Genomic DNA, 69990 nt, shown 5'->3' with positions numbered 1-69990 from the left:
AGAACAAGAAATTAATACAACGTTTTAAAACTAAAAAATCAGTCAAAAATTTAAAAGAAAATATTAAGAATAAACAAATTTATCGTGCTCGAAGATTGCATTATCTTCACATACAAAATATGATTGCATTACAAGCTTTTGAATCAAGAATACATGTTCAAAATATTCAAGTAATACAACCTCTACAGGTTGAACCCCTAGAACAAGTACAAATTGAATCTGAACAAGAATTACAAGTATAAAATGCCTGGTTTAGCAAATCAAACGATACAAGAATTAAAAAATGATTTAGATTTTCAGAAAAGTCAAAAAAGATATTATGAAGTAAGATTACAGAATAGTAACATTTACACAAGAAATAGAGAAGAAGTGGAACAATTCTGTAAAAATTGTATAGAAAGCATATCAAGAGAAATAGAAAATTTGTTAAAAGAAATAGAAATTTTTAATAATGCAAACCCAACCCAAGAAAAATATTTCAAAAACCTGCATTGATAAAAATTGGTATCAGAGCCAAGTTAACGATTAAGGATAACACTTTTCTCTTTAAAGCAACGCTTTTTAGTGACACGCTTTTTTGCCATAAAAGACAAAAATCTGTAAAGATGCATCTTTACAGTAGTAGGCACCATGAAACAATCCTTTGATAAATTCCACTTTAAGAAAGGAAGAAGATTGAAGAATTGCTACATTGGTAGCTAAGTTGTAAAAGTGTTCCACCTAATAATAATCTGGAGTTTTCGTCAAAACAAACGCTGTTAAGTGGTGAGTCCAGAAGTGCAGATCCCACCCACCACATGCCACATGCCTCTTAACCATCGCTATACTCCAATCTTCTTTGCTTTATTTTTTTTTTTTACATTTTCTTTTTGTTCGTTTCTTATTTTGAAAAAGATTAAAACACCACTCTCTACTGTTAGGTTATCTGCAATTTAGAGTTTACTATACTGATGGGTGATGGTTGGTGAAAAATATTATTATGATTGAAGGAGGATAAGAACTAAACTAGAATAGTGTTATGAGAAAAATGTTACTATATCCAAGTAATTAAGTGCCAAAAGCAGGTAAGAGAATACTACCTATATTCTTGACTAAAATTAATTCAAAATGTTCATAAAACAAGAGTTATTTATTTTTTATGCTTTAATTATTTTAAAATAATTAATTTCATACAATATCAATACTATGATTTAATTCTATAGTTTTGTTTTTAGATTTTTAAGATGCAATTGAAAAATTGGATAGTTTATTAATACGATAATACATAAATTATTGTTATATGTTGAAACTAAGTTGAGTAAATTAAACATTTTTTGGTAGAAATTAAATATTTGATCGGAAAATTGATTAAAAAAAGAACAATATATCATAAATAATGAACTTTAAGAGACTGTGGATTTAAATAGGAGGACAAAACATTTATGATTTTTTTTCATTTGATAAGGAATGCGATGCGTTTGAATCTGTCCCTAAACTAAGAAGTGATATAATTTGGGACTATCTTTACACAAAATAGATAGACTTACTTGAATTTAAGAATCTCAAATTCAACTTCTTAATCAAATGAATATTTTGAATCTAATTATATAGAAGAGTAAAGTATTATGTTAATTCTTAATGTTTGAGCTAAATTTTAATTTAATTTTTAATATTTTTAAATATTTTATTTTTATTTTAAAAATTTTTAAATGGATTTAAGTAAAGTTTTTTACAGAGGTATTTGTACTTCTTAAAAATATAAGTATTTTGTTTTTGTATTTGATAAATAAAAAGCTCATGTGTTTATGTTTAATTGTTTATAACTTTTAAAAATTAGGGATACTTTTGAAAGTATTTAAAAGAGAGTTATTTAAAATTAGCTTATACTTATCAAAATTAAAAAATCTAATATAACTTCGTACATTAATTAATATTCAAATTTAATTCTTATATATATATATATATATATATATATATATATATATTAATGTCTATTATAATATTTTTAAATTTTAAAAATTATTTTATCAAATACATTTGTTGTTGCTTATGTTTATTAAAAGTAATTTTTAATTTAATTTACCAAACTAAAGTTTAATATTATCATACCGTTAAATTTGACATGAATAGTTAACTGAGCAAGTGATATAAATTACCTAAATATTAATAATTTTATTAGTTAAGTCATATCTTTGTCTACGTAATAGAGAAACATAATAAAAACCTTCTTATAATAATACTTCTTCTCCTCAAATTTTTTTTTGGTACAATCTTTTAGATTCTAATAATCAATCGTCAACACTCTAAGATTAAAGAAAAAACTTTTATAATGGTAATTGTTAGTGAGTTAATTTTATTTACATACTGAAATCGAACGTTATTGGCTCTTTAATATGCAAATTGTTTATGTCAAATTTAACAATGAAATAATATTGAGTCCGTTTAATTTTTTTTTGGAATTGAAATATAGTCTTTTTAAAAGTTTTTAGAATTGAAATACAACGTTTGAAATGGTGAGAACTAAGTTAGAAGTCAATCCAAATATTGGAGACTAAAATAATATTTTATCTCTATATAAATTAAAAGAAGGAATATTATTTTTTTAAATATTCTATTATAATTGATGATTTAATAATATTATATAGTTGTGGATAAAATAAAAATAAAAAATTAATGATAAAAAGAAAAAGATGCATTAATAAATTAAATAAAATTTTGACAAGTATTATATATTTTTATAGGATTAGAAGAATAATTAAACTTTGTCGGTCTTTCCAATCATGTGGTAGTGAGAATAAATTGGTATGCATGTCTTGAAGAGAATCAGACAATAATTAAATTCAACTAAACCATGTAAACTTACTTTATATTATCACCGTCCGAGCCATTTATTATTATTATTATTATTATTATTATTATTATTATTATTATTATTATTATTATTATTATTATTATTATTATTATTATTATCGTAACATCTAAGTTTTTAAAAATTAAATAGTTAAGTTATTTATGAATTATTATCTTTGTTGAAATTTTATTTTTAAAAAATTATTTCATCAAAAATAATTAAATAAAATTTTATGATTATTATTAAAGTTTAACTTGATTATATTTATTCTATTAATCTGAACTATTTCTTAAAAATTATTTTATTAGACAAAATTAAATTAATTTTTATAATTATTATTATTATTATCATTTGAATTTGATTAAATTAAAATTATTATATAATTTTTTATAATAAAATATTTTATATAATTAATTTTATGATAACTAGAATTTAAATTAATTAGAATTTTTATATAATTTTTATTATAATAAGATATTTTTAGAAAAAAATAAAATTATTATTACTATTATTAATATTTTTATTTGCTTGGATTAAAATAGAATTTAGTTAATAATATTATTATCGAATTCAATATCCATCGATATTAATAAATATCGTACTTTTCGGTAAACTTAATTTTACTAATACTTTATCGTATATTTTTTGTCATTATGTTACTAATGTCATTTATATTAGTAACTCATATATATTATTACTTGTGTTTTAATATATCAAATTTTTATAATTATTCGTTTAAAATATTTATAATCTGAATCGCTGACTCAACAGTCTTATTAAGTGACACCTAACCATCTACATGTCACTTATTCACTTAATTATCATTAATCATTCTTTTTTCTTCATCCATGATGCATGACCCAAGCTTCCATGGCACCGTAAATTTTTTGAGTTCGATTTTTTGGGATCTGTAACTCCAATAAAAAATTTAATTCGATAAAAGTGTATCTATCCTCCTCCTCTATATATTGGTGCTACTTTTGATTGGTGGAAGTTGATAGTGACATAGTTTTTCTACTCCTTGAGTTCGGCCAACTGAAATTTTAGGAGGTATAGATGATTTCTGACATTTTTTATTCGACAGTTCAGTCAAAAAAATTTTCTGAAGTTTTCGTTGTTTTGATTTCATATGGAGGTAGAATTTTGGCAAATTCTCAATGAATAAATATGTATTAAATAAGTGATTTGATATTTGGATTGATTATTGATTAAATTTGACTGGATTTATATTGAATTTTTGTGATGTATTGATATTTGTGATTAATTTGGAGTTTGGTCAATTTAAGTATAGCCAATAACCGAATTATTTTGATGAATTTGGGACTGGAATGTTGTTAATTAGTGATCAAGTGGAACTGATGAGATTTGATGATGACATTAAGATTTAATAAGAAATGAATTGATGAATTGATGACATGATTTGAGATATAAAAATGACTTAATTTTGGAAGCGGTTAAATTTCTAATTGGTTTGATTTTATAAATGTTTTGATATTAGAAATGGTTTTGATTTATTGAAAATGATTTGAAAGAGTTTGAGAAATGGTTTGGATGAGACTCGAGAAGGATGACAAAGTCCGAGTTTTAGGGGAGATGCTGTCGAAATTTTGTTATAAAATTTAAGGCTTTGTTTGAAATATTATTTAGAAAAAGATTACATTTGAGAAATTGTATTATTGGATTTTTTATTTATTAAGAAAATAGTTATCCTTCAATTTTAAATTATTTAAGAAAAGTATTATATTTTAAGGTTGATTTTTAAATATGAAAAGGGCTTATGTTTTGAATTTGACTTAAGAATTTCATTCGGATGAGTTTTAGTGACCTTTAAAAGTATTTGAATTTTGATTGAATGATTTCGTTTTGCGACGTCATAGAAAAGGTTAACGAATTATTTTTAAGGATAAAACTGAGATTGGTTTTGGTTTTGAAATTGGTTCGGAACTTTTGATTTGTATGATTTGGTTTTGATTTGATTTATAAATTTTATTTAATTAATACAATTTAAGAAAATAATGATTGTTAAGGATTTCTAATAAATTTAAGAAAATGAGATTGGTTGTTGCTCTCCTAAAGTCTAAAATGCTTGTTGAGGGGTTTAACTAATAAATAATTTTTCTTTATTTTTGAAAGAAGAATTGGTTTAAGTGAAATTGTTTTAAAGGTTTTGGTGAATGTCACAAAGAGGTGGTTTTGATTTTAAAAGAAAAAGAGAAGATAAATTGGCACGTGTGATTATGGAAAGGTCACGAGAGGGTGACGATAGTATGATTAAGATGTTGAAGGATAAATGTTAATAAGCTGTAGGCTTTTTTTGTGATTGTGTGGGGACGCCCGCAAATATAGAATGGCTTCCAGAAGAAGGGGACATATGCTTCAATTGGAGAATCAGCGCCTGCAAGTACTTGCAGAGGTCATATTCAACATACTTCAACTGGAGTATTAGCGCCTGCAAGAAGTAGAAACTTGCAGAGGTTATGTCGGTGGAATGCCTTATCCGACTTGCAAGGTGGATTGTGTCGGGTGCGGGTCGAAACCGACAAATGAGCTCATTACCTGCGATAGGAATAGGCATGCATCATCCTTATTTGCATATTTTGCATTTGGTTCGGTGTTGTGAATTGTTTGTGATTACTTGAGTGTGTTTGTGATTTTAATTGCTTGCTAATTTGAACTTCTATGACTGATTATTGTTCTGGATCCTTGTGCTGGGTTGTGAATTAAACTGAGCTGTGATAATTCCGACTTAACTAACTACGTACTCCGACTCTACTAAGAACTTCTCAGTTCTTATCCCTTATTTCCATCCCCTTTCAGCTACAGGTGCGAAGGTTTAGTCTGGAGTTACAGGAGCATAAAAGATTATGTTTATAGGTTGAGTTGTTAGATCTTATTTTTCTCCTCGTCATTTATTGTTTTTAGATTTTAGAGGGGTAGGATTTATAGTTGAGGATCATTGATTAAGTTTATGTATATAATGCTATGTGAAAGTAAAAACTATTTCATTTTCTTAATTAAAGTTTCGGTTCGTATTCGCAAAGGCTCAATATTAATTAAAGATAGTATATAATAAAAAGGTTCAGAAGTAAGTGGCGCTCAAACTTTTAGTACGATCATGAGGTGTTAGAAATCAGGGTATTATTATTATTATTATTATTATTATTATTATTATTATTATTATTGTATGTTTGTATCAATATAACGTAGTGTACATTTACAGTAAAATATGAAGAAATTTTGTTATTGTTATATGTTTATTTAGCTGTTAAATTTCTTGTATATCTTTTTTCGAAATGGAGCTTTTTGTTCATAATTTCAATGATTTCTTTCAAAAAAAAAAAATTCTGAGTAATCCTTCACTTGATTTTCAAAATACTCATAAAGATAAAAAAAATCAACTAAGCATATATATTTATGCATATTTATAGTAAAAGAATTATTTATTAAAAAATCAAATTTATTATGTAAAAAATAAAACCTTTTTAAAACAATCTAAATAAATTATATATATATATACACACAAGAAGCGGGTACAATTGCTTCCAATATTTATTTAATAAAAAATATTATGTATACATAAAAATTAAATATTAAATTAATTATTATATATATATATATATATAAATATATATCATTTAATTTATTATATACGGACATGGTTGAAAATTTAATTTCATTATTCAAGGTAAATAATAGTACGGAATCAGTTTGAATAACAGCTAATCACCAAAAAAATACTGAGTCACCACAAAAAAATTGAATAACAGTTTTTTTTTTTTTTGTTGACTTAGCTTAAAACTGAATGCAAGGAAAGCAAATCAGATAAATTTTTCTTGCTCCTTCTTTGGCGGAAACCATAAAAGGTCAGTGTGTAATAATAGTCACAATGTGTATTAAAATTAAAATTAAAATTAATTGTGACTCAGTTCAATTTATTTTTTAAATATTTAAAAATAAATACTTTAGATTTAATTTTATTTTTATAATAAAAGTAGAAAATTTATTTTTTGGAATTGACAAAATATTCTTAAAGAGAGGTGAATTATAGAAAAAGAGATTAGTTAAAAAGTAAGTTCTGATAATATCCAAATCTTTAGTGAATCATGCCTCTCTTTTTTTTACTCTTTCAATAATGTTTCACCATCTGCGGTGCTACTATTAGATAGTTACTATCTGTTATGAGTGAAAGACCTGTTTTTGTCAAATAAATAGTAGAACCAAGTATTAATCTTAAATATTTTTCCTTCAGAAATTGCTCAATAAATTCTTTCCATAATCCTAAAAAAAAGTGAAGACACAATTCAATGGGTAATGAATAGAGAAAAAACATATGATGTTACATTAGGATACAGAACTGCTTACCAATTTTATCATATCTCCATTTAATTTTGTCCGAATTTCATGCAATAGAAGCCAGTTTGGAGTCATTTATGAAAGCTGAAAATTCCTCACAAGATTTTGTTCTTTGCGTGAAAAATCCTCTATGGTAAATTTCATGTTCTGCTTCTCATCTACCAGTGATTCTCATTTACTCCGTCGACTTGTTCAATCTGCAAGTCAATTCCAAAATCACTCATGCACAATCTATTTTTCTGTGGAGATGCTAATCTAACGTGGAAGAAGAGTCATTTGGCTTACCTCATTTCATATCATAGATGTTCCTTGTTCGATTGGTTGAGGGATTCGACACTACAAACTGAGTTTTAAGGAACAAACCCTCAAAGATATCGACTGGTTTTAATTATAGCCTGGAATATCTAGAAGGAGAGGTGTCGGCGAGTCTTTGAGCACGTCCAAGAGCTTCCGGAAAAAGTACTAGCAACATCGCTTAAGTTGAATTAAGAACTATCTATTTTGTCTTATGCATAGTATCCTAAATTTTTTTCCTGTCTATTTTTTTTATGTTATTTTCTTTTTACAATTTTACCTATTCCTGAATATTTAGAAATCTTCTTTTTTTATTTTTTTGTCCTGACTTTTGGACATTGTATTTATTTTTTTATTGAATAAAATATCACTATTATCTATAAAAAAATTAATTATTAATATAAATACATATTAAAATATAAAATATATAATAAAAATAAATTAAATAATACATAATAACTAATTTTAATATACAAATAATATTTTTTAATAACAATTCATCAAATCTCATACACAAAATATTGCTACGCCATAAGCGGTATGCCATTTTAATCAGTAGACAATTAAGAATATGAAAGAATTTATATTTTCCCAACTCATGTCACACAAACACAAAATACACCTAGTGTATATCATAGCTAGCTTTGATATATTCAAATTTGAAGCCTATTATTTATATCCCTTTTTGTGTATATCTCTTTTATACACTTTTTAATTTCATAAATAAAAGTATTTGTCTTTTAACATCATGTGTATAAAAAGAAATACAAAATATCGTTATTCTAAAGTATAGATATTTTTAACAAAAGTAGTATATATATAAAAGAATAGAAAACTTTTATATATATTTTACAAAAGGATAATATACAAAACTTTAGATAATGTTGGGATATAATTATATATATGTTATAAATTTTTTTGACTTTACAAAAACCAAAATTTCTCTTTATTCTATCTTTTAGAACCGTATGCTTATTTGGACCATGAATATTTTTTTTCCAGAGGGGCTAGCTACAAACTATTCAATCTGCCAGGATTATGCTTGAAATAATTTGATGATGGGACTGAATCATGGAATATAATGGAAGTGATGCGTGCATGAGGAAGAGATGGAGTAATTTGTAGAATTACTCACCATATTAATTATATTACAATAATATATAGCCCATCACCAATTTGTACAAGTGCAGTTACCGAATCCAATTCCATATTAAAGTGTTACAAGTTAAACTGAAATTGGAAGGCTGCGCTTTGTTACGAATCTTTGAATTATGACAAAAAAAAGTATTGGATTCTCCATCTTTTGATCACTTTCAGATATTTCTTTCCGTTCCTTAATTCTCCTCTTTAATCTCTATATTAAAGGGAGATATAGAAGAACTAGATTCAGTTTTATCTATCATGCATTATAGAATAATCTTGATTATTATCATTATTAATGTATTTAAATGATCAACAATCAGTCACGTGCATATATAAAACTATAAATAAGGCGTATCTGAAACACAATCAAGAACATTGCTTGATAACACAAGAATGGCATACCACCATAACCAAAAACACCATAACAGGAACCATTATGGTTCATCGTGGAATGTTGAACCCTACGTTGAAAACGTAGAGCAACCAGTGCACCATCATTACAAGGGTTTCAGCACCATCTATGAGCATCCCATAGAAGAAGCATACCCAACAAGAAGGGTTCGTGAGCCAAAGAAGAATGATGAGGACAACTTCATAGAGAGGTACCAACGTCCCAGGTTTGAAGATAGTAATTCCTTTGGGAGCGTTGACCAAGAAGCTGATGCCTTCATTCAATATGAGCACAAGAGAATGGAATTGGCCAAGCTCATGTCAATGGGTGCTTTTAATTAATAATTATGTATTATTGTAAGTAAGGGTTTCTTTATGTGCATATTGTCTTTTTTTGTGTACCATCTTAAAAATGGATACAAGATTTTGGCTCATGCCCATGTTTTAGTTAGAATAATCAATACCTCGATCGAGTATATAATGACCTTTTTATTTTCCACTTAAATAATAATGCATCATAAAAGCCCTCATTCTCTTGTATATATGGCTTGTTGTAATTTGCGCAGTTTCAAGTTTGTTATGAATAATATTGTTTAGAAATCATGAATTAGCCAATAAGTGATTATATAACTATATAAGTCCCTACGAAATTTGTGGACTTCCTTATATGTTTATTCTGTTCTTGGAAAAACCGTTAACGACATGAAAGAAGTAACTTAAAAATCTTATCTAATCAATAGAAACTGTGCATGATATCATTATTCTTTTTATTTGAGAAACCTCTCATGTAGATTAGGCATATCAGAACTAACAGAGTGGCTCTTATTGACTCTGCTGTCCAAATATGTTGTTGTAGATTGTAATGAAATCTCAAGTTTCAACTACACAATGATGTATGTATGAAAGAATAACAATTAAATGTAAAAATTGTTGATATGATCCCCCTAATTATGAACGAGCAAATGTGTATAATTAATTCCCTTGGATTTGTAATATGACCTCTCTGCATTTGTCAACCGGCCCTGGAACATCCTCCATTCCATCCCACACCTTTCCTTCACCTGCCCAAACTCCATAAAAATATCATCATCATTAATTAAGCCTCTTGATCAGTTAAGTTAACCGTTAATCATATATAAAACATACCGCTCGCCATGCAGGTTTCCCAGCTTGTGCTTCTCCCTACCAAGCACACAAGTTTACTGAGTGTAAATTAAAGTGAAGTAGATTCATTCATGGGATCAAATTATTACCTGATTCCCTAATGAGGGAACACCTTGGTGAACAATCCACTGAGCATCAACAACTCCAATCTTCTCATGTGCAGGCTAATATTCCATCATATACACACCTTTTTAGTATTATCATGTTCAAAAATGCATCTACATATTAAAAATCAGCCACTATATATTTGTGTATAAATGTATGAGTTTATATATACTGAATTAGTAGCTTATTTTTTGTGTATACTTAGTATGGTTGTATAATGTTATGTCAAATGAAGTAATATTATTATTATTATTAGGTAATTCACTTACCTCAACACATTTTCTAAAAGCAAAATCAAGACCCCAGCCATGCACAAATTCATTCTGCAAAACCCAGTCTCATTATGTTACACTCATAACTAATTATTGGAAGCAAGATACCAAAACTAATCAATGGAAACCACTGAACCTGAATCATATGCCACACACAGCGCCATGCAGCTCGCGAAAACACTGGAGCCATGATCTCTACAAATCTGCATGCATACATGGACAGCATCACATAATAATGAAAGGAAGAGAAACAGGAACAGACAACAACACTTGAAAATTCAAAATGTTCCTCTTACGCTGCACAAGGAGGCAAAAGAGGGTACTTGCACTTTCCTGGTTTCTCCTGAGCTTCTCTAATACAAGAAATTAAGGAAACAGAAAACAGTTACTCAAAAGACATACTTGGACAAGAAAATCCGTGAGGAGTTCCCCCATTGTTCTTACTTGTGAACTTCATGACCTTCTCTTCTCTTTGTCATATTCCAACATGGCGCTCCTTTACTTTGTTCCAAACCAGGCTGTGAAATCTCCAACTTATGCTTCCTCACAAGTTTTATGTATCTGCATTTGGATTTTGGAATTAGAATGATAGCATATGAAACTTCCTTAATAGAACCAAAACTAAAACTTTCATAAGACTCACTCCTCAGCATTAAAATGTTCGACACCTAAGTCTTCATCCCACATGAAAATATACTCATATGGTGCCACAATATCTGGATGCAGAAATCGCTTTGCATACCACCTAGCAGGGTAAATAATAGGCCAATTTTACCTTGACAAACAGCTTTAACAGCATAGGCTATACTTATAACAAAGAATCATCATTGAAGCGAAACATGTGAACAAGCAGAGGAGCTTTACTTTACCATTTGGTTTGTTTGTGAACACTGATATGAATGGCCCGTTTGGACCATTCAAACTCATCCCATTCAGTTGTTCGGCCATCATAATGGAATAGAACAATTGTGAAGTTCTCTGAAAGCTGTTGAATAAACATAGATATATAGTTCAAGGGCACATAGAAGACACAAGCCTGTGTAGTGTTAACTTGAAAAGAAAGAAGGGAAGACCTTTTTCACTGCTGCATCAATATTCATTCTCTGCTCATACCCAACAGTGAAGGCCACAAGGTATTTAGGCTTTGAGGTGAAATCCTAAAAGTGGCAACAAAATGGTTAAATTCTCTGGGTAGAGCTGCCTTGAACACTGAGCACAAGATACACACCTCACTGGGAAGACCCCATAATTTGCGCAGAAAGAAATCCGATTCTGCTTTGACAATCCCAGGAGCTAATCTTTCTGCACCTCTTGGATTTGTTGGAACCCAAATCTGATAAAAGTTCATTTCAACTCTCTTCAAATCACGGTAGAGAAAACAACTTCTAAGCTCTAAGTTCTATGCATGAAGGATGCATACCTTGGATGGATCATTTAGGAACTTGTCTTGTGATGATATGGTTTCTGTAAATTTTTGCTGAATGCACGAGAGATTAATGGATGGAAGATTGAACTGCACAAATAGTCCAACAATACAAAATGGTCAACATGAATTCACTCAAGCAAAAAAAAGAACAACATGATGAAATTCAGCACCTTTGTTATTGACAGTGTTGGCAATGATACTCCAACAATTAAGCCTAGAGCAGTTCCAACGAAAAAGATCACAATAATCCTCATACTATCACTTGGTTTTCTCTTGGCACAACTGCACCAAAACAATATGCAAATGTCAGTTGAAAGGGAGTTGCTGAAAAATCAGAATATATATCAAACTCCAAAGATTGGACCTGTGAGTGCGAGTAATGATCCCCATTACATAAAAGTTTTTGTGACTTTTTCATCCATATAAGAAAGAAAAGAAGACAGAAGTATAAGATATGGAAAGGGAGTATTACTATATCTTTGATTCAGTAGTTTTCCACAACCAAAGTGGCATATTTGAATAACGTTGTTGTTTGATGAATTCTATGTTCACTTTTAGTGCGGTCTAAGCAGCAGTATGATCATGTGCTTTGGGCTTCTTTCCCCAATATCCCTCCGCAAGTTATTAACAAAAAATGATACGCAATGCTAATCACATGATATCTCTACCACGTGACACTTTCTCCTCATTACAATTCAAAACACAAAAATATACTGGATTCCTGGTCAACTTTCTTTCAGGTAAATAAAAACCCAACAAATTTGTTAAAATTAGTTAACAAGTCACTTGTGGCCTAAATATCACCCCTTCTTTTTTGGTGCAGATACAATTCATCTTCTCTTTGTTGAAATCGTACAATGGAAGTAAGCTTTTTGCTGCAGCAGCAACCTTGTATTATACGTATCAAGTCAACGTGTCATTGGAAACCCAGTCTCCGTAATTTGGTCAAATCTAGTGTATAGTTGACCATAAGTTTACTTATATAATTCTACAAACTCGGCCGCGTCATCGTCCAAGATCAATTTTTTTGTACCAGTGAAGAATTATTACCCTAAAAGGATAGCATATATAAATTCCTATGAAATTAGGCAGCTTTTTATTTTTAGGACTGAAACTAGGACTCAAAATTGAGACTGAGTACTGTATTTGGTGTTTAGAGATTAGATATTAGAGATTAAAATTAAAATTTTAGTCTTTTCACTATTTTTAGAAATTAAGAATACAGGAACTAAAATTTTTAAACACAAAGAGTAAAATTTTAATAATATTTTTTTAAAATATTTTTATTTAATTTTTTTTAATTTTAAATTTATTTTTTAATTTCTATATTTATTATCTTTAATTACATATGCTACTGAAACATAACAGTCATGTAAATTTTATATAAAACACAATATAAAAATTTAATTTAATCTTTGTCTCTTAATTTCCTGTCTCCCGATCTATTATCTCTCTTCCAAATACAGTCCTGGAATTTAGGCGATATTACATTAAATCCAACTAAAAATAACATATTACATTGACGACACATTGTTCCAATGAAAGGTTTGATGAAATTAGTGGTTAACGTACGATTCCAACTATCGTAGTGCCCGTCATTGTCCACCACTAAAACCACGACGCTTGTGATTATATTAGTCTGATTTTGGACCAATTCAATTTTGACCAAAGTTAAGCATATATTATTTCCAAGTGCCCCACGCGCAGATATTGAAAAGAACTTTATAAGAGTTAATCGAAAGCATAACTATTATTTACCTTCATGTATTCCTCTCACTTTTAGCATTAGAACTCTACATTGAATTGGTTCATCCTTAGCTAGACTATAATCTATAAATTCTGATCCCAAGCATCTAGTGCCAAAAACTTAAAAACCAATTATATGAGAAGTGTTCAAAAATTAAAATAAAAATAAGAATGATATGATGATAATCGAAGTTGAATGGCGGGCGATATACATTATAGTGTCTTCTAGGCCTATGGAGTGGTGGAATTACTGAACATATCAACCCCAACAGCCTTGAAGTATTCGCTTTCTGCATTCGCCAACCGACTTTGGAACATCGTCCATTCCTTTTTACACCTGTCCCTCACCTGCCACCAACAAAACACATTAACTAACTAGGCTGATGTGTTATAGTATCAAAATCCATCCATTTTATGCAACATGAGTGACATACCCCCATCCATGGTGCTTTCCCATCTTTTGATTCACCCTACCAACCAAACACAAACAAGAAAACAAATGAGCATCTTACAGCTGCAGTTTGAATGAATTAAGATGAGCTTTATGACAAGAATCATGGAAAGACACTTACTTGATTCCCTAGTGAGGGAACACTTTGATGTATAATCCACTGAGAATCAACAACTCCAATCTTCTCATGGGCAGGCTATATATCATATGGCCAGGATCTTAGTACATTAGTCATATATCAAAAGATTATTCAATGAGTTTCAGTAATGGGAAGATGGACTCACCTCAACACATCTTCTAAGGGCGAAATCGAGACCCCACCCATGGACCAAGTCATTCTGAATTGCAAAAATTTGGAATTATGCGCTATCAAGTGTTTAAAACAAATATTGAATAGCTTAGAAACAGAGTGAACATTCCTACCTGAATCATATGCCACACACAGCGCCATGCATCCCGTGAAAACACTGGAGCCATAATCTCAACAAACCTGCATGCATCAAACAATGAGGTACAACTTGGAGGGAGCAGACAGCAGAGTGCGCGACAATAATACTTACGCTGCACAAGGAGGCAGATGAGGATCACTGCACCATCCTGGTTTCTCCTCTGTTTCTCTAATATAAATCAAATAAATAAACAGTTAAGACACATTCTTATCTCTTTACTTAGACACCCAAAGAAATGGCACAGGATTCTCATCATTACTTGTGAACTTCACGATCACCTCTTCTCTTCGTCATTTGCCATGTCAACCCTTTATTAGGTTCCAAACCAGGCTGTGATATCTCCAACCCGTGTTTTTTCACCAGTCTTATGTATCTGCGGTTAAATTGAAGATGCATATCAAAGTTCATCAGTAAATCAAAATAAAAGTCACTCTCACTGTGTGAGAGAGAGAGAGAGAGATAGAGATAAATCATAATACTCACTCTTCTGCATTAAAATGCTCAACGCCCAAGTCTTCATCCCATATAAAAATGTAATCATATGGTGCTACAATATCAGGATGCAGAAACCGCTTGGCATACCACCTAGGAGGGAAAACAGTATTAACGTTAAAAATCACAATGAAGAAAACAAAACCAAAACTTACAAGTAATGGGTTCTAAGTTATTTATCTTACCATTTGGTTTGCTTGCGGGCACTAACATGAATAGCTTTCTTTGACCATTCAAATTCATCCCATTCAGTTGTTCGACCATCATAATGAAATAGAAGTATCGTAAAATCATCTGAAAACTGTTCAAAGTGACAGATCTAGTTTAAAGACAAATTACACAAATATCTGCAGTGAGAGGACAGAAGAAAGGAAACAAGAGATAACCTTTTTAACAGCTGCATTAATATTCCATTTCTGATCATAACCAACAGTGAAGGTCACGAGGTATTTTGGCTTAGAAGTTAAATCCTGCAATTGGCAACTTAATCAGATCCGCTGTATAACCCATCACCAAGAAAACACAAAAGGCCCCAGCATTCGAAGACAATATTAGCCTAACAATATAAGAAGAAAACAGAACTAGAAGAAAAGTGCAAAATGGAAGCCACATAAGTTAATATGAAAATGGATTTGGTGTTTTAGAGCAAGTTTCCCTTATAAAAGTCAAGCAAATAATCTGGTGAAAGAACTTTACTACACATTATTTCCATGATAACAGAAACTAATATGTATCGCTTGGTTCACTTTTATACACACCTCACTGGGCAGACCCCACAATCTGCGAAAATACAAGTCTGACTCAGCCTCGATAATTGAAGGAGGTAATCTTTCAGCACCTCTGGGATTTGATGGAACCCAAATCTGCAGAGAAAGATGAAAATGAAAATATGCAACAATGATTATTTAACCTTGGAAAACAATTCTCCCCCAATATGAAAAAAAAAAACATGATCATGCTCAAAAGCATTAAAAAAAAAAGGAAGAAACACACTGAAGTCTGAAGATATAGATTGAAGGAAAATCTGCCATTTTTATCCATTATTCTGCTACATCATTTCCGATTACTTAATCTAAGATCCTACATGCTACAACTCTTTTAGGCAAACTTCTAAAAACCATAAGGATTTTCATGCATAAATTAACTCTAATCAAGGCTTACTGCATTTCTTGGATCATTGAAAGCCCAGTACCTTTAACATTATTTCCAAATCTGATAAGGTGAGATGTGTACCTTCATTGTATCATTTAATAACTGATATTGTGATTTATTGTGATTACTCTTCATAAAAGACCGCACATTGCCACCTGTGTTCTCTTCAGCAAAAGGAACATCGATGGAGGGGAGCAAGCTCGATGGGAGATTCAACTGCAAGCATTAAGCATTGTTAGAGTCTGAAAAGTCCTAATACATCAAATTATCAATAAAATTCACTCAGATACAATGTTTCTCAAAAAAAGGAAGAAGATACTCAATCTGCACCTTAGTTGACAATGCTGTAAATGATACTCCTATAAAGAAGCCAATAAATGTTCCAACAAAAGTTGTCACAATGAGTCTCATGCCTTCACTTGGTTTTCTATTTGTAGAACTGCAGTCAATAGTACGCAAATGTCATGTATAGATTTTTGACATTAGATACAAAAAATCCTTTAAAAAAAAGGAAGGGAAAGAAAAAAATGACAGAATAGCAAAGTTAGTTATCTTCAAAGAAGAGACCTGCGAGAAGTGATCCCCATTATATCCAAGCTTTTCTGACTGTTTGCTTGTAAGAACTGAACATCTATCAAGTGGATTTATCCCCAGAAGGAGAAGCAAAGATGAGTTAAACAAAAAAAGCCCTGCAGAATGTACAAGGAAGTGCTAAACGTGTTAATAAGTGCAACCCACGATGGTTTAAAAGAACTAAAGGAGAAAATACACCAGTATGTGGGAAAAAGACCAAAAACAATACTCTCTGAATATCCCAGTTGGAAAACTACGACACCTTGGTGCACTAGAAGTCAGTGGTAATATTAGTAATCTGACTAGGTTGGGCTTCTAATATTTGTATTACACTAATGCTTGACCTAGATTAGAAGTAGAAATAGGAATTAGTGCTTTGTAGCCAACACATCATATCAATCAAACATCAATTAAGGAGCTTCTCATTTCCTCATTACTGTCTGAACCATAACTACAACATGTAATCACTGCACTGCCACTGCCATGCCACAGCCTGCGCTGCTACTATTATGCTGCAAGTTCCCAAAAGTTCCCTTAACTGTACTCCACTACCTTAGTGTCTGTCATGTGGTTCTTGTTTCCTCTTGGATGTTACAATTTCATCCACTGCAACAACTTACTTTCCTGCTACTTGTGGCTCTAAGGAGAAGTTTTTTCTCAACCCTTACATGAATTTGATCCAGCCACAACCAATCCCACCATCCACCTCGGATCATCCAGATGCCAATTTCTTAGTCACTAGAGATGCACCCATTGATGGAAAATAGCCCTCGCTGGCCTTTCCACCGAATGAGGGTGCTTTCTTTGTAGCTGCTCCTTAGATTTTATCATCACCCATCCACCAGAATAGCATTTTACCTAAACTCCTAACTCAACATAGCTAAAGCCATCGGCAACTTCTTTTCTATATATCCCCATAATTCCAACTCAACTTAATCTCCTTAAAAGCTTCTATTATGAAAATATCCCGCTTCCACAGCCCAAATTATTGACACAAATAAACCACTACCAACTAAAAGCATGCGTCTTCTCCCCAGAACAGAATCACCCAGTAACTTACGCAACCATGTGGCACTTCCCTTAATTAAAGGAATCGTCATTGAAACATTCAAATAAAATTAAAGATTGAACAAAGATTAAAAAAAACTCAAATCCCCATAAACCTAGGAAACAAAAAACAAATTCCCACTTCCAACTAAAAAAACGGCAAAAGTCAAGTTAGATTCAATCATTATAAGGTATAACAGATAACAATCCTAATCTCTCGTAGAAAGAACCTTCGAGAACCTCTGGCCACAAAAAACAACACCCATACCGACCCTGCATATACTTCACCTTTGCCAAAAAAAAAAAAAAAAAAACCGTTCTTGCAATGAGCAAATATCGAAGCATCTTCAACGAAAACAAGGATCAAACAGTTCATCTCAGTAAAATCAATCCAAAGAAGTGGTTATACCTGGGAATGAAGGAGCCCTACAAGCACAGGAAGCAAGATCTGGCAGAATAAAGAAGTTAACTTGTTTTAGTTGCTGCGTATGAGCAGAAAAAGAAAGAGCTGTGGGTACTGACAATGGAGGAACGAACGTGAAAGACAACGAATTAAAGAGGGAATTTACAGCTGAGGACACAGAAAAAATAAAGTAATTGAAGGGATTGGTGTCTTCTTGTCTATCACTCTCAGGTTTGGGTTTATATATCACTGCCAAACGCATAAAACAGTTTAAAAATGAATCAGGGATTTTGTGTTGCGTTTTAAGATGCTGGATCACAATCCCTTTCTTCTAATTGTGATTAATATAAAATAATAATGATAATTAATCATATAACTATCAAGTTATGCTCTGAAAAGGTTCCCTTTTTTTTGTTTGAATTTGAATTTATAATTAAATTACCTGTTACTGTTGTTGCAGCAGGCCTTATTTTTAATGGAAAAGTCTCGTGAAGTAAGAAGATAATTTTTAGTTTAATTGATTTTCCTTTTATTAAGTAAAAGAGATTATTCAAATATTTTTTATATTATTTAAATTTAAAAGTGCATGGAAATAAGAAAGATTAAATAGGGTGAGGTTGAGGAGGTTTTTCGTGTAATTGTCAAAGCAGGGATTTAGGTGGGAATGAATGTTAGCTGACTTCTCAATCTCAACCAATTCCTAATCCCTTTCTTCTTTTTTACGGCTCATCTTATGGTAGTGAAGTAAGTGAGTCAGTTATGCTAATATGGAAATAAATAATAGGAGAAACCCAAAAAAGAAAGAAAAAAGGAATCCTTGTTAACGGCATATTCTAACTTGTTACATATTTACATCAGTATTTAACCAGCATATTAATTTGTTCATGATGAATGGTACTTGGTAAATTAATTATTTAGGAGAAATAAATTGTAGAAAATATGGGAAACCTGGTAGCTAGGTGCTTAAAATCAACGAGGTTTGTCACTTTGTCTAATATTAGGCGGCTAATCCATGAGTACCATGGACTGAAAATTGGTTGAAAAGTCGAATATTTTAAATGCCGACACTTCTTTCAAACATGACTATAATTACTTCGAATCGGAAAATACTTGTAGAAAAAAAATTATATAAAAAAACTTAATAGGAAAGAAATGTTTAGATTCAAGTCAACTCATTCAAAATCAAGAGAGGAATTCTGTTTTTTTTTTTTTTTTTTCTGGGAAAAGATTTGATCAAGATTAAAAGAGGATGTTGGATTATGAATCCACTAGTTATAATAATAATAACCATAACAAAATGTTAATTAGTTTAACCATAACTAGTACATTAAATGCTATCAAATGCAATTAATAATTTATTTATTTTTCATATTATAACCTACATGAACTGATATGTGTGTACTAAAAAATTGAAAAGCAAACTTTTATATATCCACGAAAAATCATTATTTCATTTAATTATTAGCTAATTTCTCTTGAACACAGGAGGGCTGCTGTCAAATTCATCATCATTCTTCAGACAAGTTCATCTATTCTTTAAATCCGATACAAATGCTGAAGCGTGAGGCGCATGGTCTCAAACCACAACCAGTGTTTTCTTTTCTATTATGCAATACATTGTTTATTGTGTATATGGCTAACAGTAAAGTCACAACGAACTGAACTATGTACCACAACGTTGTTTACGAGCTATACACAGGACCAAATACACATCACTGATTCATTTAAGAACTACCAATATAATATGTACCATCCCTTATTTTCTGACTGTCATTCATTCCACTTTGTGAAGCATGATCCTGATGCTGAATCTTTTCGAATGCATTCTGTGGAACTTCAGATAGAGGCTATACCTCTTGGGATGCAAGGCTCAAATCAGTGCTTTCAATTGCAGAGGGAAGCCAGAGTTCTACACGAGTTCCACCAGCACCAAGAGGAGCATCTTTGGTTCGAGGTGATATAACACGCACCACACACCCATAGCTCTCTAGTATCTCACGGGCAACACTCAGCCCAGCAACAAAGTTCCATGTCATGTTGTCTTCAATCATGTCTTCGGCCAAGAGTTCTTGTCCATATGGTGTGAGTGAGTGCCTTTGTGTCTACAGAAAAGAGATCGCGACCAACACGAAATTTTTTAATAGAACTAGAAGCCAGTATGAATGGACTCAAAATGAAGAGATTCAGTAGTTTACCATATAGTGCATATCAGGCCCATCATCATCAATGAATACAAGGGCACCTCCTGCCGGTGCAGCAGTAGACACGATTTCAACCTTTCCCCCGACATGTGTGCGTAATAAAGCACCTTCGATAAGATTGCTGAAAGCCTGGCGTAAAGCAGGTTCTTCTACAGCAGCTAGCAAATGTGATGAGAGCTCATTTAGTTCTACTACACGTTTTTGATTCTGGGCTAGAGGTTTCACAGCATCAACCAGGTCTGCCAATACTTCAGAAACACTGCATGGTCTTCCTGACATAACAGAAAACCGTAAGCAAAAGAAAAACAGAAATAAACCAATTGTAAAAAGGAGAGAAATAAATATCTAAAGGCCAAAAACAGAATACCAAAAGAAATAAGGAAGTTAAATTAAATATACAAGATATTATTGATGGGTTTATTTCCATCTTGAAGGGGATATACACCAAATGGACCAAAAAGAAAAAAATATACACAGGAAGAGAACATAACATCATCGAAAGAAGTGAAGAACCACGTGCATTATTAAATTAATAATCAACCAACTAAACCTACCTGATTCCTGGTTGTAATGGAGCTAGAGCCAAAGGTGGAAGGGGCATCTCTATATCATGGGCAGTAGCTAAAGAATGCGACTCATTATTCATTTTATTTGTTGACCCATCCCTTGGAAAACTATTTAATAATTGAGATTTTGACGACTCAGCAAGTATGTGAGTTGAACCATTCATTTTCTTGATTGCTTCTTCATTGTATCGAACTATATTAGCCTGCAAATTGGACAAAAATCTTCATTCAGTACAATATATACATATAAAGAAATTTCAAATAAGGAAAGAATCATTTTAAAGGGCATACATGCTCAAACTCTAAGTCAAAATCTCAATGTAGAGGAAGGCTCGTGTTCTTATAGATCAATTGAGCAATAAATTATGTTTAACCAGTCTTGGATCCTTTGTTGTGGGAAATAATACAAGAAAGCATAAGGCTTTACTAAATGATAGAGGAAGAGACAGTAAAATTGTCAAGTTTGAAGATATCCCAGGCTAAATTAACAGGTTATCAGCATATAGAAATTACAGAGAGAAGTACCTTTGTCAAATAGACAGCGTCTTGGAGTTGCTCCAAAACATCTCTTAGTCGATCACCTTGCACCAGGATATCCTCAACAATGTCATATGAAATCTGCCAAATTACTGATTTAAAAGACAGTTTTCTTTCATAGAACAGATTTCAGCATACTATTGGCATCCTATAACCATGCTTAGATAGGACGTGTAACGTTTCCATCAACTATAATTAGAGAAAGTACAAACCTGACTTTTCTTTGTTTGAGTAGACAGGATTTTACTTAAGGTTTGAATGCTCGATAGAGGACCACGAATCTGTTTAGAAATTTAGTGGAAGAAATGTTAGTACAGGCCAAAATAGGAAGAAAATAATGATAAAGTAACACTCAATAATAACTCATACTTGCTCGACCAGGTCACCCATCCTAACATTATTTTGCCATGTTGATTGCTGAAGTAACATTGCTTTCTGTAAAAGGAACAAAAAGTTGTACAGTAATGCAAAAATCAATCAGAGGCAGTTACACTGCATGCCTAACGCCTAAGAGTCAGTCTCACTCAATAAAGTAATTGATGAATGATTTTAAACTTACTTAAAAAAATCATATTTTCAAGTAGCATATGTTTAGCAAATTGGAATAAGGCAACTCCAGCAGTGTACAAGAAATTTAAGAACATCCTAGCATTTCATATTCAATTAGTAATGAGCTAGAGTCATGTTCAAAAGAGCAACATACAGTATGCAAACCTGATCCATTACATACGCCATGGCCAGAGATTGTGAAATGTTGATGGCATTCGATCGTTGTTCGGGAGTGAAGTTGTACATACCAACCGGCTCATCCTGGACTCGAAGAGTTTGAATTTCCCACGACTTCTTGTCTATATCCAAAAAAGGAGGCAAAGAATAAGCTTCCTCAACAGAGATTCGGCTATCACGAGCACCACTCTGAGGCTGGTCACTCCTTTCCACCTCCAACACAGGAAGCTCGGCAACCAAGAAACCAACAACAAACGGATGTTTCACCATGGGAAGAACCACAGCATTACATTCCGGAACAAATTTAACCTACAATTAAATAACATTCACGCACATACAACAATGAAGAGCACCCTAATAATAATTATGAATAGAAGCAGAGTGAATGATAATGAGTATAAGGCAAGAAACCTGCAAGTTGGAAAGTGCAGCCTCGGTGGCGCGCAAGCCGGCAGGGATGTTGAAATGACCAACAAGAATGACAACGGCGCCGTCTTCCTCAGGCTGAGGATCTCCAGGGTAGAGAGCAACCCTCCGTAGCTCCAACTGATCCATCACATAACTTCCAGCTGGCCTTACATAAACCTAAGCAAACGCATTATCATTCAGTAATCTCTTCCAACATTGAATCCGAAAGTGAATATAGCAAAAGGGAGAACGAACCGAGAGAACAGCTTCGGGGACGATCCTGCGGAAGAGGTGGAGCTGCTGAAGGCAGAGCCTCTGGAAGTCGGGGCTGGGGAGGAGGAGTCCGCTTCGGTTGTCCTTGTCGAGTCGCTGAGCGAACTCAACGGGCGAGGTGGAAGCCTTGCGGATAGCGGCGGAGATGGCGGCGGCGGAAGTAACGGTGGCGGGGGAGTCATGGGAGTCGTGGACGTCATGGCGGAGGAGGTGGCGGAGAGAGTTGTCGGAGTCGGAATTAGGGTTAGTGGTGTTGGGATTAAGAGTGGTATGGAGGAAGCAGCAGGAGGGTTTAGCGAGGGAAGTGGAGGAAGGAAAGAAGACAGAATTGCGGAATAATCGGCTACGGTTACTGTTACTGTTATTGCAGTTACAGTTACAGAGGGAGGATAGCGTGGTAGTTAAAGAAGATGTGGCTATGGCAGAGACTGGCATTTGGATTTTGATTAGGGTGCTCCTTGCTACTCCTCCTAAGCTTTTTTGTGTTTTGCAGATGCAGTTCCCGTTGCTGATTGTTATAACCACACAACACTTGATATTATTTATGGTTCTAGATAAGCAAGCAAAATAAACTTCATTTATGAGCCACTTGTGGCCACAAAAGTTACAATTTGGTACGGTTTGTCAGCACTTGCCAATTCTTATCGAAGTTTCTCCTTTTAACATATCATATCATCCCATGAAAGCTACGTCCATGGTAATGATTAGTACACATACAATAATAAGATCAAAATTCACAAGCCATATTTAAAGGCAGGGGTGGATCTGAAAAGGATCCATTGGCAATTTGTTGGAAGATCCAGTAATTGGCAGCTTCAGTGTAATGGATCCCATCCCAAATAATCCTGACACTTGGATCTTTGCAGGACTTGGCGATCAGCACCTTCTTTCCATTCTCGACCTTGGTGGCGCCACATCTTGCGGCGTTATTGTAGTTGTACTTCCCTCCCTCCCCACAGCATGCTATCACCCTATCCTCGAAACCGTATTTTTGGGCATTGCTTATGAGACTGTACTTCACTCTGTACACGTCAACATAGGTGATTGCTGCCTCGGGCAGCTGCTTCCTCAGCTGCATAACCGTGTCTTTCAATTTACGGTTAAAATACTGTGCAACCTGGTTGAAGGGTTTGGCGCATCCAGATTTGTCTATTTGATCTGAACTCATTGGATAGCGATCGAGCATGTAAGGTAGGCATCCGAGTGGGCCTGTGTTGTGGATCCAAAACGACCTTCCACCTTCCTCATACACATTCCTTATGACATTGGAGAACTGGGTCAAAACATCTGGTACGTATGCCTTCACTTGCTCTGAGGTCATATTTAGCTTGTAGCCAGCAGTGATATCATTTTGGCCAATGTCAAAGGTGTATAAAGCCTCAGAAAAGTACTCCTCCTTGGGCAACAATTCCCTAAACACGCTTACTATATTAAATGCATAACATGAGTCAGGTTACAATACATGGTTCCGTTAATAAACTAACCACTTTAATGTTTGCAAATCACCTCGCTTGCGAGCCAGTTTGGATCTTGCTTTGAATTCAGAGAGCTGCACAGACTGAACATCAAGGGAGATGGGGCTATATCCACTCTGAAACAACGTGGTATTCTGACGTCTGACAGTGGATCCGGCGGTTGCGAAATTCACTCCGTGAGTGAAGTTTGAGCCGACAGAGTCCAGGTAAGCACTCAGATAAGGCAAATCAAAGCTTTGAGCTGGAGAAATATGGAACAAAACAGCACAGATTCTGATTAACAAAAGACAAGATTGTCAGATCTAGATCAGACAACTGTAATCTAGTAAAACATGTGATCCGATCCATATCCTCTTATTATTTCACAGAGGCAACACAAAGAAGAGAAAAAAGGAAAAAGAAAAGAAACATAACGGATTAGTGTAATTAATGAGAATCATAGTTACCTATGAAATCAATGATGAGGCGACCGTCGGAGAAGCGTCCAGCAGGGGAGTGGAAAAAAGTGATTCCATTGGGGGGCGGCGCAGGTCCAAAAGCTGCTGTGAGGCCACCCGTGTCTGAATTGGAGTCCCCTAAGTTGAATATGGCTGGAAAACTGCACTCTCTACCATCCACAACTGCAACAACGAGCGTCATTGATATTGCAATCCATGACAAAATATGTCTCCATTTCTTCTCTCCCACTGGATCCATATCAAAACGGTGAGCTCCAATTTCAAATGTAAAAAATGCAATTATTCGCACACAGGGCTGTGTTGACTTCATCAATTATTTAGTCAAACAAAAACACACACAAAGAGGTCCATACCCTTGATTGTCTTCACATGTTTGATCATTGAAAAATATTCCTGAGGGTCATTGGAACATTTATTTATCATCTGCTCTTTTTTTTTTAATATAAAAAAGAGTTGGCACCATATCAATTGGATCTTTCATCTTGACAACAAGTTAGAAAAATGGATTTATGCAACTGATCTTATAATAAGTGGCTGTATAGCTACGTGGCATCAGGGAGAATTAAGTCGTTATCAATTTTGTTCTATAATCCTGGAAAACACAATTCACTCTTGAGTGAAAAATTGATTTTTTTCATAAACAAATAATTCAAAACATTCTTTTTAGTACTTTTCTTAAACAACACCAACTACGTTCTTTTTAGTACTTTTCTTAAACAACACCAGCTTGTTCGTAAGTTTCGTAAACATACCAATTAGGTAACTTGGCCTCATCATTTTCTGGTGTAGGAACTGGATAAATGAATAGACAGATATTTAATAATGATTAATGTAGATTTAAATATCTCCTTTTTTTTGTCTAGCTCTGTTTATAGGATCAATATATCTAGATAACTGCTTTGTGCCTTCATTAGTTTGTTAATGAAATATAAATTTCTACAGTATCACAAATAACCGTTTTAATGAACTTATACATTTTCCTTTAATTGTCTTGATTCGTGTAACTTTTTCAAGATCTCTTGAGTTACAAAATTCAATCCATATGAACCTTAGGACTTGATGTCTTCGGCTTACATAAGTCGTTTATTCTTTTTGTGGACTTAGAGTTCAGAACACAACTATTGACATAAACAATTTTAAGATGACGGTGAGATTCTTATTTCGAATATGAGAGTACGTATTCATTGTACTCTATAATATAAGGTGGGATAAAGTTAGATAACTCTATGTTGGAAAAGATTTGGAATTAAGAAGCGTATTTCCGACGAGAGAATGAGGGTTTATTTGGATAAGTTTCTGGAAAAAAAAATTTTGAGTTATATTTTTTTAAATCATATGAAAAAGTAAAAGTAATTTATGTTTAGATATTTTATGCAAAAGATTTTTTTATTTATTAATTATGTTTGGGTATAATAATATAAAAATACTTTTTTATTTATTTCTTAGGTAAAACATATCATTTTTTTAAGAAAAAAATCTTTTAAAAAAATATAAATTATAACTTCTCAAAAAAATATGCTAATATTTTAACTATTAAAAATTTGCTAAACACACTAAAAAATAAAAAAATATATATTTTTATCAAAAAATGGTACCCAAACAAGCACCGAATCGTTCACAAATTTTGTGGATAATTTATTGGATAATATTTTGAAAAATAAATCGTTTCACAGGAAAGATAAATGACATATCTTTGACACGTAAGAAGAGGTATGGTCAAATCCATCTATTTGTTTTCATCAAGTATATTACAAAAAGAGGAATACTAAAGGCCATTAGGTAGTGTTTGTTTTGAGAGGAGACTGAAATTTTTTGAGATAGAAACTGAAACTTTAATAATATTTTATACCTAAAATACCCTCATTTCAATTAATTAATTCCAATTTTACCTTTTGTACAAATTAAATTAGAGTTTCATTCTTATTTTCATTTCTGTCTCTCATTTTGCACCAAACAAAATACTAAAATTTATTCCTGTCTCTGTCTCTTAGTCTCTGTCTCTCGGTCTTAGTCTTTCAATTTCTGTCTCTCCACCAAACGCTACCTTAAGGAGATGAATGGAATGCGATTAAGGAGTAAAGAGATTTTTGTGGACGAGGTTAAGTATAGATTTGAGCTCATAAATTAAGGAGTCGAGTTTAAGTTTGGATTTGAGCTCATAAATTAAATGAGTCGAGTTTGAGCTTGGATAAGCTCAGCTCATTAGCTTGTGAACTGACTCGATTATATATATAACATTAAAAGTATAGATTAAATGCATATAGGATATGCGTATTAATATATATATATATATATATATATATATATATATATATATATATTGTAAAATAGTAATATATAATTTTACATATATATTAATGTTCTTAATTGTTTAAAATTTTATAGTCATTTTTTATATATAATTTTGATGTAGAACATAAATAAAAAATTTATAATGATAAATAGACAATATATTAAATTTATTTTTTTAATATTTTTTAATTTATATAAGTTATAATTTATTGATATAGAATTATAGATTATGTTCCTATTATTTGAGTCAACTCGTGAGTTTTCGTTGAGCCGAGTTTGAGCTTACAAAATAGGCTCAATTGTTAATGAGTCGAACCGTGAGTCAAGCTTAATTTTCGTGAGCCGAGCTTGAACTTGGTCTAACTCGACTCACTTCAAGCCCTAGAAGGAGGATTGATGTCCGGAAAAAAATCATTGTGGACGATGAAGATGCCAGGGAGTCTCCTAATTGAAAACTGAAATTAAAGAAAAGGATATTGAAGTGAACGAAAAAGGGAGAGTTGTCTTGAAACACCATGGAAGTGAAGAACTAGAAGAGAGAACGGTTGGAGTTGGGATGGGATGCGGTGGTAATGATGCCACAGGGGCTATGGGAAGGAGGCAGAGGCAGAGTAGAAAAGTAATTGTCGTTGACGATTTGGATGAGTGGCACGAGGGATTTTTTGAAAACGCAAATGGAGAATTCTTTTGTGTATCCGGCAGTTATGGTGAGTGTTAAATCTATGGGATCTCAAACAATCACTGACGAAGCAATTTTTGAAAGAACGAAAACTTGGGAATATGGGGATAAACGGATATAAGGCCCAATATGTTAGTGGGGGTGTGGCAGTGAAGTGGCTGTGTAGTGCGACGGAGAGTACGTCGTTGTGCGTTTTAAAAGGGCTTCATTGCTAGTTGTTGCAGGCGACCGTGAAGAGAGGGGCATGGCTGGTGATGGAGTTCATGAAGGGGTCAATACCACATTGAACAACGCTGACAAGGTGGATCTGGGAGCAGCACAAAAGTCAGCTGTTGGTGGTGAAGGTGATAATGTCCGCGCTGAGTTTGATGGCGTGAAGGGTATTGAGGAGCGTGAAGCCCTAATGCACCTAACAAGCAGAATCAAGTCAGGAAGGAGATTGGTAGAAGTGCGAAAAATTGTCCGAACAGCACAGCGGATGGAAACATTCCACCAAGTGTAGTTAATGAGATCCATGATGGGAGTGGTAAGCAGCATGTTGGCATATGCCTGATAAAGGATGATGCGGTGCATGATTCAGATTTAGAGGATGAGAATACAGTAGTGGAGGAAACTAGGTTGGAGGATGAAGGGGCAGTAAGGAACTTGGAAGATTTGGGGGACTCAAAGCAGGATGCAAACGATGAAACTAATCAAGATGAGTACGGAGAAAGTTGGAATAAAGATATGGCTGAAAACATGATCGAATCAGGAGCTGTTTTATATGATGAGGATGAGGACATTATGGCTATTCTCCAAGCTCAGAATGAAGTATTGGCACAAAAAAGAAAGCAAGCAAAACAGAAAGAGAAAGCAAGAAGGAGCCGTCCCAAAAATCGGAATAAGGTGTGTAATAAAGTTTTTAAAAAATTTTAATTCATGGAATGTGAGGAGTTTAGGGGGTCTTGAAAAGTGAAGAATGGTAAAAAATTTAAGTTTAAAAATAATGTGAATATGTTAGGATTGATAGAGACAAAGAATGAGATGATTACTAAGTTTGATGTAGTGCAATTTTGGGATAATAATGCGGTGAGTTGAAAATTTGTGGGATCGGAAGGTGCTTTCGGAGGTTTATTATAATGTAGGATGATATGATGTTTAGGTTGAGTAATTGTTACAAATGGGAGAGATGGTTGTGTATAGAAGGAGAATTGACAAACAATAATTTTCATTATGCGATTTGCTTGGTATATGGTGCACATACAAGGGAGGAGAAGTTTGCTGTGTGGGAAGAGTTGAATTTTTTATCGAGAATATGTCAAGTTCCTCTTTGCTACATTGGTGTTTTCAATGAGGTTGTGAGGTTAGAAGAAAGAAAAGGCGCTAGTGTGTTAATAGCAACAGCAGAGGACTTTAAAACATGGACACAGGATATGGAACTGGTGGATATAAAAACTGAATGACCGTAAGTTTACGTGGTTCAGGGGTCAATCATGCAGTCAAATTAATAAAATGTTGGTAGGTTTGGTTTTGTTGTTATCATTCGGAGTACTTAGTTGAAAAGGAATGACAGAATCTTCAGGAATAAAAAAAGAGTAAATACCCATTCCGGTCCCTGTCCTTTTTGAAAAATGACTAGCTGCACCCTAACCTTTAAAAATTGACAAATTGGCCCCTATTTTGCTCCGTTAGACACATCGACCCTTCAGTGGTTCCCTCACTTGAAACTCAACGGAAAATGTTGACCTGTAACGGTGAGCAGGTGACCTGGCATGTACACATCAACTAAATTTGTTAGGACAATTTGGCCCCTGCCCAGTTATCAAAACGTCGTCGTTTGAAGGAAAGGAGAGACGCGCGTTTTAGTGGCCTTCTCCCCCTTCTCCCCTTACATGTAGCTTCAGTAGGGAAATCACCCCCACTTCGAACACAAAATTACATCCTAACCCTAAGAAAGCGAAATGTTTCCCTCCAACTCAAGCTGACTAAGAGTTCCAGCGAGGAGGTGGGGAAGGCATTGTTGACAGAGCCGTTGACGGCGCTACTAAGGTTAGTGTGATTTAGTTCGTTCGCTACTTTCTGAGTTGGTTGTAATGTGTAAACTTGGGTTTTTGTAATCTTTTTTGATACCCTTAGTCACTATCATTGGTTATGATTGGTGTGGATGATTATAGTAGTTAGTTAATCAAAAGTGTTGCACATTTTTCTTCTGGCCGATGTCATATGAAATTGTCCCTGTTTTTCACCATGGGGGTTGGTTCGAAAGGGATTCTAATGGAGTGTTGCACTACTTTGATGGAAAGGTGGAGACATTTCCTCTGTTAGATATAGACTATGTTAACTTCAAGGACTTGGTGGAAATGTTTATGGGTTTAGGGTATACTAGCTACAAAGAGGTTTATTGGTATGATGGTACTGCCCCTGACTTGGAATATGGATTGCATGTTCTTAAGGGGGATAAGGAGATTAACCAGATGTGTGATAAAAAGATGGATGATATGGAGTCTGATTTGCTTGTGATCTATTTTGAACACAATGTTAGCAAGCCAGATTATGTTGCTAGAGCCAGGACAATGGATGAAGCTGTTGAAGTTGATTTTTCCTCTTCTGATGATGGATATGAGACCACTGAAGATGAGCCCTACAAACCCCCTCCACCTTGTTTCGAATCCAGTAGTAGCAATAGTGGTGAAGAAGGTAAGGCCAAGAAGAAGCCTGTGAGCAAGAGTAAAAAGGGTGGAATGAATGTGGAACACAAGTCTGCTAAGAAGAGGAGTGTTGGAAAGCCAGATACTCCTAAGAAGAAGAGTAATTTGTCACCTGGTGGTATTGATGACAAGGAATTGTCTCCTATGACTAAGAAGAAGAGGGCAAAAAGATATATTGGAAGAGTCAAAAAACATATCTTGTCTCAAGAAGGAGGATGTAATGTGCCAAGTAGTGGGCTTAACACTAAAGCAGGTAATGGGCCAGGTGGGGTGGATCCAACTCCAGAGGCAAGGGATAGGCCAGTTCAAAACCTGGTAATGAAGCTGTGGACTCAGACATTGACAAGCCCTGTGAATATGAATCTGAGGCATTTAACTCTCCCATTTCTAGTGAAGAGGATGAGGATAGACCAAGATATCCTGATTTTAGTGAGGAAGCTGAGTATGGTGAGGTTGAGTTCCAAATAGGCCAGCAATTTACTACTATGAAGCAGTTTAAACAAGCATTGAAAGACTATTTTGTGTTTGAGGGTAAGGAGCTGCAATATTTGAAGAATGAACCTAAGAGACTTAGAGCTAAATGTGTTGAGGAGGATTGTCCTTGACTTGTGCTCTGTTCCTATAACAGCCAGAGTCTTTGCTACCAGATTAAGACACTCTATGGAGAGCACAACTGTGGAAGAAATCTGAGCAGTAATATGGCAACAAGAGCTTGGGTCACAAGCAAACTGGTTAAAAGGCTGCTAACCCAACCACTTATGACACCAAAAGAGGCGTTGGAGCATATGAAGCAGGACTATAATGTCCATGTAAATTACAAGATGATTACTCGAGCTTTGAAGGCTGCTAGAGAGGAGACAGTTGGTAAGGAGCGAGAACAATATGGCAAGCTTCATAACTATATGAATGAAATTCATATAAGCAATCCAGGGTCTACTGGAATGGTTGATGTAATCCCACAATCAGAAGGGCGTCCACTTTTTAATAGGTTATACATATCTCTTGACGCATGTAAGAAGGGATTTAAGGTGGGTTGTTGGCCTCTGATTGGGTTGGACGGTTATTTCCTAAAAGGCTACTTTGGTGGACACCTACTATCTGTTGTTGCACAGGACGCAAACAACCACTTTTTTGTTATATTCTTTGTTGTGGTTGAATCTGAGAACACTGACTCTTGGAGATGGTTCTTGAACATATTGCAAGATGATATCGGGCCAGTCACTAAGCATGGATGGAACTTCATGTCTGATCAACAAAAGGTATTGAGTTTCCTCTTCTCAACTGTTTGATTATGTTAGCTTGGATAGTTTTATCTAAGTTTGCAATGTGTGTATCTTTTTAAAGGGACTGGCTAATGCATTGCATGAAGTTATGCCGTAAGCACACCATAGAAATTGTGTGCTCCACATATGGAAAATTTTCATCAAGCATTTTAAAGACAAGCATACTAAGAGGTTGGTCTGGAAGGCTGTTCGGAGCACAACAATGAAAGACTTCAGAAACTCAATGGAGCTTATCAAGAAGGTGAACAATGCAGCCTATGAGTATCTAAACAAGTTCGAAGTAGCTACATGGAGCAAGGCATATTTTAGTCACGGCCCTAAGGCAGACAACATTACGAACAACATGTGCAAAGTGTGGAACGCAAAAATTGTCGAGTACAAGGGCAAACCGATTTTAAGTATGTGCGAAGAGCTTAGGAGCTACATTATGCGCAAGATGGCAGGGCATAAACACAGATTAGGTAGGTGCACTGGGAAGTTGGCTCTAGTTCAACAATTAAGATTAGATGAGTATGTTATACCAGAGAACAACAAATAGACTGCAGAATGGGCTGGGGATGATGCCAGAGTGTTGTTTGAAGTGCAAAGACACCAAACTAGGGTTGCTGTCAACTTGCAGAGACAAACTTGTGCCTGCAATGTCTGGCAATTAACAGGTAACAACTAAACTTGTCCTTCAGTTTATAATTTATTTTGCACAAATTTTGGATGGAGTTGAACCAAGTGGAATCAACAACGTGGTTGTGACACTCCTAGACCCAATGGTACCCATTTTTGCTATTCTAGATTTAGTTTTTTTGTTGGATAGAAAACTGATATGGACTGAAGTCCCACTTGAAAGACACTTCTTTTTTTATTGTCCATATCAAGCTAAGGCAAAAAAAAAAAAAACAGAAGAAAAACTTCCCAAAGTGAGGACCACCCCTACACAACTCGAAGAACCAAGAGTGGAGATCCCACTTTCACAGTCTGCACCACTATAACCAGAGATCTTTTTTATTTGTCAAACAACTAATGCACTGTAACAAATTTTTAGCCCTCTATTCCAATTATGAATACGGTTTTTGGTGTTTTTCATTAGGGAATTGATGCCAATGCTGGACCTTCAGTGCCAAGTAACCCGAACCCTGTCAACCATGGAGCACAATCCGAAACAAGGCAAACAATGGATGTGAGTAGCAACAAAACACCACAAGGTTCGAAACAACAGAACAATACTGCTGAGACTGGTTTAGGAACTGCACCAACCTTTAAATTTGTCCCCACACCAGGACTAAAAAAACCTTCTGTATCCAAGAAAAGATATTGCTTAAGGCCACCAGCGATGAAATGACCAACTCATACATATGGTTACAGCAGCATAGGATTGGTGTCTTTTGTTTTTTTTTTTTTTTGTTATGGATCCACAATGTATTAAAGGTTGGACCTATTGTTTAATGACTTAAAGTATGTAGCACACTACTAGTGACCTTTTGTTTAGGGAGTAAATATTTAGCTCAACAAAACATTTTTTTGTTTCCAGCTGATACATCAGCAGACTAAGCTATGCTTATGTGTATAGCATTACAAATGAAATTCCTTTGCTTTTGGATATAAATCACACTGTCCAGGATTTCATAGATCCGTAACTATTACACAAAATTAGATTATCATTAAAACAACAAAATCACAATCCATCCAAATAGAACATAGTAACTACATACCCAAAAGCAAACTTTTCATATATTAACATTAACCATACATCCCATACTACAACAACATACAATCTATGTCCTAGAGTACAACGTATTTCACTACTGCTAATACAATCAACATGGCTACCATGACATAGACCCTAAACCCAATACTCCATTTCTTTGAATTTCCTTCAATTGCCAAACCCACATTGTGCTCCAATTACCCAAACTTGTTCTCTAGCATCAACATTCTTCCATTTACATCAATGTCTTCTTTATATGCAAAATGACAAGAAATCAACTCATCCAGCCACATGAAGTAGTTGCAGTGAGGTCGTTCTGTCTGCAATTGCAGTTATCATGAAGACTATTTGTTCAAGCACAAAGGCAAATTGACTACAATAATCAAGCCTGGAGGAACACTTACACGATAGTGACAACGACCGAGGAAGATCCTGTTTGGGTTCTTAGCAGTTGCAGATCCTTGCATGATTGCATAACTTCCACACTTGCATTTAGAGTGTTGAAACTTCACCTTCTTCCCTCCACTAGGATTACTCGAACCCATCCTACCCTTCCTCCAACCACGACGGGTCTAAGCGGTTGAGGATAGCTCTGCGTCACTCATGATTGCTACTTGAGTTAGGGTTCGAAGAGGGGGAGAAGGGGGAGAAGGTCATTAAAATGCGCGTCTCTCCTTTTCTTCAAATGACGACGTTTTGATAACTAGGCAGGGGCCAAATTTTCCTAACAAATTCAGCTGATGTGTACATGCCAAGTCACCTGCTCACCGTTACAGTTCGGCGTTTTCCGTCGAGTTTCAAGCAAGGGAACCACGGAAGGGTCAATGTGTCTAATGGAGCAAATAGACAGGGACCGATTCGTCAATTTTTAAAGGGTAGGATGCGACTAGTCAATTTTCAAAAAAGAAAGGAATCGAAAAAGATATTTACTCTAAAAAAACAGGTGATGTAAAAGTAATCAACAAGTTGATTAGAAATTACAAAAAATTGAGTGATATTTGATCTTTTGGATTATTGATGACATTACCAAAATAATTAAGAATTAGTTTATTTTATCCGTACTTTTTTTTATGCTCTACCTTATTGTATTGAACTTTTTGTTTAAAAAAAAAAAAAAAGAAAATTTAAGACAGCGGTTACTCGAACGAAAGTGTCCAAATCGTCTTCTGCTGAAGATAGAAGTCCACGACCGTTTGATTAACTTTTGAGGTGGAAATTATGTAGGTATAGATGTATTTCACCGGACCACATGTGTTGCACTCTCTAAATTCTATCTCAGCATCAGCATCATTAGCGAAAGACAATTTCTAAATCTTCATATTAGTCATCACCTTTTAAGATATCATACTTCAAAGTTCAAAATCCTATCTGTGATACAACCGCCACGACAACCATGTACATAGACAGACGGGGCTGTGGCGAATACTATTGGCATTGAGATGCAATTATCATGCTTTCATGGTGGAACCAGACGCGGGAGACTGTACCACGCTGTAGAATAAAAAAGACTGCTCGCAAATACTAACTGACATCAAGACCGCTTGGGAATTGCTTGAATTCCGTGATCATACAAACCAATTTTGCAAAAACTGAATGAACGGGAGGGAAAAAGGGGGAAGAGAGAGGGGGGAAAAAGGAGGGGGGTGGGGGGTTAAGGTAGTAATATCAAAACATCAAATAAGAAGATATAAGAAGAGGGAAAAGAAAGTGGAATATCAGAACAAAATCACGTTAACTAGCAAGTTTCATAATCTTCAATAAAATGAAGTCCTAATAAAATTACAGGCTATCTGCCTTCAACCAGACACCCAAAAAATTACCAGAAGGGGGGCAAAATCAAATTTACAACGTTTCAAGATGTAACAATAGACAAGGCAAAAGTTTCAGTGCCAGTACTCAATGATTGTTGCTCCAACTCCTGGAGTAATGAACAAAACGATTAGAAAGGCAAGTAAAAGGACAAAATAGTATCAGCTTCTGGTGATCAAAAGTTGAGGATAACTCTTAATCCACACAAAACTGCTGTTCACCATCTCTCTCTTGACCTTGACCTGTAAGATGGCAAATATCAGCACTTCTTGGGCCCAGAGCAAAAATGTACAAGGTATATATGTATGAATAATGAAAGTCACAGACAAAATATGCAAAATTCAAACATGAGTGGCAGGACTGAATTCTGAAAATGTGTACTTGTGTCTTGAGAGAGAGAGAGAGAGAGAGAGAGAGAGAGAGAGAGAGAGAGAGAGAGAGAGAGAGCAATGCAGCTGTGTATTCTCACCTATTCACGTCTCTGCTGCTCAAAAACCCTCTCCTGTCCTTGCTTCCTCGATACGATCTTTGGTCATCATTAGGACCCGCCCATGTATCACTTGTGCCACGGGATTGAGGTCTGTCTGCAGACTCACCTCTAGAATCCTCAATTGAGATTGAGCTTGATCGAGAATGTGGCCTATCAGAATAAACAACAGACCTTCCTGCCGATGAACCTGGCCTTTCAACAGCTTTCTGCCCAAAACGAACTTTGTCATCCAAATCACGTATAAGATGTTCAAGCTCCCTCTCTTTCTGCAATAATATTTCTTGTGTACTGCTTTGTTCTGCATCAGTCTCATTTGAAGATTCTTTATTCGAATTTATAGTAGACTCTTTCTCAGCTTCCTTCCTCAAACGATCAATTTCTTCTTTTAATAATTTTTCTTCCTCTGTCTCAGGCCTGAAATGTTCCTCGAGAAGTCAAGGATGTTAACATAACATGTATATTTGATAGATCAATAAGTTGCAAATAAAGCACGATCTAATTCATTATACCCAACTTCACAGCAATTTTATGCATGAGAAGATGGATAACCAAAAGTGAGAACAGTATAGAAGATTCAAAACTAAAATTATTAGTAATTTGTGGAATAATAGAGTTATGGCAAAAAAGGAGTGCGAATGATGACTTAACAATGCACTGAATACTCATATATAGAGGTGATTAAATAACTTAATACAATACTTCTATATTTATTCCAATAATTAGGCAGTGTTACTGCTTCTACAAGGTCAACCCCACTACCAGTAACACTAAATGACCTTAGCATACTCTGACCAAAGAAAAGCCTTAAATCCCAAAATTTTCTTTCAAGCTTAACCATACTAGTTATTACACATCTTAAAGCTTGATACAAATATAACCAGCGAAAAATAACAGAACCCACCAAAAAGAAGTCACATGACCTTTGTTTTCCCCACATCATAGTCTTTCACGTAAAGTATAATGATCCAAATTGTTTATAAACAAGACAAAAAGAGTATTAAACATAAGGTTATTTTCAGAACAATAAAAAGTAAAAACACACACATTGCTTCATTAATGGCAATTTGATGTTTTAAAATTGAATTTATTTTTCGGAACCACAAAAAACACAAACATTGTCTCATTAATGCCGATTTGATATATCATGAATCATGTTTATTGTTCAAACTATTAAATTTTAGGTCTCTTTTAATAGCTTAAGCAATGTTTCTCAAGGTCTCCCTCTATCTCAAGTTATTGGATTATCCACTATCTGATTTACACTCTTACGTGGACTTCTATGATTCTTCTCCATGCAAGAGTTAGTGTTCTTTAACCACACGCTGCTACTGAAAGCTGTTGCTGGATTATCCTTGATATTCCAAAATCTCTAATCCCTAATCTCTCATTCGACCAAAAGAAATCCACCTGAAGTGAAACACTACTATCTTCCCAACAATGTTCTGTGTATCCATAATTCCATACCACTAAACATGACAATTTAAATTCCTTAGAGCCTGTCAAAAAGTTTGTCATTATCACTAATAAAGCAAAAGCTGATGAAAAGGCTAGCAACTATTACAAACTTACACTACAATTTTGAATGAAGACATGGAAAAGACAGAAAAACATATTAAAATATGAAAAGGCACAAAAGATGGAGCAACACTGTCCACTGTTCTAGAAAATGAAACCATTACCGCATCACCAGTGCCAGTGTTGAAATGCACACTCAATCAACTATTACTAACGAAAATCATAGCATGAAGATCACTGGCAAACAAGATATAAAGAAGGGAAATGCAGCACAAACCTGTCAACAGCGCGATGCTCCAAATCAAGATCAACCTTCCGCCAATCAATACCTCGCTCCCTCAGCAAAAGCTCCCTGGGTTTGGCGTCCCCAAAAGGATTCACCTTGGGTTTGGGCTTTGCCACAGCTTCAGCAGGCCCGAGACTTTCAGAGCGGTTGGATTGGGCGCTGGAAGGCCTGCTGGAGTGTGCACTCGAAGGCCGACTAGTAGACTTCTTCGCATCCAAATCTGTTTCCAGCTTCTTCCAATCCACTCCTTTCTCTGCCAAAACTTCCTCCCTCGGCCTCGCCGCACCGAAAGGGTTCGGCTTATTACTTTTCACCACCGGTACTTCATTGGCAGAAGCATCGCCTCTCGGTGGTTCCAACACCAACTTTGGCCGCTCCTCGCGCACTGGTCCCCTCGACCAGCGATCCGACTGCTCCCCTCGTGGTGGTCCCCTCGACCAGCGATCTTGCTCCCCGCCAGAATCGCGAAAACCGGAACCAAAAGTTGAAGATCTGGCGGGAACAGGCTTCTTTCCAAATGTCCAATTATCTACCTCGTCAGCTCTAGAGCTACCACCAAATCCACTACCTCCGCCTCCGCCACCAATGCCACCACCGCCTCCGCCGCTGCCAAGAGAACTATATCTATTCTGCCGGCCGGAATCGAAAGACGAGGGCAATTTCTTCCCCGAGGCCCAGTTATCCACCTCGTCAGCCCTGGAAGGTTGGTCGATATCTGAAACCCTAGGACTCGGACCCCTGCGCTCATCTTCCAATCCGCCGAACGATCTCCTCCCTCCGCCCCAGGAACCCTCGCCGTTCCCTTCGCGGTCCCTGGAGCGACCCATCGAAGACCCACCGGAGCGACCCATCGAAGACCCACCGGAGCGACCGTAGGATGAGAACCCGCCGCCGAGCCGGTTGTACTGCATTTCGTCTGCGGACCGCTCCTTCGGCCCCGTCGGGAGACTGAGCATCTCGTCCTGCGTCAAGCGTTTGGACTCCAACGCACCACCGCCACCGGAAGTATAGGTTGCGAACTCCGATAGCGTCATCTTCTTCTTCTTAGGCTTCGCGTTAACGGCCTCCTTGAGGCTTGGGAAGCCCTGCGGGTTGGCGGCGGCAGCGGCGGCGGCCTCCCGTTCCTCCGCTTCGGCCCGTTCAGCTTCCGCCGCCCAGTTTCCGATATTGCCCCAAGGTTTGGACATGTTGGGTGAATATCTCTCGCGATCTGATAAAAAAAAATTAAAGAAAGGATAAGAGTGTGTGTTATTTGTCTTAATTAAAGTTTCTTGGGTTAAGATGTGAAGCGGGGCTCCGTTAGTTGGAGCCGGTGCTCCGAGAACATGCGGAGAAGATGGGAGATGAGAGAACGAACCAAAAAGATGATTCGATGAAATGAAAACAAATGAGAAAATGGAGGGTGCGCAAGTTGAGTTCTATGTGCCTCAAATGAAGTGACGTCACGCGCGGATCAGGTAATGGAATCACAAACGCAGTTCCTTCTATTTTGGAAAAAGAAAAACACCATTTTACGGGCCTTAAACAGTTAAACGTTAATTAAAGATCCTCCTACCGACCTTATGAAAAACGTTATTATTGATATTGATCTACTGGTAATTTTCTCCCACAGTTTTATGTTTGCTTCTTTTTGTTTCTTGATATTTTTTGATACTGTGCGTTTAACGCTCTGGCGCCTTTAGCAACCGTGCTAATTAAAATGCTAACTACTTTTGGTGAGCATAAAAGGCTAAGTAGCGTAAATGAATGGGTGAAATGGAAGTGAATACTAGCATTAGATTTTGATTATTGGAGTGGATTGCATGATAGATGTTGCCCTAGATCCCTTTTTATTAATTCATGATGATGACCTTAGGCTTTTGATATTATTAAGTCATAGTTTTTTATATCATAGTGCTTGGTCTTCATTAGTAAAATTAACACCCTAAATTAGCACAGGGATATTTACTTGCATTTAGAGCTAACAAATTCTCTAATATACCGTCAATCGTCAAATAAATTATTTTGTTTAATGGATTAATAAATAGCTTTCTTCCATTGGTTTTCTTGTTTGACCGATGGACGACAATTTGCAGCAACATGAAATGCTATATGAATATATAAAATTTTATGCGTCCTTAAAAAATTAGTTATTAAATTAATTATTATATATTTATATATAAATATATATTATTTAATTTATTTTTAATATGTATTTTATATTTTAATATATATTTTATACAAATAGTTAATTTATTAGTTGATTTTTTTTTGTACATATAATTTAATTGATGAATATATAGATAAATAATATATTTCACAGAGAAATAATTTCAAAGTAAGTCTATTTTGGGAAATGCTAATTTGATTATAAAAAAAAGGCCAACAACCAACACTTATAATAAGAGAAAAAAAGGTGGGTGTAAACATTGTTACAGTAACAATATGAGAAAAGAATGGTGAGACAATTCAAACCTTTTTTCATATAATTAATTATTGGCTCCCTTCTAATGTTAAATTACTGACAATTTTTACTTTAAAAACACCCTCCTTCTCCCAAAAAAATTGTAAGTTTGGTCTTGAAGTGGATGAATTTAAAGTTAACAATCATGATATATGTATATCAATACATGTTAAAGTATAAGAAATAACATATTAACAATGAGTTAAATAATATTTATATTTATATATAAATAAATAATAATTAATTTAGTGATTAATTTTTTTTACATATAACATTTTTATAAATCTAAACTATCTGGTTCATTGCCTCTGTTATGTCGAAAAAACTTTGCTCCGTTATTATTGGTCACCAAACTTGCGGTCTCTTTAATTAGCAAATGATTAGTACTCACCATCAAACCTATGATTTTCCAGTTTGCTAATAGTACTCAATTATAGTTTATTACCTGTCACAATATTTACCTGCTGAGGATTGGTTGCAAAGCCTCTCAACTAATTCCAACGTAATGCCTCAACAACAAGATCATAACATTCACCAGGAGATTCTCAAGTACTCCACAAAAAAGTTACAGTAATGTAAATTCTTGTAGAAAAAAAAAGGACAATACTTTAATGTGAGAAAGGTTACACTAGCACTGGGCTTTGGATATGCTTTAAAATAAATTTCTTGCTTAATAACTTATTAGGCATTGATTATACTGGACATTATTATTTGTTTGAAAACTTCACATACCTCCCCCACCACCCCCGTTCCTTCCCCTTTTCTCTCCTCGTCTTAGCGTATGTGATGATTCAACCCAAATTGGTTGAAAACTTGAAATCCAGCTTGCAAGAAATCAATAGCATATTCGTTGGGAATATTCTTGGGGTGGAATCAGGTCGAGTTTTATGAAAAGAAAGCAAGGTGACAAACCGACCAATACGTCAGATTGCTTTTGTAATTTTGTTAGATTCTGCAATTGTTCTTACCCAAAAACAGGGCATCAAGGCGAATGAGAGGTAATAGAGAGCGAAGTAGTCGCCACTCAGCAAATCTACTGAAACTTCCTTTAGTCACTTGAACCATAACCTTCTGAATCTGATCTGGTTGTATTCAAGTTACTTGATTTGGCAAAAAGATTATCATCAGTGAGGCAGGTGATACAAAGGAGAGTGGTCATAAAAATTTCATGGCAATGGACAGTTGGCGACCCTTCAAACTTTCAAATATCTCCCTTCTTTCCTCAGGCTGGGCTCTCTTGGTGAAAATATACATCCAATCACTTTGCCTTCAACCATTTGGTGACATACACCATTGAAAATAATACGGAGCATAAAAAAAAGTCACCCACATTAATAGTGAGTGGCAATTTGTGAAAAAGTTTGATTGATGTCAACCAAACATTACTCCATTACATCACACGCTAACTTAATTATATATTTTACGAAGATCCGTACTACATTCTTCCTTTTTGTTTATTTTCAATCATATTGGCAAATACATTTGCCACGTAAAACAAAATACCTGGAGGGTCATATCAAGAAAAGAGAATAATATAAACTATCAAATTTTATAAACATACTTCTGAATAATGAATGTAGTAAAGAGCAAGTATTTTCTATTGTCTAGAGATCTTAAAAAACAATCAATTCTTACAGTGATTGTTCAATGATGATATGCAAATGAACAAAAATACATACAAAAGACTGAAAGAGTATATAATAGACAAAAGTACACACTCAAATGATTATAAATAGTACGACATACCCTAAATATTATTTCCACAAGTCAAAACTGCCCTTCGAGTGGTGTATTAGACTTTGTAATCCCTCGAATCACTATGCTGACAGCTCAAAAATATTATATTTCCAGTTGGTGTATTGGACTATTTTCTAATCTTTTAGATAGGGCTGGCAATGGGTAGGATATGATAGGATTTGGATTCTATCTTAACTCTACCCGCGGGTTGAAAATTTCTTTAAAATTCTACCCTACCTACCCGCGGGTTGAGAATCTTTCAACCCTAACCCTACTCGCACCCTAAAATTCTAAACCCTACCCTATTCTATCAGCAGAAATTTTAATTTTTTTTTCAAAGCAAATATAAAATTCAATCTTTCCAAATTTCATACATATTAATAAAATAAAAAATAAAAACTAATGCTTTAAATTATTAAATTAACTAACTAGTTTAGTAGTTTCTCACTTATTGCAAATCATTACATGAGAGAGGTAGGTTTAACTCTCACCTCCTTCACTATATACTTAATTTTTATAAAATATTTGTTATATATGGGGTTGCGGGTAGGGTAGGGTAGGGTAGGGTAGGGTACACCCTAAACCCGTATCCTACCCTACCCGCAAACATACCCGGACCGAGCTCTACGCTACCTGCAATGGGTTGGTTGGCCTACCTATCCGAGGGTTGGACCGGGTTGGATACCCGCAGGTAAGGTATATATTGCCAGCCCTACTTTTAAGATGTACTTTTGTCTTCTCTACGCTCTTTTCGTGTGTATTTTTATCTATTCACTCTTAAGACATATTTTTCTTAGGGAAATCACATCAATATAGTTCAGGAGAATACTAAAATGTAGAAGGCATCAGCACGAATCGCAAAATTTCAAGTTTCCAGGGCGCAATGGTAAAAAGCACAGTTAATCATTTTGAGAAAAGAACATTAATAAAGCACAACAAAATTGTTGGGATCACAGCAAAAATATTTGATCGAAGAGTATAAAATCTGTTGCAAGCCAAATACACAAAAAATGGTACTACGATAACACAATTAATAGCATTGAAGATTAAAGACCTTTTTGTGAGCTAAATTCAGGTAAAACGAGAATTCTTTAATCAAAGAGTGACATTCCAAAATCTTCATCTTCCTCTTCCTCGACCTTCTCTTCTTTCTTCTCGGCAGCAGGGGCGGCAGCGCTCTCTGTGGCAGCACCACCAGCAGGAGCAGCAGCAGCAGCACCACCTCCAACGAAGACTGCACCACCCACAACCACCTGAAGAGAAACAACACAGGTACCAAGAATTTCACAAAAGCATCACACTCTATTAGTCAACACAACTCTCAAAAGAGAATGAAAACCACACTATATAACCAAAGAATTAAAGATCAAGCATACTAGAGTGTAATATATGTAAATATATGAGTAGGATCTAACAAATGACATGCACATTAATCATCAAGTATAATGTTAACCTAAAATAAATTAGCAACATCACATAAAGTCACTGCATTATAATTCTAAGATTGAAAGGAACACAAATATAAACCCTAGCTTTTCGCTTCGGATGAAGGTGTATACCTGGAAGACAGCAGAGGAGGGAGAAACGAAAGAGAAAGAGGACTGAACGGCGCCGGAGGAATCAGCGGCGCGAGCGGCATTGACGAGCTTGCGTTGGAGGTCGTAGGTGGAGGAGGCGGAGTCCTCGATGTCGCCGGAGTGCTGCTTCGCAATCCACTCGGCGCCGGATTTGCGGAGAACGAATGTGAATACTCCCATGGCTGATGGCGGATGGCTTCTCTGTGTGTTCGAAATAATCAAAACCCTAATTGGAGATGTTCCCAGTGAACGGCACTCTCACTTGAATACATGGTTTATTTATCGGATTTTGGAACCCTCATTCCGGTTTTACCTGAAAAGACCATTTCGTCCCTCAAGAGCTTCTTCTTCCATTGCTAACCCTAAATTTGTTCCTCAAATCCGATTGATAAATTAACCAATCGAGTCAGACCCAATAATTAGCTCCTTTTTTTTTGGTATTTGACCCAATAATTAGCTTTAAAGAATAAAAGTAAAAAACGCAGATTATTTTGTGCCCAATTCAGTATTTTTTTTCCTTTTCTTTTTTGGGGTCATTGGCCAAGTGTGCTTTGTTGTGTAGAGCACACAAGAATTTTTTGCACATACACAAAAGAGCTTGGCACGAGTCAAAAACTAAAATTACAAGTTTAGCAACAAATCCGTAAATTTAAAACCTAAATCCGTCAGGTTTCTGTAACAAATAAAACAAATGTTTCCGTTTCATTTATGGGTAATGCTACTGTGCTGAAAGACAAATTTTTCTTCATGTGCTGAAGAAGCGTGGCACTAGTGTAAAAGTGACGCGTGTTAGCATTGCCTCTACTTGGGAGACAATTTCTGTGTCAAAACAGAATGAATAGACATCAACATTATAAATATTAATTACATTAGATTAATTTACTTTTAACAATAATAATTTATTTGTTAGGCTTTATTAGTTTTTGTAAAGGTTTAGCTTTAAATTTGTTATGAATATTATCTAGAGCTAAAAATTGGTCCATGAAATAATAAATTAAAATAATAATAATAATAACAACAATAAAATCCTTCTATAATAATAATAATAATAATAATAATAATAATAATAATAATAATGCCTAATAACAAAAAAAGTTAGAATATCACCACCCAAATTTTTCTTTTTTTGCCAAAATTTATATATGTATATTCATATTTAACTTGTATAATAATAAAAAATAAAGATATTTTTAATTTTAAAAAAATATTCAAAATTAATTGCTAGTATTATTTTTATTATATTTTTTATTTTTGAGTTTATATTTTTTCATGAAATTAGTAAATGAAAGTCTATTAGATAATTAAAATTTATGCTGAAAAATTTTGGTTTTGTTAAATTAGATGAAACGTATTAAAAAATATATATATTTAACAAAACCAAAATATTCCAGAAAAAAATTTAATTGTTCAATATATTTTCATCTAATTTTAAAAAAAATAAAACTCAAAAATAAAAAAAAATAGAGTAAAAATAACATTATTCATTATTTTTGAATAATGTTTTTCTTTTGAAGCAGGGACGAATTTAAAATAGAGCAAGCATAATTTTTTTGAACAAAGTTAACAATTTAAAGTATTTAAAATTATTATATATTATATAATTTTATTTAAAGAATAGAATAAGCTAAGTAATTATATTAGATAAATAATTAAATTATTAAACTCAAAAGCAAGTAATAATCCTTAAATTGAGATAAACATTATTTTCAATCATTTTTTGATTAAATGAATTTCCAAATTTTTAAAATTTAAACTTTTTTTTCTCTTTTTAAATATTTTTCTCTTAATTTTCACACCTATTATCATATAAAAATATTTTAATATTTATAATAACTAAAAAATCTTTACATATTATAGTACATGCATGAAAGTAAATTATTTTAAACTTTATTTATTTTTCTTATGATATTAAAATTATAACATATTAAGTAACTTTATTAAAATAATTATATTTTATATATTTTATTTAAAAATATATTTTAAATACATATAACAAAGTTATTAGAATAATTTATTTATATTATTTTATAGCATATTTATTTATAATATAAAGCATAAAAATATAACTTACTGCTACAATAATATTCAACAAAGTAAATTAATAAAAAATAGATAATTTTTTATATTTTATTAAATCCAAAATAAAAAATTATAAGAACTAAGATCATTTTTTATATAATAATAATAATAATAATAATAATAATAATAATAATAATAATTATTATTATTATTATTATTATTATATAATGATATTATTGTTGTTATTATTATTATTTTAATTTATTATTTCATGGATCAATTTTTAGCTGCTAGATAATATTCATAACAAATTTAAAGCTAAACCTTTACAAAAACTAATAAAGCCTAACAAATAAATTATTATTGTTAAAAGTAAATTAATCTAATGTAATTAATATTTATAATGTTGATGTCTATTCATTCTGTTTTGACACAGAAATTGTCTCCCAAAATAGAGACAATGCTAACACGCGTCACTTTTACACTAGTGCCACGCTTCTTCAGCACATAAAGAAAAATTTGTCTTTCAGCACAGTAGCATTACCCTTCATTTATATTTGGGCTTATTGCACACAATGGGATGATTTTGTAAGGGGAACAAAAACAAAACTAATGTCTTTAGATTTCAGTTTCACTATTTCGGCTCCTTGCTAGAATACACAACCAAAATAACATGATTTTATTTTATTTCATTTTTTTTGCCTTCTATTCTAATTAAAGGTGATTAGTATTTTCATTTTAAGAAACACTATAAGAAATTTTTTATTTTTTTTATTTCTTACATTATCTTTCAATTCTAATAAGTTAACCATTAGTTCATCATAAGACATTTAAAAATTTACTACTTATCAAAGAGTTATTATATACACAAGACATAATTTAATGGAACGGTCTAAAATAAACCGAAACATTCTGAGCTTATCTGATGCACGATAAAATTTAAAACATTGATTAGATTGATAAACGATCTAATGGTTTATATTTAATTTATTTATAATTTATTAAGAATTATAGTAAAAGATACAAATCTTTTGATATTTTAAAATTGCCTCATAAAATTTGAGAACTAAGCCCTCATTTTAACTGCTTGCTGTTTCTTTTCGTGATGACCCTCCGCTTCTTTCTCTATCCTTGAGGCTTTCCTCTCAAAAACGCTGTCGTCACTGATGACGATATCACCGCTGTTGCTCCTTTTTATAATCATCATCCTGTTCCTCATTAGTTCCTGCAGGTGTCCGCTGTTGAAGGCTCGTCCTCCTTCGCGGCTTAAGCCTTTTGCCAATGGAATTTATGTTGCAGTGGCAAGTGGAGTTCCAACACCCTCGCTATCATCAGGGGAGGAAGCAGTGATGGTGAAGGAGGAGTGACAGCTACGGTGGCAAAGAGGAAGAGAAGGGTGGTAGAAAAACTAATGGACAAGGCCGAAGCAAAAACGCATGATCAAGAATCGTGAATCTGCTGCTAGATTCAGAAAATGCAAACAGGTACTTACCCTTTTTTTCAAAGAATTTTTTAATAAAATTTTATTTTTATATATTTTTATTTGATATTTAAAAAATAAAAATTCTTATGTGGTAAGCATTCTTCTTGAAAATCTCACTATTAAAGGACATTAATAGTTAAGTTGGAAGAAATAGAAACATACACTTAGCCTGTATTGATTAAATTGGCTGATTGTAGCATAAAAAATAAAATAAAATAAAAGTTGAGATTTTTTTTTTCAACCTACAGTCATCCAACTTACTCAATAAGTCAGACAAAGGCTAAACATAAAATAAAAGAGAAGAAAAATCTTAATTTTAATTTAATTTATATTTTTTTAACTCAACTTTTAAAACCCCAATAGTGAGATTCTCATTTAACATAAGAATTTCCATTTTACAAATATCAAATAAAAATATATAAAAAAATAAAATTTTATTAAAAAAATTTTGAAAAAGGGGTAAGTATTATTTGCTTTCCTTGGATCTAGCAGCAGACACACAATTCTTGATCATGTTTTGAAGAGTGGCCTTGTCCACTGATTCCTCCATTGTCCTTCTCTTCTCCTTTGCCACGGCAGCTGCCCCTCTTCCTCTACCACCCCGCCTCTTCCTAGTAATGATAAGGGTGCTGGGACTCCACTTGCCACTGCAGCATGAATTCCATTGACGGAGGCGTCTTGTTATCGCTGTCGCGCGTTGTTTTGGTCCTGCATCCCTCTGTTCTAACCTGTCTCATGCTGCTGCTACTGCGGTTGTTGTGCCCCTGATTTCCGAAAAACCCCTCGGAGCTTCCAAACTCGTCGGCAGCACCGCGCTTATCCTTGTTTTGGTCCGATCTTCCATTTTGTTTCCATCTTAACTCTGTATCCAATAATCATTTTCTGTCTTTCCATTTGTTTTACTTCATTGTGAGAGGCGTTCAGTTGGATGTGAGAATGTTTGGATCTGTTGGAGGAGTGTTTTTTATTGGTTGATGATGTTTGAATCTAAGATTGTCTGAGAGTGTTTTGCTTCATCTCTTTTTTATAGTGTGTACAAAAATAGTAGATCTGTGGAAAGAATGAAAAAAAGCGTGTTTCTGTGAGAGGGTAATATTGCGCAATATTTTAAAAAAGGACAACTTTAAAATCAAATTGAATCTTCTGGACTAATTCAAACGCAGAAAACTTTTAGTTAAACCATAGGGATCAAAATCTTGGTTAACCTTTAAAAAAACCACCCCTATCCGTTTTATTGTGATCCCTTTATGCAATGTAAGATTAAAAATAAGGGAAGACTAGGCCACTAGGGTATTAAAAGAAAATTGTAGTGGAACATCTCATGTATAAAAATGACTTTGTTGGTTCCTATTATGGCAGTATTTTAAAGGTTTAATTATTCTGTTAGTCCCTATAGTTTCGTGAAATTTTCAATTAGGTTCCTATACTTTTTTTTAATTGAGTCCTTGCACTAAATTTTTTTTTAATTGGGTCTCTATACTTTTTTTCCTTTTATTTAGTTCTCTATACTAATTATTTTTTTAAGTTGGATCCCTATAAAATTAAGCCAATTACTATTAAGAGGGACTTAATTGAAAAAAAAATTTAGTGCAGAGACCTAATTAAAAAGAAAAAAAAAGTATAAAGACTTAATTAAAAGTTTTTAATGAAACTATAGGGACTAAGAGAGTAATTAAACCTATTTTAAATAAGAGGCATCTAGCATTATAAAGTCTCGCAAAAAGGGGAAAAAAAAGTAACTCATTTTTCACCGAATAATACAACTACCATACATATTACCTACAATTTTTGTCTTACAAGATACCATCCAATATAGTAACTCATTGCACTGCATTATTATCATTCATATGATATAAATAGAACAAAAAATAATGCTTACCAAAGATATTTCTCAATATTGGGGGGGTGGAGGTTGGTTTAAGGACAAATCCAAAAATTTTAACATGAGACCAAAATTTAGATGAATTTTTAAATTATTCTTTTTTATTATAATTTTCATTACATAAAAATAATTTAGATATAATATATATTTAAAAAAAATCTAAAATATACAATATAATTACTAAAATATAACGATCTAAGTCATTACTAATATTTTATATAATAATATAATATTAAACATGTTAATATTTTAATATTATTTAAAAAATGAATTTAAAAATAAATATAGAGATGAGTATATAAAAGCTAATTGAGTTTATGATATTATATTGGTTAAATAAAATTTATTAGTAAATGAAACAATTGAGATCTAAACTCATGACGTGGTTCTTTGAAATTCTAGGGGGTGGAGGGTAGGGTTCTTTTTCCAAACTAGTGGCAATTGAGAACAAATAAGGCACATCCGTGAAGTCCCACTTCAGCTGATAAAGTTCCCTGAGTTGTTATGACTTGCTTTCCACTCCAAACTTCCTTGCCATGGCAGGAAGTGATGCTTGTTCTATCAGCAAAAGCATTACCCAGAGACGATGTCTTTGTACTTATCACTGTCTTTTGTTCACTTAAATTGAAGAAAGCAACATACACTTCACCTAAACACGTATATAAAGTAAGGAATTAAGACTCTATTAAATAATGCTTGAATGATAGATATATTGATTATTGAGATTCATCTAAAAGTGTTGGTTGGCAATTCACCTCTTCTTCCTTTTGCAATCCAAGAGCGAATCCCACCAGGACTAATACCATCTGCATGAATGACCAATTAGAAAGTGGTATCCAATTGAGAATTGTTTATAATTTTACAGTTTTACCTTTGGCAGATTCTGCTATTGCACACAGACCGGAGTAACTGTTTACCATGGTCCCATTTGGATTCAGCTTCCACATCTGTTGGAACACTGGATAGATCAGCTTTCAATAGAATCTACATATATCAATCAACAAAATACAAATTGGGCCAATGCAGGCTTCTATACTTATTTCTAGAGATTAAGGGCCACATGCAAATCTTGTATGTGAAATATGGAGTGAAGCATACCTGATTTGCATCCCATCTGCAAGGAGAAAATGTACCACTCTTGAACTCCTTAGAAGTAAGCTTTTGTTTTGGGGAAGCATCCAAGCAGAATTTCATTTCGTTGGTTGCAACCAAATGATGTTTACCCCGATAGTCCTCTTGATGCGTGCTCTCGCCATCTCTGTATCGGTAATGTAACAAGCTATATTGTCAATGACGAAAAACAAATAATAGAATAAGTAGTATATGGAACAGAGAAGGATAAAGTATGATTACAATTTGAACTGAAATTCTCTCTTGTGTACACAGAAAGGAGGAAGCTGGTTTTCTAAACTTCTTTTCCAACAGATTCTTTCAAGATCTTCGTTGAGACTTTCAACAGACCAACCCATTGCCTTTGTTTCACTGCAGCCAGTGAGACGTAATGCATGTGTATATGATGGTTTCCCTCCTCTCTTAGATCTTCTTTTCTTCACTCTAAGATGATGGTCTTTATGATTCAAGTTCTCAGAACTTGTGACATCAGGAAACTGTTATTGGAATAAAAGGCATATGAATCATTATAAGCTCTTATTATGCCAAACATGCCTATTAATGCAAGATAGAACTAAGATGGCTCACATGCCTCCCTGTTACTTGAGCTGAAAGAATTAATTTCCAGCAGGATAGGATTCGTGATAAGACTATATGTGACAATATCAATTTTCCGCAGATCTCCACCATACATGAGAGGCGACTTGGCCATGGACCACAATGTCATCTGTGAGAGAAGAATACATTCATTATAATCTATGAATACACATTAAATAGGTCTATGAATTTATATGAAGTAATTCAGTTGTCCATTTTAGTTTTATATAAACCTGTGTCCTCTTCTCTTCTAGATTGAGTTTACTAAACCTGTGTGGACCTTGATTGGAACCTACAAGAAAATAGAGGGGGAAGTAAATTTTTAATTCATATTCCCATAAGCCTTGAATACAGAAATCTCTTGGCAATTCATTCACAGTATGAGGGTCATCATATTCATTCTGGACAGAGAAAGTAGCAGCCTAGTACTGTTACCTGGATCAGTTAGCCATCCAAATGGTAGCATGTCCAAATCAGGCCATGAATTCCCATTTAAACCTTTTGCTCCTATCATACTAGCTGCAGCTAAATCCCTGATTCAAAATTCAGTGAACTCGAGTTACATAATACGGTGATGGCTAACAGAACCCAGTAAGAGAAGCTGCATAATTGCAAAACTTTCTGAATACCAAAACAAATATATATTGAACAGAAATAAATGCTAAAACCTTAATCACCTTGATATATCAAAATGAGATTTGACATCACCCCAGTTATCCCAGTCATCTCCTGTTATACGATACATGTTTACTAGCCCACTGACATCCTTGGCCAATGCTGGTGTCACACTAGTTCCAGGAGATAGAGAATATACAATGGGACGGTTAAGCTCCTGGAGAACCTGGCATGACGGGTCATATGTAAGTTTGCCAACAAATCTTTGTCAAAATATTCGAAATCTCAGAGTTGATATGAGAGTGGGAGGAAGAAAGCACAGTAAGTGTGGAGCGGAAACTTCTTATACCCCTGATACATAGGTTATTTCATTTAAATCCAAGTCAGCACCAAACACACAATCATGTTTCACTGCAAGGAAATCAGAAAATCTATCAAAATTGCAGCCAGAGCATAGGTAAAAAATGCTCAGAAGCTAAAATAAATAATGCAACATATATCGCCTTTTTTTCACAATTATTTTAAGTATGAGCAAGAATTAATATGTGAATAAATAATCATTCAATTCGTGACGGCTACACTTATTTGTAAAAGTATAGAAGGAATTGAAAAGAAACAAAGCTGTCAACTAAGTTTGGAGTGTTGCCCAAGGAAGTATATGTGTGGATTTCATCTCAACTTGCATTGCTAATTGGTAATTAGTAAAATACAATTACTGCCTCTACATTCCTAAGTTTTAAGGGGGAAAAAAGGTACTATTTCTTCTCTTATGCAAACTAAGGTGAAGATAGTGTTGCAAATTATAAATTATTTAAAATAATAGTGATTGTTGTCTATGAATGCATGTTGTGGTAATTAGATCTTAGTAAGCAGGATATGAAAAGTAGTCTAAGTACCAAAATCAACACCCCATGCAGCATACTGCTCATAAAGGGATCTCAAAAAGGCTCTCCCAGCCCCCAACTGTGTATTCACACTCATGAAACCATGAGGCATCCATGCACAAGCCCTTCCCGGCAATGCTATGTCTTTTGCATGCCATACTCGACCAGACTCTTGATAAGCACCCCCCTAAGCAAGAGGAAAGAAACAGCAAGAAAATTTAGACTATGATGTAAAGTAGCCCCATATTCTGCTTGTAATGTAGTATTTTTTATAGCAAAATAAAGATATCTTCAAGTTTTCGCAGAAATACAAAGCAATACCTTTGTTGTGTCTAGGATAGGGGTGTTTGCATTGACTGCTTGTGTGCTTATCCCTCTCATAACATGAATTCCGAACATCAAACCCATGTTATGTACTTTATTGGCTACTTCACTGAATCCCTTCCCACCTGTGGACGAAGGCCACCTTCCGGGGTCAGGGATCATCCTCCCCCACTCATCAATCACATCAAATCCAAGAGAATCCGAATAAGCACCTTGGACATTCTTCCTATACCAGAGGTAATCCACAACAACATACTACAAGGATTGCGATAAATTAAAGAAGTAAGTCTATATCCACTGAAAGTACTAGTAATATGGCTAACAACTAACATGTTCAAATTATGAATAAGATCAGTTAAATAGGTCCTTGCAGTATCCATACCTTGTATCCATGAGCTTTGAGGCTCCGAGAAACTATTCCAGCATTCTGTAAGAATTCTTCTTCAGAAACTGTCCAGCCAAAGGAATCATATGAATTCCAACCTCTTGGTGGGAAGCTAGCTTGCTGTAGGTGAGTTTCAGACACATTTCGAGATGACACACTGAAATCACACATTCAGAAACATTATGTTGCACCTTGGATATGATTGAACAACATAAGCTTCAATCTGATATAGTTACCATTCTTTTCAGATTAATAAATTCTACATCCAAACTAACATTAAGTGAATTCAGTTGGTATAAGTTGAATGAACAATGAAGTGTCATTGCTATACTCTAACTTGATCTGAATCCTGGGCACAGATCCAGAAACCAATGTGAACCAGCCCCAGTGCAGGAAATGGCAATGTTCAGAAAGAGCAAAAAACACTTGAAAAAAAAAAGAAAGAAAATGGAACTCAGGCTTATGTTTCCAATGTCCAAAATGTAGCATCAAGAACCAAACAAGTAAAACTCAGAATCAACTAAAGAATAGCAAGAGAAAAAGAAGACAAAGAAGATTCCATGGTTATATACCTCTGAGCACAGAGAGCAAGGAGGAGCGGGCAGAGAGAGACGAGTGACACTAGGAAACAGTTCATGATTGCTGGTACTGCTGTTCCACCAAACAAGAGTTCCCACACGGTTAAATACTAATAAAATCTCCAACTTTATTGTACACTAGTGAATAATGAAATAGGAATATCAGGTAAAATATAATAATGAGGCCTAGTTGAGTTGTCAACCACACAAACACACAACACAAAAGAACAACAGCACAAGATAATGAGAGAATTGGAGAATTCAAATATCAATTACCAACATATTAAGTATTTAAGATAAGTGCAAATCAAATTCATCAATGCTAATAAGAGTAAAAAGATTATAGAAGATTATAAAAATGACTAATTTTTTTTTTCTGATATAGAAAGAATGGGTATATAATGCATAATTATTAGAAGGATTGATATTTCTCTTGAATATGGAGTTAATTTTTTATTATTATTATTAAATAAATCAAGCGGTCAGATTTTTATTAAGGAAAGAAGAGAAAAATGAATTATGAGAGTCCAATTTGGATGAGGATTAGATTTGTGGCATTATAAAAACTTTAAAAGTTCAAGAACACAAATTTGACTCTCAGATTTATGTTTTAAATAGCAAATCTATTAGTTCAATTTATGTCTTTGATAAACATCTTATGCTCCAACAAGGCAACAACATTGCAAAACACCATTATCCCTTCAATATCAAAATTAAAAAGTGTATAAAAATTATACCAAATTTAACATTAAATTACAAAAAAAAATATATTATTATTTGAGGCTAGAGTTTATCATAATTATATCATTATATGTTGGTATGTTTATTAAGTAGTAAAATAAGTTGCAAATTTACCAGACTAAAATCTTGTAGAGATATTAATTAGAGTTGATTAGAAAGTAATTAGGAAAATTAACATATTCAAAGCATAATATGCAATAGTATCAAGTGAAGTTTATGAGAAATATGAACTTAGATAATCATTTTCTTTCTAATATATGGTTATGTTATCGTTATTAAAATTGTTGTTGAAGTGTTTGTGTGAGTAAGGAATTGTTGGACCAATCCATAGTTGGGTTAATAATTCCTTACAGATAAGGGTGACGCTTATCTTGTATTTTACCTGAATACAGTTGTGGGGTTGTTCCTAGTGGCAGTGGTGTTGCACATTGTTGTTCCTTTGTCGTTACGCTCGCTCCTTGAAATTCACCGATTACCACCACTTCACCGCACGACACTTGTTTGCGTTACGAAGTTGTAAAATACAAGAGTAAACGTACACGTTCCGCTGCCACTTTGACTTCTCCGATTAACTCACCCCATTAATCATTCGTATAGGAACAAACGAATCTTCAGAATTTGGATAAACTGCATGTAGAGGGAAACAACCAATGCGCACGTGTGTCAGTTAGCATCCACCACTTTGGTTCATTTCATACATCACTAACTAGTTATGGGCATTTTGGACTTGGACCCAAAGAAATTCACTTTTTGTTCTTGATCTGTGGTGGCTTAGAGAGAAGAGGGGAAAGAGCGATAGATGAGAAAAAATGTTACTATAGATAGTTGTTGAAGACTGCCGGTTTCTGAGAGGGATTCTTCTTGAAGAGACTGCATACGATGGACTCTTTCTTACCATACAAATGTACATTATTTTTATGTATACTTTTCCTTATTTAAAAGTTTAAATTCTTCGCTGTATTTTTTTTTTTAACACTGATCATTTTTAGTATTTTTTATTATTATTTAATTGAAGTAAATATTAAATTATTTTTAATAAATAAATTTTATTAATTTATAATATAAATTTTAAAAATTTTTAATATAAATTATATTAATTTATGTGTATAAATTTTATAAATATATATATATAAATTATATTTTTTATATATAAAATTTTTATAAATATATATAAATTATTATTGGATAAATACTAATTAAAAATAATAATATTTATTAAATATGTAATATTATTTTTTTAATTCACAATAATATGATAAAAAAGTTTTTAAATATATTTAATATATTGATGTATTAATAATTTTAACTGTTAATTTTAATTATTATATAAATATATATAATTTTTATAGTTAACATTAACTGTTAAAATTATTATAACACTGTTTGTATTTGATATACCTAAAATTTTTTTAATACTATATTTTAATTAATAAAAATTAATCCATGACAAAATTTTGCTCCACACGAGAGGATTCTGACATGTAGATTTGTGAGAGAGATGCGGTGTTTGAGTGAACATGACATCATGTGCTTCATCCCGAGCAGGTACATGTCAGATTCCTAGATATACGACTATACGAGTAAATCTTAAACTATTAATAAGAATTCACGATAAATTCACCCTTCGTTTTTATTAGTTGATAATATATTAAATATTAATTTTATATAATTATAATAAAAATATTTTTTTAAATTAGTATAATTATGTATTATTCGTTAAATATTAATTGTAATATAATTATAATAAAGATATTTTTTAAAATAAATTTAAAAAAAATAGTGATTTCATTTTAGAAGAAAAATAAGTTATAAAAAATTGACACCTCATTTTTATTAGTTGCAAGAAAAATAAATATGTTTTGAAAGAAAAATATGTTTTAGAAATATAATAATTCATATCATGCACGTGATAAAAATTTAAAAATATAATGACACAAGTGTAAAATTAAATTTTGTTAAATTATTTATTTAATCATAATTAAAAATATGTTTTAAAAAATAAAAATTAATAATAAAAATGTAAATTATAAATAAAATTAAATTAATTAATAAATTAAAAAATTTAAGAGAAGAAATAATTAAATTATTTAAATTAATATACCAAAATTAATTATTCTAATTAACATTAATTTAAATTATCCTAAATTTTTTAAATTAATATAAAATATTTTTTAAATCTCAAATTTACAATAAATTTTATTTAAAAAATTCAAAAATAAATAAAATTTTTTAAACAAAAATAAAATAATTAACAATAAAAAACCATAGATTAAATATAGATCTTCAAAAAAAACTATTAAAAGAAATATAAAAACTTTAAATAACAATTGAACTGGTAAAAAAATTATTAAATTCGTAAAAAAAATATTAAAATGATAATATAAAAGAAGTAGAAAAAAATTATAAAATTTATAAAAAAAATAGAAAAAGGCAAAAAAATTTTTAATAAAATTTTGGGTTAAGTACGATTTTGGTCTCTAATGTATAGACTGATAATTCTTTTTGTCTCTAATTTTTTTTGCATGTAAAATTATCTCTAAGATTTAACTTAATTTTAAAATCGTCTACTTTAGAGACCAAAATCATACTTAACCCTAAATTTTTTGTTACAAATTTAAATTTTAAACAAATTAAAAAATTGGTGTCAAAGTTAAAATAACAATTTCAAGAATATACAATAACACTTTTTAATAATGACAATATTTTTAATCTATGTCACGTATCAAAAATCTAATACATAATAATCTAGTTAATAAACGAAATCAAACATTTTTATTTAAAGACGTTTTAAACATTTTTATCCAAGTATTCACTATAAAAAAAAACGATGTGTTTTGTTGTATTATTAAATGAAGGATATATTACGAAATGATAAAAAATAATTAAAAAAATTTGAGAGTATAATTTTTTATTTTTTAAAATTAAAAATTTAAGCATCAAATTTGTATTTATAATTTTTTATTATTTTAAAATTAAAAATTTGACCTTCCAATTTATATACCTATAAAATTTTATCATAAAATATGACCCCCTAGATTTTTTATCTCCATATTAGAAAAAAAAACACTTAACCTACCTATAACATAGATAATACGCCATGTTGGTCCATTTCTAAAACCTAATTTTGCAGGTAAACATTTAAAATGTTGACATATTTATTACAAATAAACGAAATTAATTTTATCACACACAAATCATCTTTAACTCGAGTTTGATAAAGTGTTTTGGAAAATTATTTATATTTTTCAAAATCATAAATACTTTATTTTATATTTAATAAATAAAAAGTTATGCACTTCAAAAATTTAAAAGTTCTAAAAGAAATACTTTCTAAAGAAATCAAAAGTTTTTTATTTATTTTCATTATGATCATTTTAAATTTTAAAAAGTATTTTATTAAATAAAATTATTGTTAGATCACCGAAAAAACTATAATTATTGTTGTTTGTATTTATTTATTTAAAACTACTTTTAATATGATTTATTAAACATAAGCGTTACAAATTTTATGAAAGTTATTTTTTAGAAAACTAATTTAATAAATTACTAATAAAAAATAAAATTTGTATCAAACCAAATTTTAATGGATAAAAATTAATTTTTTATTCATAGATAAATTTATTAACCTTCTCAATTTTCATTAATAAAAATAATAATTTAGTCTCAAAATACGGTAGTGTTTATTCCTGTCCTACTCCAAATATGTACCTCCCTTTGTTTTTGTTAAGCTCCCAATTAAAAATGTTTGATTTTGAAGAAAAGGCAAATATTATGGTGTAGAAGAAAAAATTTTTCTACACATATAAAAGTTACGTGTAAGAAAATGAAACTGTTATAATGATACAATCGTCTAATCGAGAATTGCAAAATGTAACGTGTGACTTTATTGAAAAGGAACAAATTCTGTGTGTTGCAGGAGTAGGACATATAGATAGTAGTGATTAGTAAAGTCATTTTGCCATGTAAGTAAAAACAATTAAATTAGGATTATTATGTTAAGTTAATGGTGAATTATAAAGTACAGATGTAATTATGTAAGTTTATAGATGTTTTTTTTTTTTAATAGAATGAAAGAGAAATTAATAAAAGTAGGACTCACATTTTGAATAACAATAAAATAATAAAAAATAATTATAAAAAAATTTATATTTTTTTTCTATACCATCTCAATTTATATAATAGAGTGCTCCTAAATTGATATAATAAGTCTGTAATTAATGGTTGGGATTTTACTTTGTGGACCAAGTTTCTTATATTATTAGTACCAATGTGAGTTAAACATCCGAAGTGTACAGGAGATTAAAAATTTGTGTCATAGGGCGGATATGCAGACATACAGGGATATCGGAAGTGGAATATAGGGTTGGGCCTATAAGTGGTGAAGAAATTGATTACATATATATTTTTTTTTGGGTGGGCCAGAAGTTAATGAATATGGTTATATGTAAACAAATAAAATGAAGACTAACAAACCGATTTGGGGTAGTCAAGTGATATGCTCGATGTCTGTTTAAATAAGGGTTGGAAATTCGAATTTTGTCTTGTATATATATATTGGCCAATAACAAATACTTAAATAGAGTTTAAATCTGCGATATATAATAAATTTAGCTTAATTTGATTTTGAGGTATTTTGTGAGTACTGAGTAATTAATTGTAATTGGATTAGTTAATTGGGATAAACATTATATTGATTATATTCAATGATAGACATGAATAATAATTTTTTTTGGAGATATTATGGATTTGTTCAAATATATTTTAGATTATGTAAAATTAAGAAAGATGCAAAATAGGACAATAAATTATTAATTGAGTAATAAAATTTATTATTATTATTTGTGGAAAATTGCAAAATAATAATTTTGAATTTGAAATTCTAGTTTTTAAAATAGAAAATCCAAATATATTGTTTAGAATTGAGTTGAGTTTATCATAAAATTTGAATAAAATGATCATGACCCTCGTATTGGTAGAGAGACCATTCCTAGTTTTTTTTTTTTGTTAGATGACTTCTCTTAATTTCTTTTTTTTTTTTAATAGGCTAAACCACTACTTGTGTTTATTGTAATAAAAGTCTAAGCCCAAAACATAATAACATTCTAAAAAAATATTAGTTAATCCTCTTCTAAAAATTTAGCAAATCATAATCTCTCTTTAATCATTATACTAACTATCTACTGATAATATCTTTTAGCACTAAAACAAAGCGATATTGTTACCTATAATACTGCTATTCTAGACTGCATTGGATCTCACAGTCCTAGTGATTATTTCTCATTACGTCTCATATATAATACCATACCATTCTTCAGCTCACTCGTTCGCTTAAACAAGTGTCGGGAGTTCGAACCCCACCTTGTGCATGTAGCAACTCATTGGCTAGCGACAGACCCTTAAATGAAACTCAGATCCGCAACGGATTAGTCCTTAACCTATCGGGTTGGGGGATACCGTTTGAATAAACAAAAAAAATAATATCATACCACTCTCATATCTCGACAAGTGGCATTTACATGTGTAAAAAAAATATTCGTTCTACACCATAGCACTCACTATTCTTTTAATCTCCTCTCTTCAATTTTAACATGATCAAAGAGTCACAAGAAGTTAGTGCATGGATTGAAGTTGCGTATTACATGATACAAGAGTTAAGTTATATATAGAGATATTACAAACTAACTTCATAGATATTTATCTACTAACTATTAACCATTACCAACTACTTATTATTACTCTAATATTTTCCTTCAAACTCAAGTGGTAACTTGAGTTAAAAATTTATTTAAAACAATGAAATAAGAAAAAATTGCAGAAAACAGACAAAATTGAGTGCAGACAAAACTAGCAAAAAAAGCGCAGATAAAACTGTTGAAAAGAAACACAAACAAAACTACTAAAAGAGTACAAATAGAACTGTCGGAGGAGCATAGACAGAACTATCAAAACAAAAACGTAGACTAAATTACTGGAAAGAAGCACAAACAAACTTGCTAAAAGAATAATGAACTACCAAAAGGATGAAAAACAGTCGTAGAGATAGAAAACTATCGGAAAATCTCAAAGAGATAACAAACTTAAAAATGTGAAAACAACAAGATCGAAGCAGAAATTACAAAAACAAAAGACAAAATAAAAAAGAAAATATCAAAAAATCTTAGGAGAAGTTCTACAAAAAGTGTCACGTCAACAATAAAGTAGCATTACCATTTACCACGTCAGTATCACTTGACACATGGTAGCATCGTAATGGAAGAGAGAGCCACGTCATCATACTGATGTAGCCCTAGTCAACGCATGGATCAACGCAAAATCGGGTCAGGTGAATGCGCGAGCCATTGAACGGGTTGGGCGTGGTCAACCGAATCAAAAGGATGGATTGTATCTAGACTATTGATCTTAGCATTCGAAACGAGTAGTCCAGATTGAATATAGAAAACTGAGGATGATTGCTGGGCCGCGGGACATTGACCAGTGTGTGGAGATACATCCGGTGGCCAATGACAGTAGGACTTTGTTGGTTGAACTTGGCATGGTAAGATGAAGACCATATCAAAGGATGGTGACTCAAATATAGTGTCAAAACGTGAAAGAACAAGTCGAAAAAAAGTCTCTGCTAAAACCAATCAATAGAGGCAAATAGGAACTTGTGACGGCATGTGACAACGCGTGACTTGGCTGACGCGACAAGGTTTGATTTGTTGCACTCGCAACTGAGAGACGAATACAATGATGGAGTTGGTTATGCACAATAACATCAGAAAGAGGGGAAAAAAACTCGGGTTGAAGGAAGGAGGATGAAGTTTGGCTCGTTCAACTCGGGACGATGCAATGAAGAGGAAGGGCTAGCCTTTGTGGTGAGAAAACATCAATACGGTAGCAAAAGAGAAGGAAAAGGAGGCGAAGCAAAAAAGGATTCCATGGTAAAGAAAAAATTGATGTTTCAATAGAAAAGAGAAACTAACTTGAACTCTTCAAAAAAGATACTATGATAGAACTCAAAAAAGGGGATTAAGGAAGTAGATCGTATATATTGAAGTTGCATGATACAAGAGCTAAACTTTATATCGAGATATTACAAACTAACACAAGAGCTAAGTTATATATAGATATATTACAAACTAATCTCATAAATATTAATCTTTTAAGTAATTAATTGTTATGATTTTTCATATGAAAGATGAAGTTGTGTACTACACTAATATGAGTCTAAACTAATATATTCCGCAAGTGTGATGACAATGAGTCAAGTAATACAAATCATGGATATTGATTTGTATCTAAAAATTTGTGACTAAATATTTTTATAAATTACAAATTTTTTTAAGTTAAAAAATTAAAATTATAACTCAATTTCTAATTACCTTTTTCAGATTTGGTCTTAATGATTTATGGTTACTTTTTTCAATTTTTTTGTTTTATTTAAAATCGTTATTCACAATTTTTTCTTATTTTTAATATCCACATCAAGGTATTACACCAAATCATCATAACATTAGTGAAATCACCAATAATAGTTTAATATAAAAAAATCAACCACCATTAACTATTACTAACTCCCAACTACTTATTATTATTCTAACAAATCAAAATTATTGTAACCATATACGGTACAAAAGTTAAAATAGAATAAAATTTTAACAACTAATCAAATAGATCGTCTCCAGATTCTTCAAACTTTTAAATTATTAATACGAATTTAGCAAGTAAATAAAGTAATATTATAATGTACAAAAATTATATTAATTTAAGAAAAATGTTAGATAATTAATATTTTAAGCTAATATTAGCCAAATTTTTATATTTAATAGTAATTATATTTGGTTTATACTAAAATTAGTTATTAAAATTAGTCATTAGTATAAAATATATATTAATATACAAAATACACATTAAAAATAAATTAAATTGTATATATTATAAATACATGATGATTAACTTTAATGAAAATTAGAAGTCTTCATATATATATATGTTTAGCATATACTTGGCAATTGGTATGGTAGATTATCTGTCACTAAAGTGTGAACTGCATCGTATTTGTATATGGATATGGATAGTCAAAAGTCAAAACCACTAATAAGTTGTAAATAGCCATGATTTTCACAAAATTGTCTTATCCATAGCACGTGCTGTGACTATGAAAATGAAAACCAGGTATTAGTCAAGGCTCGTCTATGCAGGCAATGCAGGTCACTATCACCTTCTCGGTGTTGCTATGATGAATGAAATTGCTCTAATCATAATTTCATGAAAAAGTTTTAAGTTGTTTTGCTTGCATTTACAGCTTATAAAAACTAGTATAGTAATATAATTAATGCCTAACAAAGAATTTCATTGCAGTGAATTCATTATGACCTAGTGATGGTGGTAACCCCTTCCATTCCTCAGCCTCAGAAGTACCACGATTTCGCTGACAAACGCACTTTCTTCGGTATTCTTTTTATTTTCTACAATTCAACTTCACACCAACTTAATAAATTGAATATGTCACCTTAACTAACTATATGGCATGTTCAAATTTGCATCATGCATTGTCATACCTCTAATGGCTTATTTGTTGCCTCCAACCTACACTCATTCATCGTTTTGGCTCTTGGCTTCAGGTTTGGAATTCTGATGTAATACTCGTTTACAAATATGATACATCTTCCAATTTTAATCTTTTGCAGGATTTTATCATCTAGTTATGGCTCAAGAGAGCACGGACAGGGCATATTGTGAGTGGTCACACGCTTATGCACTTGTCTGCTGCAATGGTTCCTGTCATCACAACATTCATGCTTGCAAGGAGGCCTTTGCATGTATGTAACACTCAAATCTTCATGTTATAATGTTCAACGAATTTGAATTATGTATTGTACTTCCTTCTTTGATTGCTAAATATCTGATATGATCATCGTTTTCATCATCTGAATTGCTATTTGCTAATTAATATTGAGTATAATAATCTGATTAATATGGCTGTGGTCATATGCAGGCAAAATCTGTTTAACGCATGCAGCATTTCCCGGACCATGTGAAGCGAAGCCATATTTTCTCTCTTGCAGAACTATAGCAACTAATAAAAGTTCATAGTAACATATTTATTAATGGAACCAATAAGTAAAGGATGATGCTAACATCCATGATAATGTAAATTATAACTGTTGCTTTGTTTCCTTCTTGTTGCCAAGATGACTTTCGCACCAATTTTTTTTATTTATAGTGCTTTATGGATTGATCGCTAGCTAGCCTCAACCACCTAAACCAGCAATGCATTTCATACTCATATGGTAGCTGAACCTAAATGAAGAAAAGAAATGGCAGAAAAGGAGAAAAATAGAGTTCAATAATATTCACTTAAATTTAATGATGATTGTTATGTACTTTGAGCCTTCAGGTGCTATCAGGGTAATTATTATTCCTCATCCTACACTACACCTTGCAACATTCAAATTCAAACAACCCCAGAGCAAAGTCACCTCCAAAAATAGAACATTTGGACTACACAAAACGAAAACTCAACTATTGTAATCAATCAAGTTAACTTAATCTTAAATCTCAAGGATAGCCATTATTTACATGAAGCAGGATCAGCTTGCTTGCAATCAACATCCTTTAACAAGTTATCATCCAATTCCGGCAAAGAAAATGACTTTGATCTTACATGAATCTTGCTCCTGTGAGGATGGGATGACTCGGTGACTGAAGAAGGTAGCAACATGCGAGGTGGTGGATTACTACCTCTGCGCTCTGCAATGGAAGGTATAGACCCTTTCAATGGCAAAAAGAAGGTGGACCCTCCGGATGTTTGATCAGCCAAAAACACATCACCCTTCTTGTGAAACAGAGAGGAACTGTCCAATACAGAAGCATCTTTGGCATAAATAGTTTCGGTTGAATCCATGCTAGAAGTAGAAGGTGATGGCTGCTGAGAAGACAAATTTGTTGAGGAAGGTGAAAATGTAAATGAACTTGCATAATCAGAACTGGAGGGCGAGAGCGTTGGTGACTTGGAACTGCTGCTCGTGAAACAAGGAAGATAATCTGATGATGTTGGCAATGATGAATCCACATCCGTTATAGGAACGAAATGATCCAACACTTCAACATAACCTTTTTCCCTGCCTGAGCAATCATTGGGATCAACATTAACAGCAAAATCTTCCATGACAAGAGCAGCTTCTTCATTAGTAGAGTTCCTTTTGGATGAAGTGAACAACCCTTTGATGAAACCGCTGGCGAGTTTCCGGCGCAGTCTCCCCCAACCGCTTTCTCTGGCCGGAAGGCAGGTCTCTGAGCCTGCATTAGACACAGAGAAAGGTGGAACAACCCCACCAGCAAGTGCCTTTTGGAAAATCTCATAATCCAAATCATATTCATCAAGCTTCCTAGGACGAACAGCTTCCAAGGTTGTGTCCTCCTTCTCCTGCTGGTCACAATCAGCAGAGGCAAGAGCAATCCAAAACTCCGGTGGCTCGTCATACTCATGGATGGTAAGAACAGGAGCCGTAGCCCTCTCATAGCGAACAACCTGAGATGCCGCGCCTCTTGCATTAGAAGACATAACCGAATTGCAGTTGTTGCCTGTCCAAACATAAATAGCAGAAGGAACATGCACAATGAAAGCACCACGAGAATCAAGGGCTTGTGCAGAGGGGTGGTTGACAATCTTAGGAACCAAATGAAGAGGATCATAAGGTGAATGAGGAGCCATTCTATACATCCGAAGAATGGAATTAGGACTAGCGGGAGTAGCATGTACCCGTTTCTGACACTGCAATAACTGACACGCAAAACCCATGTTAGGATTGGTGACACCCCTCGCATTCTTCACGTACTGAAACGCGTCCTCGAAGCTCTGCCCTTCCCTCCACATCAGATACGCGATCACCAGAGAGGTCGATCTCGAAACCCCTTGACAGCAGTGAACCAACACGCGCCCACCTTGCTCCCTAACCTCCTCAAAGTAATCGAAAACATCGTACAGGATGCTGGTGATGTCTTCTGTGGGACTGTCCTGCAACCACAGAGTCTTGTAAACAAAATCGCGCTTGAAATACTCAGGGCAAACGAAGCCAACACAGTTGAGCACGTGAGTGATGCCGTTCTGCCTCAGCAGGTCATGGTTCTTGGCCACCGTGTCACTCCCGAGGTACACGTGCTCCGCAATCCGAGAACACTCCTTGTCGTAGAAGGCCAGCTTCTCCCTCTTCAACTGGAACTCCGATGATGACCCCACCACAGACACAGACCCTCTTGGAGTCTCCGGGAGTGGCCACACGCCGAGATCGTCAGATCCGGCGCTCGGCCACTCCTCCGCGCCGCGCCTTCTGATGGCCAGAGGCTGAAGCGGCGGCAGCAGCGATCTCGGCTTGTTTCCCGACGGCGGCGGCCTTGGGGTAGCCGGAGAGCGATCATTCCAGGAAGCTGAGCGGGAATATGGCATACGAGGAGCAGCGGGAGCGGCAGAGCGGTCGGCGGTACCCTCTTGACCAAGCATGTTAGAATCTGAGTAATGAAAAAGAAATGAAGTTTAGTAGAAAGCCATAAAAGGGTAAATGTTGGTGGATGTTACGGTAGCTAGCTTAGTTAAGCTGACTAAAACCCTTGACCGTGTCAAAGGCTTCGGCAGAGGAAAATTCAAGAGTGTGACGTGTGGTGGATCTGAAGAGAGGTTGCTTTAAATGGTTGGAACTTGCAAGCTGAGAAAAAGGAAAGAATACCGAAACCTTAGCGGCACTCGGAACACACAACAGCAGCAGGATAGACGCCTCCTCCTCCTCTACCACTTTGACCACACCATACCTTCTTTATTGTTAAATACATACATACACTCCTCAAATTATTACCAATACAACTTTTTTATTTTTTAGAACAAAAAGTATATCCATATTCCGTCCTAACAATCTTTGGTTTCTTTCTTAATTTTTTAGGTAAATCCTTAAATTTGGTTTGACGACCAATGACCAAAATTTGCATTCACTAACGTTTTTCCTGGTCAATCATAATAAAGGAGAATACGTTTCATTCAAATAAGTTTATGGATTATATCCATCCCAGAATGCTGGTCACATACCAGGAAAAAGGGAAATTTTTATAGAAAAAATTTATTTTTGTTTTATAGGTATTAAATCAAGTATATTTTATCTTTTAGATAGTTGTTTCATGATTAAACTACTTTAATGGTATCATTTGACTAAAGAAAATAAGGGAAATAATTATTATTCCTCCGATTTATATATAATACTTTCTTTTAAATGATTGCGCACGAACTAAGAGACTAAAATTAAGTGTTGCTGGTAAGATTATTGACCAGAATAATTGTATTTAACAATTTTGTTTTTTGTGATAACATTTTGATTTCTTATTGTATATGTTTGAACTGTGTGAAAGGAAAAACTATCAAAAGTACCCATGAAGTTTACGAACGCTGACAGAAGTACCCATAAACTAAAGAAATTAATGATGTACCCATGGAAGATGGGTTTCGTATGACAAAAGTATCCAAACCCTAATTTTTTTGTTAATTTTTAATAAAATTCCAAAACTATCCTCGCTCTCAACCTCAACTCACTTTTTCAACCTTCCATAACCTAACTTGTACCTTTAAAACCTTTGTCATGGAGTCCAAAACTACTCCTATAATAGACTAGGCCAAAATCAATGGTGGTGGTGGTGGTGGTGGTGATAGAGGACTTCGACCGATTCTTAGCAGATAAATTTAGTATGGTGAGCTCTTTTCCATTTTTTTCGCCAATCCCTTCACACAAAGAAAGCTCTCAAATTAAGAAAAAAAAGGAAAAAACAAATGAAACGATTAAAAACTATTCTTTTATGATTCTTTCTCTGATTCTTCATCCGTATTGATTGATTCTTTTGTTAATCTCGGCACTGCAATCCTCTGTTGCATTATTATCCAAAATTTCCACCATAAAAGGTTCATTTCATCTGTTGTAGGAGTAGTTTTGAACTCCATGGCAAGTTTTAAAGGTGCATATTGAGTTATGGAAGATTAAAAAAGTGAGTTGAGATTGAGGGTGGGGATAGTTTGGAAATTTTATTAAAAAAATCAACAAAAAATTAGGGTTTGGATACTTTTGTCATACGGAACTCATCTTCCATGGGTACATCGTTAATTTCCTTAGTTTATAGGTACTTTTGTCAGCGTCTGTAAACTTCATGGATACTTTTGGTAATTTTTCCCTGTGTGAAAGGTAAACTTTTAGAAGTTTATATATATATATACAAAAAATAACAATATATCGAATTATTAAAGAAAAATATTGAACCGGAAAAAGGTTGTCCATTTTAATTATAAATTTAAATATTTAATATATACTATGTGACGAAAATTCAATTAATATATGTAATATTTCTTAAAAATTTCTTTATACATATTCATTTACGGCTCGCAATTAATCAAAGAACTAGTCAATTTAAAGGATTTAGAATGTTAACATTATTTATCTCGGTCTATTTTACTTTATTTTATCTATAATTCATCTTATTTTTATTTGTGAGTATTGAAAATCTATACTTCTTCCATTCTTATCTATTTTTCGCAAATATATTTTTATTATTATTATTTCTATTTTATTTTATTTTATTCATAATTCGCCTTATCCTTATTTACAAATTTTGAAGATTTATATTCGCTCCATTTTTGTCTATCTTTTTTATTTGTGAATTTTAAAGATCTATATCCATGCCATTTTTATTCATCTTTCTCAAATGTATTTTTTTATTATTATTTTGATACTATCTGTCTCTAATTATTTTATTTTATCTTATCTAGAACTTGTTTTATTCTTATTTGTGAGTTTTAAAGATCTATATACGTTTTATTCATATTCTTATTTAGAATTTTGACACTATTTATTTCTGTCTATTTTACTTTATTTTATCCAAAACTCATCTTATTCTTATTTTCAAATTTTAAAAATCTATTCTTGTTCTATCCTTATCCATCTCTCTCAAATATAATTTTATTATTATTTTGACATTATTCGATTCTGCCTAATTTATTTTATCTTATCCATAACTCGTCTTATTTTTATTTGCGGGTTTTAAAGATCTATATCTATTTTATTCTTATCCATCTTTCTCAAATGTATTTTTATTATTATTATTTTGACATTATCTTTGTCTGTTTATTTTATTTCATCTTATCCATAATTCGTCTTATACTTATTTACAAATTTTAAAGATTTATACCTGTTCCATTTTTATTCACCTTTTTTATTTTCTCAAATGTATTTTTATTATTATTATTTTGACATCATTTGTCTTTGTCTATTTTATTTTATCTTATCCAAATTTTATCTTATTTTTATTTCCAAATTTTGAAGATCTATGACACTCCATTCATATTTATCTTTTTCAAATGTATTATTATTATTATTATTATTATTATTATTATTATTTTGCTTTAGATTGAAAGAGGGAGAGATATAGAAAATGTAGTTGCTTGAAAGTAAAGAAACTGAATTGCATTAGAAACTAATGAGAAAGTAAAACCTTATAAAACCTTATTTACTTATGTTACAATATACACATATATAGTCATAGATGAATAAAGGCTAACGGCAATGAGAGGAAAATCAATTACACAAACTAACAAACACTCATAGCATAATTCAAGAATTGGATAAGAGATTTTTGTTTTTATAGTCTAACCTAGATTAAGAAAATTTAGTATGTAATATTCAAATATGTATATGAACGAATGACAAAATGAATATATGTGACTAAAATTTTAATTTATAATTTTATATCTTTTTATGTTTGTTTTTTATTTATAGAGTGATAATTATTATTGTAATTATATATATTATTTAATTATATCTTTATTGTAAGAGCTTAGACCACCCGCTAGCACGATATTATTCACTTTGGCACACAAGGTCTCACAGTTTTGCCTTTGATGATAGGGATGATAGTCAAAGCCCCCCACACGCACTCATCAAAACGCGTCATATTAGGGAGAGGTATCCACACCCTTATAAGGCATGCTTCGTTCCCCTCCCCAATCGATGTGGGACCTTACAATCCACCCCCTAAGGGAGCCTAGCGCCCTCGTTGGCACATCGATCCGGGCTCCGACTCTGATACCATTTGTAACAGTCCAGACCACCCGCTAGCACGATATTGTCCGCTTTGGCACACAAGACCTCACGGTTTTGTCTTTGACGATAGGGATGATAGCCGAAACCCCCACACTCACTCGTCAAAACGCGTCATGCTAGAGAGAGGTATCTACACCCTTATAAGGCATGCTTCGTTCTCCTCCCCAACCGATGTGGGACCCTACAATCCACCACCCTAAGGGAGCTCAGCGCCCTTGCTGCACATCGATCCGGGCTCTGCATCTGATACCATCTGTAACAACCCAGACCACCCACTAGCACGATATTGTCCGCTTTGGCACACAAAGCCTCACGGTTTTACCTTTGACGATAGGGATGATAGCCAAAGCCCCCCACACTCACTCGTCAGGCATGCTTCGTTCTCCTCTCCAACCGATGTGGGACCTTACAATCCACCCCCCTAAAGGAGCCCAGCGCCTTCGCTGGCACATCGATCCGGGCTCCGGCTCCGATACCATCTGTAATAGCCCAGACCACCCTAGCACGATATTGTCCGCTTTAGCACACAAGGCCTTACGATTTTACCTTTGACGATAGGGATGATAGCCAAAGCCCCCCCACTCACTCGTCAAAATGCGTCATGTTAGAGAGAGGTATCCACACCCTTATAAGGCATGCTTCGTTCTCCTCCCCAACCGATGTGGGACCTTACATATGTTCCCATCGGATACACGTTCGGCCATTGCATATTCAAGATAGAAGAAGTGAAAGGTAGAAGCCCTTATGGAGCAGGGACTTATGCTGGTGATGGAATAAGACAGGTTTCTGAGATTGAATTGCTGCAAGCATTCCACCAGGGGAATATTCTTG

The 69990-nt window shown here is 33.5% G+C and overlaps 8 protein-coding genes across 15 annotated transcripts; all 8 read right to left on the bottom strand.

Annotated features, from left to right (window-relative positions):
• Window positions 1–9735: 9735 nt before the first annotated feature.
• LOC130969882 (uncharacterized) lies at window positions 9736–12891 on the bottom strand. 2 transcript variants are annotated; one of them, XM_057895788.1, is made up of 14 exons: window positions 12342–12891; window positions 12148–12259; window positions 11972–12064; window positions 11780–11884; window positions 11625–11708; window positions 11421–11536; window positions 11195–11296; window positions 10996–11112; window positions 10848–10904; window positions 10688–10754; window positions 10549–10602; window positions 10264–10338; window positions 10157–10192; window positions 9736–10071 (listed from the first exon to the last, which is right to left on the bottom strand). In XM_057895788.1, exons 1-14 carry the CDS (start codon window positions 12365–12367, stop codon window positions 9955–9957), a joined length of 1161 nt encoding a protein of 386 aa, XP_057751771.1. In that variant the 5' UTR covers window positions 12368–12891; the 3' UTR covers window positions 9736–9954. The 2 variants fall into 2 exon arrangements, with proteins under 2 accessions (XP_057751771.1, XP_057751770.1); XM_057895787.1 differs by having other exon boundaries at window positions 12450–12889.
• An 817-nt stretch (window positions 12892–13708) lies between these two features.
• Window positions 13709–18611, bottom strand: LOC130969210 (uncharacterized). Of its 2 annotated transcripts, XM_057894853.1 has the most exons (16): window positions 18297–18611; window positions 18118–18175; window positions 16835–16956; window positions 16598–16706; window positions 16349–16483; window positions 15874–15978; window positions 15502–15585; window positions 15301–15416; window positions 15107–15208; window positions 14883–14996; window positions 14735–14791; window positions 14598–14664; window positions 14459–14512; window positions 14296–14370; window positions 14158–14193; window positions 13709–14071 (listed from the first exon to the last, which is right to left on the bottom strand). In XM_057894853.1, the coding sequence occupies exons 3-16, from the start codon at window positions 16852–16854 to the stop codon at window positions 13955–13957; spliced, it is 1191 nt and encodes a 396-aa protein (XP_057750836.1). In that variant the 5' UTR covers window positions 16855–16956; window positions 18118–18175; window positions 18297–18611; the 3' UTR covers window positions 13709–13954. The 2 variants fall into 2 exon arrangements, with proteins under 2 accessions (XP_057750836.1, XP_057750835.1); XM_057894852.1 differs by lacking the exon at window positions 18118–18175 and having other exon boundaries at window positions 18297–18609.
• A 1170-nt stretch (window positions 18612–19781) lies between these two features.
• LOC130968611 (chloroplast sensor kinase, chloroplastic) lies at window positions 19782–23672 on the bottom strand. Of its 2 annotated transcripts, XM_057893967.1 has the most exons (9): window positions 22984–23663; window positions 22732–22905; window positions 22309–22629; window positions 21964–22029; window positions 21807–21875; window positions 21583–21675; window positions 21046–21260; window positions 20486–20759; window positions 19782–20392 (listed from the first exon to the last, which is right to left on the bottom strand). In XM_057893967.1, the coding sequence occupies exons 1-9, from the start codon at window positions 23434–23436 to the stop codon at window positions 20138–20140; spliced, it is 1920 nt and encodes a 639-aa protein (XP_057749950.1). In that variant the 5' UTR covers window positions 23437–23663; the 3' UTR covers window positions 19782–20137. The 2 variants fall into 2 exon arrangements, with proteins under 2 accessions (XP_057749950.1, XP_057749951.1); XM_057893968.1 differs by lacking the exon at window positions 19782–20392 and having other exon boundaries at window positions 20497–20763; window positions 22984–23672.
• On the bottom strand, window positions 23557–25724 carry LOC130968612 (GDSL esterase/lipase At3g26430-like). 4 transcript variants are annotated; one of them, XM_057893973.1, is made up of 4 exons: window positions 25687–25724; window positions 24923–25162; window positions 24486–24717; window positions 23557–24413 (listed from the first exon to the last, which is right to left on the bottom strand). In XM_057893973.1, exons 1-4 carry the CDS (start codon window positions 25709–25711, stop codon window positions 23729–23731), a joined length of 1182 nt encoding a protein of 393 aa, XP_057749956.1. In that variant the 5' UTR covers window positions 25712–25724; the 3' UTR covers window positions 23557–23728. The 4 variants fall into 4 exon arrangements, with proteins under 4 accessions (XP_057749956.1, XP_057749955.1, XP_057749952.1 ...); XM_057893972.1 differs by lacking the exon at window positions 25687–25724 and adding an exon at window positions 25288–25409; XM_057893969.1 differs by lacking the exon at window positions 25687–25724 and having other exon boundaries at window positions 24923–25390.
• A 9553-nt stretch (window positions 25725–35277) lies between these two features.
• On the bottom strand, window positions 35278–39133 carry LOC130969015 (eukaryotic translation initiation factor 4B2). Its single transcript, XM_057894565.1, has 3 exons — window positions 37666–39133; window positions 35853–36287; window positions 35278–35625 (listed from the first exon to the last, which is right to left on the bottom strand). The coding sequence occupies exons 1-3, from the start codon at window positions 38859–38861 to the stop codon at window positions 35601–35603; spliced, it is 1656 nt and encodes a 551-aa protein (XP_057750548.1). The 5' UTR covers window positions 38862–39133; the 3' UTR covers window positions 35278–35600.
• A 3620-nt stretch (window positions 39134–42753) lies between these two features.
• On the bottom strand, window positions 42754–43804 carry LOC130967589 (60S acidic ribosomal protein P3-1-like). Its single transcript, XM_057892517.1, has 2 exons — window positions 43414–43804; window positions 42754–43107 (listed from the first exon to the last, which is right to left on the bottom strand). The coding sequence occupies exons 1-2, from the start codon at window positions 43609–43611 to the stop codon at window positions 42946–42948; spliced, it is 360 nt and encodes a 119-aa protein (XP_057748500.1). The 5' UTR covers window positions 43612–43804; the 3' UTR covers window positions 42754–42945.
• Window positions 43805–49056: 5252 nt separating this feature from the next.
• Window positions 49057–53451, bottom strand: LOC130966837 (uncharacterized). Its single transcript, XM_057891659.1, has 14 exons — window positions 53303–53451; window positions 52728–52887; window positions 52343–52600; window positions 52034–52208; window positions 51487–51548; window positions 51200–51363; window positions 50958–51055; window positions 50756–50814; window positions 50518–50652; window positions 50169–50422; window positions 49914–50073; window positions 49687–49762; window positions 49571–49621; window positions 49057–49464 (listed from the first exon to the last, which is right to left on the bottom strand). The coding sequence occupies exons 1-14, from the start codon at window positions 53365–53367 to the stop codon at window positions 49247–49249; spliced, it is 1935 nt and encodes a 644-aa protein (XP_057747642.1). The 5' UTR covers window positions 53368–53451; the 3' UTR covers window positions 49057–49246.
• Window positions 53452–63363: 9912 nt separating this feature from the next.
• LOC130968524 (protein-tyrosine-phosphatase MKP1-like) lies at window positions 63364–66015 on the bottom strand. 2 transcript variants are annotated; one of them, XM_057893857.1, is made up of 2 exons: window positions 65758–66015; window positions 63364–65542 (listed from the first exon to the last, which is right to left on the bottom strand). In XM_057893857.1, the coding sequence occupies exon 2, from the start codon at window positions 65532–65534 to the stop codon at window positions 63606–63608; it is 1929 nt and encodes a 642-aa protein (XP_057749840.1). In that variant the 5' UTR covers window positions 65535–65542; window positions 65758–66015; the 3' UTR covers window positions 63364–63605. The 2 variants fall into 2 exon arrangements, with proteins under 2 accessions (XP_057749840.1, XP_057749839.1); XM_057893856.1 differs by having other exon boundaries at window positions 65764–66015.
• Between the last annotated feature and the right edge of the window lie 3975 nt (window positions 66016–69990).

This window comes from Arachis stenosperma, chromosome 3, assembly GCF_014773155.1.
Source record: "Arachis stenosperma cultivar V10309 chromosome 3, arast.V10309.gnm1.PFL2, whole genome shotgun sequence".
Taxonomy (NCBI): Eukaryota; Viridiplantae; Streptophyta; class Magnoliopsida; order Fabales; family Fabaceae; genus Arachis; species Arachis stenosperma.
Note: the sequence above shows the minus strand (reverse complement) of the source record. Positions and strands in the feature narration are given on the sequence as shown.

Excerpts from the sequence above, each read along its gene's own strand:
- LOC130969210 (XM_057894853.1), bottom strand. The coding sequence starts at position 16,854 with ATGGGGATCACTTCTCGCAG. Across the intron at positions 15,417-15,501 it reads TTAATGCAGCTGTTAAAAAG|TTTTCAGATGATTTTACGAT; the intron begins GTTATCTCTTGT and ends CACTTTGAACAG. Across the intron at positions 14,513-14,597 it reads GTGTGTGGCATATGATTCAG|AATGACTTGGTCCATGGGTG; the intron begins GTAGGAATGTTC and ends TTTGCAATTCAG.
- LOC130968524 (XM_057893857.1), bottom strand. The coding sequence starts at position 65,534 with ATGCTTGGTCAAGAGGGTACCGCCGACCGCTCTGCCGCTCCCGCTGCT.
- LOC130969015 (XM_057894565.1), bottom strand. The coding sequence starts at position 38,861 with ATGTCCAAACCTTGGGGCAATATCGGAAACTGGGCGGCGGAAGCTGAA. Across the intron at positions 36,288-37,665 it reads GAGCATCGCGCTGTTGACAG|GCCTGAGACAGAGGAAGAAA; the intron begins GTTTGTGCTGCA and ends GGAACATTTCAG. Across the intron at positions 35,626-35,852 it reads AGCAGCAGAGACGTGAATAG|GTCAAGGTCAAGAGAGAGAT; the intron begins GTGAGAATACAC and ends GCCATCTTACAG.
- LOC130968612 (XM_057893969.1), bottom strand. The coding sequence starts at position 25,244 with ATGAAGTCAACACAGCCCTGTGTGCGAATAATTGCATTTTTTACATTT. Across the intron at positions 24,718-24,922 it reads CCTCATCATTGATTTCATAG|CTCAAAGCTTTGATTTGCCT; the intron begins GTAACTATGATT and ends ATATTTCTCCAG. Across the intron at positions 24,414-24,485 it reads GATTTGCAAACATTAAAGTG|GGAATTGTTGCCCAAGGAGG; the intron begins GTTAGTTTATTA and ends AAGCGTGTTTAG.
- LOC130969882 (XM_057895787.1), bottom strand. The coding sequence starts at position 12,490 with ATGCCACTTTGGTTGTGGAAAACTACTGAATCAAAGATATA. Across the intron at positions 12,260-12,449 it reads ACTACTGAATCAAAGATATA|TTGTGCCAAGAGAAAACCAA; the intron begins GTAATACTCCCT and ends GTTTTGGTGCAG. Across the intron at positions 11,297-11,420 it reads GTTCACAAACAAACCAAATG|GTGGTATGCAAAGCGATTTC; the intron begins GTAAAGTAAAGC and ends TTACCCTGCTAG.
- LOC130966837 (XM_057891659.1), bottom strand. The coding sequence starts at position 53,367 with ATGAACTGTTTCCTAGTGTCACTCGTCTCTCTCTGCCCGCTCCTCCTT. Across the intron at positions 50,423-50,517 it reads TCAGCTCAAGTAACAGGGAG|TTTCCTGATGTCACAAGTTC; the intron begins GCATGTGAGCCA and ends TTCCAATAACAG. Across the intron at positions 50,074-50,168 it reads AGAGAATTTCAGTTCAAATT|AGATGGCGAGAGCACGCATC; the intron begins GTAATCATACTT and ends TTACCGATACAG.
- LOC130967589 (XM_057892517.1), bottom strand. The coding sequence starts at position 43,611 with ATGGGAGTATTCACATTCGTTCTCCGCAAATCCGGCGCCGAGTGGATT. Across the intron at positions 43,108-43,413 it reads CCTCCTCTGCTGTCTTCCAG|GTGGTTGTGGGTGGTGCAGT; the intron begins GTATACACCTTC and ends GTTTCTCTTCAG.
- LOC130968611 (XM_057893967.1), bottom strand. The coding sequence starts at position 23,436 with ATGCCAGTCTCTGCCATAGCCACATCTTCTTTAACTACCACGCTATCC. Across the intron at positions 21,261-21,582 it reads ACGCTGTCTATTTGACAAAG|GCTAATATAGTTCGATACAA; the intron begins GTACTTCTCTCT and ends TCCAATTTGCAG. Across the intron at positions 20,760-21,045 it reads CCATTACAACCAGGAATCAG|ACCATGCAGTGTTTCTGAAG; the intron begins GTAGGTTTAGTT and ends TATGTCAGGAAG.